The 72,089-nt window shown below is 35.7% G+C and overlaps 1 long non-coding RNA gene across 1 annotated transcript; it reads left to right on the plus strand.

Annotated features, from left to right (window-relative positions):
* Positions 1–4,609: 4,609 nt before the first annotated feature.
* Positions 4,610–56,825, plus strand: LOC116538716. The gene is made up of 3 exons (XR_004263763.1): positions 4,610–8,970; positions 46,526–46,912; positions 48,046–56,825. It is a non-coding gene; the product is annotated as an uncharacterized LOC116538716 (long non-coding RNA).
* The last annotated feature ends 15,264 nt before the right edge of the window (positions 56,826–72,089 follow it).

Below are 72,089 nucleotides of genomic sequence, written 5' to 3' on the forward strand. Positions count from 1 at the left end.
ATCTGAACAGCTACTCCCTGGACTTTGTCAGTGTTCTTGTTATGACTTAGCAGTGTTTTATTTACCATCCAAAACCATATTTTTTATTACTTGGTACAACATGACAATAATTCCGGTTTTGAGTGGTGTGTATTTCTCATTATGAATCTAAATACACAGAATGTTTGCTCTGTTTTCAGTCACTACGCTGTGTGAAAATGGTGTATTAAAAATAGTATGACATATTTGCATATTTATCTGTATTAAAAGCGTCATGAAACAGTTATTGTAGATACACAGCTGTTGCTTTTCAACTATTTTTTAAAGGAATCATATCTGCTCTCCTATATAAAATACATGCATTTTCAAAAGTATCATCTGAGCCAAATGAATTGCAAAGCCTTAAAAAGGAAAACTTATCTCAGAGAATTATAAATTTTTAGTCACTGTGTCTAAATGATAAATTTTTAACCTAAAATCATAAATTTGTTCCTTTGCCAAGTCAGATAGTGTGCATTGCAAACAGAAAGTAATTCTGGAAGTTCCTACAAATTATGGCTGCATTTCAGCATAGAGGCTGCTTACCTACTCTATAGAACACTTAAAAGGATGCTGCTTTATATCAACCACACTACAGAAGAGAAGACTATACTTTGTGACTTAAAATGACAGTTGCTCTTGTAACGTAAAGAAATTTTTATTTTAAGAGCATTTAAAAAATATCTTCATGGAAGACAATAGTATCATCTTTCTTTTCAGTTAAAAAGAAAACTGTATGCCTCTGGAATCCTAGCTACTATCATCTTAGTAGTTGCCAGAAGAGAGACCCTGATATAAAAACAATTCTAGTGATTTTCATTATTTTTTAAGAATTTCAATATGGACTCTCTTGGTTTAAGAAAACATACATGTTTTTCGATTCCATGATCATATCAGGTTCAGTTGATTATCATATAATTCAAATAAACACCAGATGTTCTCATTTTAGTATCTGAATTACACTGCTTGTTTAAAAAAAAAAAAAAAAAGAAGAAGAAGCTTTAAGCATAGTTGAACAAAAGATTTCACCCTCCATAATTCAATTTTACCATGTTAGCTAAATAAGAGAGTCCAAAAAAGAGAGGATTACCATATATTAAATAAAAAGATGGCCACTTTGTAGCATTAATCCTGTTAGAAAAAGATGATTTCTGTCTTACTTAATCAGTAAGAAGTCTTTATTGCCCTAAGTATTAATTGATTAGGTTCTCATTAAGGTCAGAAGTACCCTTGACTGACCACAGGCGGCCAATTAGCAAATTGTCAGCCATGCTTACTTACATTGACTGTAATGGTAGTTATTTGACTGTCAAGTCAGAAGGTCACTGAATCTTTTGTGCACTTTGCCCTCTGAAAGGGCAATAGTCATTCACACACCAGAATGCATTCCTAACAAAGATTTAGCTTATTACTTATTGACTTAAATCACCCTTAGAAACTGGTGTTTCATTCTCTTTGAACAAATACTATATTATTTCTTTGTAAAATACTTGAAGTTTGGTTGAAATCCTGTGGTTGATTGTGTCTGAGGATTTTTGTTCAGCAAGCAGATTGCACTTGAAGCTCTAAATAGCTTTTTAAAGAGCAGATCGATCCAATGACTAGAGTTGGCCCTCTGTAACTGTGGGTTCCGCATCTGTGGATTCAACCAACCAAGGACTGGAAATATTTGAAAAAAAATGTTGTATGCCATTTTATATCAGGAACATGAGCATTCTCAGATTCTGGTATTTGAAGGAGATCCTGAATCCCCCATGAATACCAAGAAAGAATGGTATATCCCTTTGCAATATAAACTTTTCTCCTGCTATGTGGCTTTGCTGTAATTGTAGCAAGCTGGACACACAGTTGCTGAAATGGCTCTGGGACACCAGTCTCAAAGTTAATTTTTAGAAGCATATTTGAGTCTCACGTTAATAAGGACATTGGTATGTCTTCTAAATACCCACTGCTGACATGGGAGATTGGATATTTGCTATCAATCAAAAGAGAATTGAAAATGCAAGGTTATTCATAAAGCAGTAATCTAAATTTTTTGCATATAGTTCCAGTGATTTTTATCATCATAAAGCATGATGATGATAATTTATATAGCAGTGATGTAACTCGTTACATTTGTTAGCATTTTATTTTTTTTTAATTTTTTTTTGTCCTCTACTTAAAATCATTATCACTTACATTTGCTATTATTGATTTAAATATCACTGATGATTTCATGAGTTAGATTTTAAGGAAAAAATACTTTTGTATAGCACATCATTTTTACAACTTGTATCTCTAGATCAAATACAAACACGAGTCAGCTTAGATCCTTTTCTTTATATTCTGCCCTCCCCAAATATGCATCTCATCTCAAATCACATTCCATCAGTTCTACTTAACTGAATATTGTCGGTAGATTCAATGCCCCCTCTATTTCAACCCACTGCCATTGCCCCAGTTCAGCAACTTGTTTTTGATATCAATTGTAGTATCTTTTTACTGGCTTTCCAAATGATTCAATGGTCCTCTTGGCATGAATGTCTTCCTGCTAGGCTATAATTTCTTCAGAGTAGGGATGGTGTATTTTCATATTAAATATCTAGCAAATAGTTCAGTGTCGGGCACATATAGGCACTTGGTAAAAATTTACTGATTAAGTAAGTAAATGACCATAATTAGCTTTATGCTACATATAAGTGTAACCTGTGATATAATAGTAATTTGTTATAATTTAAGAACTCATTAATCTCTTTACTAGTATTAAATTATTCATTAGTAATGTATTAGACTATTGTAAGAAGCAATGTTTTAATTTAGTCATATGACTAAACCAATAGCATTGAATATGAAAATAAAGTGAGAATCAGAGTTGAAGAAAAAATTACTATTTTAATGAATGAATAATTAGGCTACCAAGTATATAAAGAAAACAAATCTATATACTATCAAAACATTTGCGTTATTTTTGAGATTGTACAGTTTTCAAATGATTCAGCATTAGAGATTAATAGTCACTATTGATATATTGTCTACAAAACACTGAGTATTCTATATACAGATACATACCATAATTGTCATTTCACAGATAAGAAAACTGGTTTCACGGGGTAACCTGCCCAAAGGCCCACAACCCAAGTCTTGCTGGCTCTAAAGATCAAGCTCTATCTACCACACTAATCTGACTCTAACTTTGCATTATTTTTAGAATTTTGGAAAGGCTATTTAACATACTGAAACTGTACTAAATGTACAGAAAGTTTCATATCCAGTATTGGATGAAGCACTAGAGCCAAAGATAAGAAAAATGATCTTTGGGAAATTAAAGGTAATATGACTTAGCAGTTAAGACTGCATGGGCATTGACATCATACATTCCTATACGTGTGTCTCAGATTTGCCATGTTCCAGCTGTGTAACCTTGAGTGATTCAAGTTCCAGTGCACTTATCATTAAAATGGATATAATAATAGTGCCTACCAGTGGATTTGTGAGAATCAAATGAAATTATGCAGGTAAAATGCCTAGCACATTAAATGGCATATCATAATGGCTCAGTAAACATTAGCTGTTTTTGTTAAGGATCTTCAGCTGGGTACGGTGGCTAGCACCTGTAATCCAAGTCAGGAGGATTACTTGAAGCCAGGAGTTTAAGACCGGCCTGGTCAACAAAGTGAGACTCCATCTCTACAAAAAATGTTTTTAAAAATTAGCTGGGTGTCGTGGTGCGCATCTGTGATCCCAGCTACGTGGGAGGCTGAGACAAGAGTAAGAGCCCAGGAGATCGATGCTGCAGTGAGCTGTGATCACACCACTGTACCCCAGCCTGTGCAACTGAGTGACACCCTGTCTCTAAAAAAAATATTTTCCACCAAAATAAATAGTTTAGGTTATAGGTACTTCCTTATTCTGTGTTAAATCTGTGTGTTCTGGTATTGCATACTTTTATGAGTCATGTATTACTCTGAAATCTAGACAATCATCTGTTCATACATTCGAATTAATGATAAGATATGGAAATATTTGTTAGGGACTCTTGACTTTGACAATCTCTACCAAGTGGGCAAGTAGTACGGAAAGTATCTTGTGCACTTTCCCACTTGGTAGGTAAGTGAGCTGTTCCTCTTTCATGATGCTTCTCAAACATTCCATAAAAAGGCGTTAATGGTAATCTCTTTGGTGAATTATTGTATAAGATGGTGTTATGATAATTCACAAACTCAATTCACAGGTGGGGCAGAGGGCTGGCCTGATCTGACTTTCATTGTTACAAGGGTCACTCAGGTGCTCGGTTGAGCAGGCTCTTGCAAGAGTAGAAGCAAATGGACCGATTAAGAAGTTGTATCCAGGGCTGGGTGTGGTGGCTCACAACTGTAATAACACTTTGTGAGGCCAAGGAGGGTGGATCAGCTGAGGTCAGGAGTTCAAGAACAGCCTGGCCAACATGGTTAAACCCCATCTCTACTAAAAATACAAAAAATTAGCCGGGCGTGGTGGTCACACCTGTAATCCCAGTTTCTCGGGAGGCTGAAGCAGGAGAAGCACTTGAACCCGGGAGGCAGAGGTTGCAGTGAGCCTAGATTGTGCCACTGCACTCCAGCCTGGGCAACAAGAGCGAAGCTCCATCTCAAAAAAAAAAGAAGTTGTATCTGTAATCCAGATGAAAAGTGATAGTGACTTGGATCACTGAACATGATGAGAAAGAAGGGGTTGGATTCTGGATATATGTTGAAAGTAGAACATTTCTGGCAGATAGAAAGTGGGGAGTAATCAAAAGAAAGGATTTGAGGAAGATTCCAAGGTTTTGGGCCTGAGCAACATAAAAACATGAGAAGGAGGAAAATCCTTCCTTGTATACTTTGTGCTTCTAATGATTCTGTGTGTCATCTCTGTTTCAGCTTTCATTCTACTCTCCAAACTGGTGAAAACCAGTTCTAGTGGCATTGTGAATGCTCTTAGTAAATTCAGTGTAGACCTATGAAAATTACTTTACTGGCTGTCACTTCTGAGGACACTATCACCTGTAGTACTGACTGAACAATGTAACATCAACATGAGGATATTTGGGACACCCAGAAGAATTAGAAGACATAGCCTCTCTCTTCCTTAAGCTTTACTGTCTATTTCACCATGTAGGATAGGTAAGCCCTGCCTGGGTTTGGACCTTAGGCACAGGGCCTGGGGGTGGCAGTGGGTGCTTTCCGGTTGACTTTGGATCATTGTGTGATGTAAATGGGGGTCCAGGTAAGATGGCTTTGGGGAAGCAAGACCCAGAAATATTAAGTCTCAAGTTAAGGGTTCACCAGTCAGGAGGAAAAGACCTGTCCAGGACATCATTATGTATATTTTTCCAGTTAACTTAGAAGGCATTTTTCTACCTCTTTTTTCCAAATATTTAAGAAAAGCCTTGCCTTAAAATACTAACACCAGGTCTAGTGGGCAAGTAGGGGAAAGATTAATACATATGAAAAGAAATACAAATAAGTGTAAATAAGCATAAAAATGTGTATTATAACAAAAGGTCATATCCACAATGAATTATCTTTATTACGCTTTTTCCTACTTTATTTATGGACTTAATTTGCTGTCACCTTAGGCAACTACTTTTAACAGTATCTCATTTGACAATTTGATGTTGATATCTCTCTTTTTTCTAAATTTAGTTGAATGCAAAGAAAAGCTTTGAAATGCAAATAAGTGATCATTTCTCCTGCCCTCAAGAAAGGCTGGAACATGGCAAACCTTGAATCAGTCTTGGAAAGAGTCATCTAATTACAGGGAGGTGTAAGAGTTTTAGGCCTTACCTCAGACAGATAAGGACTAGCTATACATGAAATGCAGACTTTGGCTAACTTTCTTTCCCAAATCAGATTTTCATGAGACATTTTCAGTTCTTTGAGTGAGACAAATGAATTTCTTTAATATTTTACACATCCATTGTAAAATTCAATGCAAAAACAACTCTAGTGTCAAATATAAATTATTTTGTTTTTTGTTTTTAATTTTGAATAATCTTCTCTTTTTTGGCATTAGAACAAATTGTAATTACTGAAGTCAGAAGAATTAAAAAGCACTATTTAAGAATTTACATTAGATATCAAAATTGAAGGAGAATACAAAGCCTAGTTTATTAATGGAGTAAAGTTTCTGAGGTAAGATGGAGCCAGTTTTAGGTTTCAAGAAGAAAATACAATATTCAGTTTTAGAAGGAAAGGAGACAACACAATTTGGCAATGGCTTAGATTCTTATTATAAAAAATACTATTTCATTTGTCTTTATAATTCAACCTAACAATATGCTTTGCTCTTTAACAAAAAGTGTTATTTTTTATATCACTGTGGGTACATTTCTCTGAGACTAAGCAAACTATTTGTAAAAGGGTGGTTGAATGGAAGAGGGACCATTTTCTTTTAAGTGACCTTTCCCCTGCCCCTTGCATCACAGAGCCTGAATTGATCCCGTGCACTCAGCATTGTTAGCATTGGATCAGCCCTAACCTGCTTGTATTTCTTTTGCTGCAGAGCATAGACCCATAATCCTGGATCAAACATGTTGAAGTCTCACTCCTTCATCTACTCAAGTCGACCTCTAACAAAATTCTGTTTTTCTCTCCGTTTGTCTGTGAAAAGAGTTTTCATTCTAAACTCTTCCAGTTTAACAGAGGGATAAGGTTAACAAGACAGTAAATCCCCCTTCCAAAAAAAAAAAAAAAAAGTGGTCCACAGTTCCCACTGAATTGGAGCCAAAAACTCTGCCAGTTTTGCTCTCCTATCTCCGAGCTGTAGCCTGACCCTTCGTATGACCAGTGGGGCTTGTTGCACAAGATCTATCTGGGCGCCTTTCTAAAAGTGCTATCTTCGTCCATATTTCAAAACACTCACAGATATTTTATCATTAATTAGTATTCATATTATGTCTCAAACAATCTGTTCAAGAATAGGGGAAGTGAACTAGTTGAACAGCTCTTCTGTTTGTCTGGTAATTAACATGGATGATGTATGTAGAGCCGAAGGCCTTATAAGGGGAGGAGGTGGTCAAGTGTTGGGCAGGTAATCACTGGAACATTTAAATGCTTACCTATTTTGGATGCTGGGTTACTCCAAAGAAAATTGTACTTGGCAAACAGGGTGGGGAGACACAGTCCTTTTTAAAAATAAACCCATGCCTCTTTGATTCACAGCACCCTGGATTTGCTTTTCATCATGTTAACATGCCACTTGGGAGCTGGCTGGACTCCCTTGTTCAGTGACATATATTTCATAGTGTTTTTTTAAAAACCATTTGTTCTTTCAACCACAACATGCTTTGAATTTCTCTTTCAAATTTGAGGATGTATATATAGATTGATCAAAACAATATTTTTAACATTCCAAACAATTTAGAAAGATAGTGGATGGGTGTCAGTTAATGTATTATGTTCCTCTCTTCCTCCTCCCCCTCTTCAGCTGCTAATCTTAGAACTTGTGTGCCAAATTGTGTAAGATATTCTTCCAATAGCTACATGTGTGACTCCTTTGTGAGCTCTACAGACAGTTATGAGGACAGATTTGGAGTTGCATATGGGACTGTCACATGGTTTGATTTCCTTGTCTTCAGGCACTGAGATTCTTTTCACTGAGCTTTAATACTGAGGAATTTTTAGTTGTGGTAAAAGTTTAGCAAAGTCTCTATTAAATAATTTACACATTCTGGGAATAGGGAAGGAAAAAAGTTTTTATTCACCACCACTCTGTATTTGGGATCTATATATACTAAATAGTTCATGTGTTTACTCTTTCTAATAGTGAAAAAAAAACTTAGGGATTTATCACAGAATTTTTATGAAAATCAGAAAAGAGTAGAGCCTTTATTATTTCCTTGCTCTTTTGGAGCAAGATCTAGTAAACATCTCAACAGAAAAAGTAGCAGATGCTTTGTAAAAAGGTCTCGTATCACTTATGTCCAATTATAGAGGCTGATTTGCAAAAAAAAAAAAAAAAAATTGATCTCTCTATGTCCTTAGGAGCCAAAATTTCCATGGCATTAGTCTGTGAAATGATAAGATGCAAATTCATTTTCAACTTTAAAGACACATATTTGAAATCTTGCTTTTGTGACCTGAAACCCACAGCCCTCATCCCATAAATACAGTGCCACCCTTGAGAAACACACAGACTTGAAACAACATCTTTCTCCTAGTCCTATTTTAAACATTCCTCAAGAATAAATAATATCATAGTGATATCTTTGTCCATTAATTGGGGCATTAATTATGACATTATAAAAGTGTTAATTACATGTACTCAGAACTAACTCCTTTAAGGCCCAGCATATGACTGGGTCTTAAAATAGTGCATGGCTGTTGTACACTATTTAAAATAGTGTATGACATACATCCTTAAAGTAGTGTATGACTATTCATCCTTGTATTAATTTTACCCTCTAAAACAAATACAGTGGTTAATTACTGGTCCATGAGTAAACTCAGTCAACTTTGTTGCACTGGGGGAAAGTCTTAATTCAGAAATGATAATGATGGCTAATAATATAATAATAAATTGCTACATTTTTATTTCCTGCTCTGACTCTGAACTCTATGTAATAGATATTTTATATACATCTTATCCCCAGAATAACCTGCCAAAGTAGGTATTATCACCATTTGTCCAGTTAATTAAGAACTTGGGAAATAGCTTGAATAAAGAGAGTAGTGTTTTCTTATTTCAGCCCTTAATTTCCCTTTGCCGTTTTAGGTTGGAGAAGTCCTGTATCTTACTGAGCAAATTGCCCTGGTACCTTGCACAATGAAATTTGCTGGTGGTGGAATACAAAGAAAAGCTACTGTGTCCTTAAGCCATACCCTGAAAATCCTGGAAGCTACACATGGAGGCACCAGACTTCAGCCCAGGATTACAGCCCACTGTTATGTAATGAACAGCCAGCTCATTGCCACTGCCTGGGGTAACTGGCAGAACTTAAAGACCCATTAAAAGGTACCAACAGTATCTATTTTATTTCTAGCCTACCAAAGAGTAATTTGTGAAAAAGTTTTATTCAGACAATATCAAGTCTCAGTGCACTTTATAAGGGTTTAAACTGAATCTGGAATAATAAGATTTGATTGAGCTGTTATGTTCTACCTCATAATTGGCTGTGCACAGTTGAGAAAGAAAATTGCTAAATAGAAAGTCATAGTTATCACTAACTTTATCTTAATTCCCTAATGCAATAAGTTAAGAGTTCTTTAAAAGCAGCTTAAATTTTTTAGAAACTGTTGAAATATACTGTGTAAAAATATCTCTGGCCAAGCATCACATTCTACTTTCTGGTGCAGGAGGTAATTTTTCTGATATTTTATTCACTTGGGCTAAGATTCACCTTATTTCTCCAAGAACAATTAAAAAGGATCACATCTTTCCGTTCTTCTAAAGTATTAACTGAGTTTTTGTTGTTTTAATACAATATCTGTAACCTGGTTTGGGGTTGAAACTTTTAGTTATCCCATACATATCAAAAGTGGTTTCTGAAATACATTGACTTTAGATTATACCATAATTTATACTGCTGCATCATCAGAAAGTAAAACTTTTAAATTAAATAACCAAGTAAGTTGATGATTAGAATATACTCTAGAAGGAACAAAAATCTGTTCTTTGCTGAGGTTAAAAACTACATTGGCAATACAATCATTATTTGCAGATAATATTATCTACCTAGTAAACCCATGAGACATGAACTATGAGCAAATGTAATATGAGTTAAATAAGATTGCTAGGTAAAACAGAAATATAATGAAAACCTTTTACCTCTTATCGGCAGTAACAAACTTAAAAAATCTAGTGGAGAAAAAACTATGTGCATAGTAGCATGAAAACTATATGAAATTTTGAGATTGCTATAAAGAAAACCAGAAATCTTTCTGGACGGATGAAACTTTTAAAAAGTGAAAAGATATACCTTGTTTCTGATTTAAAATAATGTGAAGATACCTATTTTCTACAATTTTGTTTTTAAAATAAATTTACCTTTATTAGAATCAAGTCTCCCATGGAATACACTTAACAAAATTATCCTGAAGTGCATATAAAAAGAATAAAGCTGGCAAAAATAGCCTAAAAGTTTTTGTCAAAAGAAGAAGAAATAAGAGGGGCATGGGGGAAGAGGAGGAAGAATAAGAAAGTCTTACACTGCCAGATATTGAAATATATTGTAAAGATACAATTAAAATCATGTAGCAGTGTCATAGTAACAGATAAGAATCAGTGTCACAAACACATTTCTCTAAATTATGTGCTTTCACATTTGTAGAAGTGCTAGTGTTTCTTTTGATCAGAAGGGAAGATGAGGTCATGCTGCCTCTTGCAGATTTGGCAAACCTTATTTGGAGTTAGTACCCTGGTTTTCCTGAATGAGCCTTCTAGATGCTGCCCCTGCTAACAAGGTAGAGTTCACAAGCAGTCAGCCCTAGCTGCCTCTTACTTTGGTTATGACACTTGTGGTTTTAATGAATCTGATTGTGTCTAAGGCTTGCTTGCACATCTGAGAGTATTTTCCCATGACTCCTGGGGTCTGTGGAATTGTTGTAAATGCTGCTTTCTTCAGTTGGTAGGGAAAATATTTTCTAGATTTGTGCTTTATTTTAATTTATGTTTGCTGTGGCTGACACATTTGAAATTGAGTTATTTCACAGAATCTCCCCTCACCACCTCCAGGGACTTTGTTTGGTATTCAATGTAAGCTAAAAATGAAATGATATAAAATTTCAAATTATTTAAGCCAAACTTAAGTTTTACTATAGAGTAAACATATTTATTCATAATGTATTTCTTCTCACTTATCTACAGATGTGGATCCCAATTTAATATGAGTTTCACCAACTAAACAGTTTGTAGAATATTTTCAGTGAGGCTAGTAGGCAAAACAAATTCTGGTCATTGTAATAGAGCTTGAAAAATAAAGATAATTTCGAGGCATGCCAACTGTACTCACCTTATAACTAAGTGTATTGCAAATTAGCACATCAAAAAGAAAATTTGAGAATTCCAGTTAGTGGTATTTAATTTCCAGCTTAGTTAATGTCAATTTAGACACTACTTATAGTAATTTTCTACAGAATCATCATCTGTCGTTATTTTAAGAAAATGCATTTATAGCTAAGAAGAAAATTAGTTTGGGAAGCATCATTTTGCTCAGTTGAAATCTATAGACTGTATTACAAGGTATAAAGAATGTATCTAATTTTGCTTTAAAAACAACTTGCCATTAGATGTTAAATTATCATTTTATAATTTTCTGTGAAGTGGGATAGAAGTGTTTTTAATATAATTACCCCCACCTAAAAGGATATTTGAGTATATTCTTATTGATATGATTATTATAGCAACCTAAACATATCATAATAAGCCATTATACTCTTCCAAGGGATCTTTTGGTTCTTTGGTTTTCTTTGAAGGTGCTAAGGGAATACAGGACTGACACAATATTATTCAACATTAATATACTTTTTAGGACCATATTGTTGGCTGTTATAACTTTACTAATTGAGGCTGGGCATGATGGCTCACGCCTTTAATTCCAGCACTTTGGGAGGCCAGGTGGGAGGATCCCTTGAGCCCAGGAACTTGAGACCAGCCCTAGCAACATAGCAAGACCCTGTCTCTATAAAAAGATTAAAAAATTAGCTGGGCATGGTGGCATACACCTGTAGTCCCTGCTACTTGGGAGGCTGAGGTGGGAGGATCATGTGAGCCTAGGAGGTCACAGCTGCAATGAGCTATGATTACACCTCTGCACTCCAGCCTAGGCAATGGAGAGATCCTATTTAAAAAAAAAAACTTTACTAAATTGACTTAACATTTTCAGATTAAGTATTATCTTGTGTTTCTCCTTTTTCCATATCTTTTTAATGGCAGTGTCATATGATATGATGGTTTTATGAGTTGTTATACCTCATTCATCAGAGTAATCAAATAGGAAAGGAGCCTCATGGGTTGTAGTCCATTTGTATTGGATAGGACAGATGGCATTATTGATAAATGGAAATAGTCCAAATATTTATTTTATAATATTACAGGGACTCTGAATTCTGAATTTTAATACCTTTAGTTTCTAAAGTAATTGGTAAATAAAGTAATTTATTTAGTTACCATGTGTCCATTTAATCATATAAGTGTCTGAATTGTAGCATTAATTATCTTTCAACTAATATGTGATGGGTATTTCTCTTTCAAGGCTTTGTGCTTACTTATCTGAATTCTGACCAAGCTATCACTTTTGTCTTGAGTATTTTAAAGTTAAAAACAATATTTGGAGCAGATACTAAATTCAAGATCAGATCTCAGAAGTGACAGAAGCAAAGATTCCATAGCTTTTCCCCGTCATTATCTCCTTTGTTCTCTAGGAGGCAGAGAGGGAAAGAGCAGTCTTAGGTCTCTTTACATTTGCCTCTTGCTTAAGTTTCTACCTCAATAAATTTCCTAAAATTATGTTCCAATATAACTGTGGACATAAGGACATAATGATGTGATTCAGGTTCTAATCAAATTTTATTTTCTCAATTTGAAATTCAGTCATTTGAAGAAGGATTAATGCTGATATGGTATCCTTAATTTATCATCCTCTGACAATGTTTGGCATTATTCCAAAATCATATTCATACTAGTAAAAATAAACAAAATCCAGAAGACTTCACTTTTTATTGTATATATTTTTGTATTGTTTAAGTGCATACTGAAAACATATAGCCATGCCTTATTTTTACAATTGCAAAGTTAAAAATGATAGTTTTAGTCATTCTAAAACTTCTATTGTCATTGCTTTATTTCTTAAATACTACCAAATCTGTTGTTGAAGTCTGGTATGTATTTAAAGACTGCTAGGAGCCCTGTGATAGTGCCTCAAGGTTGCTTGCTATTTTATTTAGAAAGCAATATAAATTATTTAATGATAGTGATCATTTTTTCCAAACCAAGAATCAGTACATATTGCCTGACAGTGGAATTATTTTTTAAATCATAGATTTGTTATTGTGAAAATATTACAAAGGCTTAGAAACTAAAGGTTTTTACATGTAGTTTTAAATTTGTCATTACCTTCATTAATAACCAACACCACTCAATTCTCAGTATTTATTCTAGCGCACAGTATTTATTCTAGTGCCATTTTTGCACATGGCAGAAACTCAATGTTGATTGCTACACTGAGAATTAAAGTGGAATGGTATGCATCCAAAAAGACAACTGGAAATATAAAAATTTAGTTAATATGCTTTCAAAATAGTATTGTGATCCCACTAATCAAATAAAAACTTTATACTAAATTTTGATAAGATCATTCTTTTTAAAAGGTTCTTATAAAAATAAGCTATGTAAATTGTATGGAAAGAATAAGTTGGCCAAGCTTTATTGAATTAAAAATATAGTGTTCAGTGGGCCAAGAGGATTAAGTAACTTAGACCTATGTAAACATATCCCATTCAAGATAGACTTTACTGTATGATTTAGGGCAAAATACCAGTAGTTGCGTTCCTACTGCCATGGCAAGAACAAATGGATCAAATACACCCTGATGACTCCATATGCTTTCAAAACTCTATGGCTACTTCAGTGATTAAAATGGCATAAAGAATATTCTGATAGAACTCTCAGGACCAATAATAAACCAAGAAAAAGACCAGCATTCATTGAATTGGTATGGAGTTTGAAACATTCTACATGTATTTTTTTTTTTTAAATCAAAGTCTAAGTAATATAAAAGACGTGTATTTTGTCGTTAATAAAGGCTTTTATGTCCTTTATTTATGGAATCACATATATGGGTGCTTTTCAATAGAATTCAGGAAGAATTTTTACTCTGAACTTTGTATCTACATTTGCGGCCCTTAGCTGATCTTTTCTCAATTTCTCGTTATCTGTTATCTCGTTATCTGTGTTTCTCTCTCTTCATTTGTCCCTCCTCCCTCAGAACTCACTTATACACTGAGAGACAGCAAAATGCAGACACAAATACAGCTATTACTTTGGATAACCAAACAAGAAAACTTTCTTACAGACAACTCTTCAATGTGGTTATGTTGTGATTGTTTTAGGAAGACTTTATTTCTCTTATTATTTTAATTTTACATATTTTAGAGAAAGTTTTATCACTTCTTTGATGGAAAGAAGAAAAAGTCTCTAGAATTGAGGAGTCTGATTACGTGTATAGTGATACAGTTACTCCTTTCACCATTTTTCTCATGAAAGTTTTTATCCAGAGTTTTAGGCATAACCCATCTTCTTCCCCAAAAAAAGGATCCTGTGTTCCTAAAAATAAGACATAAAAATTACATCTCAGCATTTGTGTTCTTAGAATTCTATATGGCCTTCAAAATTTTTAAAGACAAACTAAGAATATTAAAATTACATTTTAGATAACAAAGTCCTGGGTGAAAGCAAATTTTCTTTATATTTTAAGAGCATTAGAATATTTATCCAGCTAATCCTTTTAAAGATATCATACACTTACAGGGAAAATAATAAGCGGATGCTCAATAATAAATTTCTAAATTTAGCCCTGAGTCATTTGGACTTTAATCAAATTTATCTGAAACAAATTTTTTTCCAAGCCTTAATTTCTGAAGACAGGGTGATAGTAATTGATCATGCTGCTGAATAAAAAATAAATTTTGGCATATTTAGGCAGTGTATTCACTGACATTCTTTAACAAAAGCAGCCTGTCAACTATGGTGCACATAAGTACAGGAAAGATTGATGTTTGCCAAATGTAAAATCAGAGAGAAGAAAAAGTGTTTTCAAGTTTAGAGGATTGCTAACAATGAAAGAGAAAAATAAATAAAAATTTAGATGTACAATATTGTCATACCTTGTCAAGGAATTGTTAATTGAAAACAGGCCTCCTTTTTGAAAACATAATGTAAGATCTCCACCAAAAGAGTACTCAAGAGTTTGACTATTAATGAAAAAGTTGAATTTTAAAGGTAAAAAGTGATGGCTGACATTAACAAAAATTTTTCCTGTTACATTATCAAAATGCTATGCCCTAGATTGCATTGTCAGTGCTTTCCTAGAGATTAATTAATATATTTGGTTATGTTACTAAGAGAAAGCTCACTTTGAAAAATATCATTATGAATCATGTGGGACTCCATCATAAACTTAATAGCTAAAATATGCAGGTTGCTGTTTATTTCTTCTGTGTATAAGGTTTATGACATTTATTTCTTAACTGTATATTGTTTTGAATTCGCAATAATTTGAGTTTTTAAAATACAGTTTACTTGTGACCCATGTTGAGAACATACGTGAATTCATATGACTAGGTAGCATTGGATCTTTCATCTCAGAATGATATGTTTCATTTATAGCAATTGTAATGAGAATATTTAATGTGGGTCAAATGGAGAATAGTGGCACCCTGGAAGTGCTTATAAATAAATTTCTTTTTCAAAGTATATCATTCCACAATAGAATTGAAAAAGATTACCACTCTTTGTTTAAAGATGTTATATTGTTCTATTTGTAAATCTAATGAAATGTTTAGCAGAAAAGCACACAAATTGCTCAAATGAATTTTAGAAAACAAGACATTTGAATCAAACAATAAGACATTTTAAATATATGAGATACTATCAACAATGTTTAGCTATAGAAAATCAGATATTTATATCTATATATATGTATAACTTTTAAAAACTCTTAATGCTTCTTTTTTATTCCTACGATGGAAAGTGGAGAAAAATTATATTTATTTGCCCATAGACATGGGAAAGAATTACCTGACAGAGCTATCTACCACAACAGATTTTTTTTTAGACTCCTTTTTCCCTGAAGCAGTCTTTTTATTTGAGCACTTTAAGTGATTTTTTCTATCTTTCTCACAGAAGTGCTCAGGTATGTTAGCACCTCTCTCCTTCTCAGGACATTGACTTTGTTAAAAGCAAGAGAAAATAAATTATTTCTGTGTGCTGGTTGTGTCTCCTCTCATGTTTAAAAAATATAATTGCTAAACTAGATCAGCTTCTGCAAAAACTGACCCATCACTGAATGACCAGCTACTGAAAACCCATTTAAAAATTTATTTGATTGGATGGTATCACCTGATCTTAGAGAAAGATAATATATAAAAGAATGCTAGCGTCAGTAAAATTCATTGAGCTCTAAATGATATTCAGAAACTGCTTTAAAGCTAAAACATACCCAGTGGCTGCTTAGGGCTAGATTATACTGTCTTGGAAAAATATGATAAGTTGGGTCAATGTTACAAGTGTAGTAAGCTAAAATAATACATTTTTTTAATCCAGTTGCAGGCTTCTCCCCAAGTGCAAATTTATTTTTGAGCACATTGTAGAATGGAAGCTGTTTTGAACATTCCAATAAATACAGCAGTTACTTCAGGAAACAAAAGTTGTTGCTTACTCTAAGAATTATTAAAGTAGGTGAGGCCTTCCATTTGGTAAACTCTCTGTAGTAACATGGAAGTTCTGCTGTATAGTCACCATCCTTGTTCTTCTCAATACCATTGGGAGTGGATTAATACAGTTACTATTCATTGTTTATGCATGATGAAGGCTTTTAAACGTGCCTGGAAAACAGCCACTATATTGTAAATAGCAGAGACAGTCTACATCAACATCTGGAATGAGGCAAGAATGCATAGCAATAGTACTATAATTTAAGATTATCCTGGAAGTTCTAGATAATTCAGCAGTGCAATGAACTTATAAAAAATGTGTTACAAAAAAGGGAAGCAAATTCTCATATTTATGAAACATATAATCAGGGCTTACTCACCCTATTTCAGAAGAATATGGTAAGTTGAGGTAATTGGAATGGACTGACATAATAGACTTTCTCTAGGACAGTTTCAGGCTCCTACCTTATATAAATGCATATTTATGTTGAATGCATTTCAACATGGAAAAATCCAAATGAATCAACTAAAAAACCACTTGGACTGAAAATAATTAATTAAAATGGCAGGATAGAAAATATATAATGTATTTTAAATTTTAAATTTACCACTATCTTGATTTGGGGGTGGGAAAAAAGAAAAATTAACTTGTGGTAATAATCTCAATTGTAAGATATCTGGTAATATCCTGAATAAGAATTGCACAAGACTCTTGTCTGGAAGGAATTATAAAACTTTATTGAGCAACATGCAAAAAGATAAATGTCAAGAATTATGCTTCTAAATGGGAATATTGTAAAAATAGCAATTAATGTACAGGTATGACTTTAGTACATCTGGCAAAGTTCTAGTGGGATTATTTTAAAAACATGAAAGAACTTTTTAAATGGTTAGGATTCAGAATAGCAAAAGATAATTTTTAAAACGTGATAAAGGGGAATAGGATTTATTAAATATGAAAATATGTTCTTACGCTACATTATTTAGAAAGGCATGGTACTACTACATGTAAAATCCATACATAGATCAATAGAATGGAGTGGATTAACATAAACCTAACCCCAGCATTTCTATGAACCAAATATGACAAAAGAATATTCTAGTAATAGAGATAGGGTAGATTATCTAGTGAAGGATAATACAAGATTTGGCTAGAATTTGTAGAGAAAAAAAAGTGATACAGTGAAATTCAGACATCAAGTATAATTTTTGAAGAATTTAAATAGAAATGCTCATGAAATACAAAAAATATGAAAATATTTATACAGTATGAGCCTAGTCAGGTAAAATATGTGTGTATACATGTGCAAGGAAAATCAATTGATAAGTATTACACCAAAATGATAGAAATGGTAAAAAAGAGGGAAATTATTGGTATAATTGCAGGTGATTTTAGTTTTCTTCTTTATATATTTTTATAATTTATAGCTTTTTTCTTTAATTTTAATATATTCCACAATCAGAAAAATAAGTTATTCTCTTTGGTCCTTAAAGCAACCATCATGTTATCCAAGCACATACCAAGTATTAAATATTTTTTAGGGTAAAACAATTGCAGACTTGCTTCAAGATGATACAATTTTGTCATTTTTAATTTTATTATTTTTTTCTTTTTTTAATCCATGAACAGATGCATGGATGTTGTATTTAATCTTCAAAATGTGAAGGCTTTCCTTTTATTTTTCCTTTATGATATATCATTAGAATGACAGCTGGAAGCAGAGAGCACACAGCAATATTCACCATTGTCTTTCCAACACCTAGCACAATGCCTAACACATAGTAGGCAGGCAGTAAATATTTGACTAAAGAAAAACAAATTAATTAATGTAAAACAAGCCTATTTTCAAAGAACATTGATGAAATGATTCTTTCAAATAATCTTTTTTATGTCAGTCATTTTTTTAGGATACAATACAAAAAAAGGAGTTATAATGCTTTATCTAGTATCTAATGTAGACCAATTCAAAATGTTCCTGCTTTTATTTGTAGACCATCTCACTAGATGCAGTATAGTGCAAAAAGCAAGATTTGAAAAGACCAAAGAAACATCTCACCACCTTCCATTTTGCCAGAATTCCATTTTGCCCAGAATTCTGTAATCTTCCTGGGGAACTTTTGTTTGGAGACAAATCTCCCTTAAATGATACCAGCATCTCATATTGTTCCAAACCCTCTCTCCCTCATCTTCTTTCTTTCTCTGTTTTCCATAGAATCTCTGGGCATTTGGACTGCAGATGGAGAACCCAAGCCAATTTCATTTGAGAAGGCATATTTCTTTCTTATCTCTTTGGAAGAGGCCACAACGACTTCCTCCATGGGAAAAGAGAGACCACTGTACTGTATCTCTACCTTGCAGAGCTCAACTTTTAATTCTTGGAGAGCCATTTTGCATTAATAGCAACTCCCTGGGATCTGCACTGTAATGGCATCACAATTTTGGATGCTCTCTAAGCCCTGGTGTCCTCATCTTGAGAGGTGTATTTTTTTTTCTTTCTTCCATTAAATATGTGCTCTCTTATTCTCTTTCAGGACAACAGTATTGCCTTGTTCTATTCAGAGAGGTACTTTTCCCCCTAAAAGCCATTTTGTTTTGTGTTATAGTTGAATTATCTCATTCTTTTTTTTTAACGACATAAGCAATCTCTAGATAAAACCTCGATAATATGTCATCTTTGATTTACATTTTTAAATAGCATAATGATATGAAAAAGAATTATTCTAGAAGTCAGGAAATTTGGATTCTAGTCCTGACTGTTTTTCTCAGCCAGGTGTTAAAATGCATAGCAGTTAAATCAACTGTAGTTTCAATTTTTTCTTAAAAAATATCTAAATATGTTCTACCTCTAACGATCTTGGATTATTTCATTAATGTTTTGCTCAATCAATGCCATTTACTGAATTCTTAATTTCTTGGTACTGTGTAAAGTATTTATTTGGGGTACAGAAATGATTGACATTCTCACTTCCATTATACAAGATTCATTGTTTTCCTCATGAAACTGAGAGAGACAGTTATTTTATAAGCGAAATGTTTAATCTTGATTTCTGACTGAGCTTCTTAGGAACTTTTTAAACTATAACTTTAAGTTTCATGACATCATTCTGTCAAGAAGACACCAAAGTGGCTGAGCATGGTGGCTCATGCTCAGTGAGCATGAGCATCACAGTGCTTTGGGGAAGCTGAGGCATGTGGATCACCTGAGCTCAGAAGTTCGAGACCAGCCTAGCCAAATGGTGAAACCCCTGTCTCTAATAAAAATACAAAAAATAGCTAGACATGGTGGTGTGTGCCTGTAATCCCAGCTACTTGGGAAGCTGAGGCAGAAGAATTACTTGAACCCGGGAGGCAGAGGTTGCAGTGAGCTGAGATTATACCATTATACTCCAGTCTGGGCAACAAGCGTGAACAAAACTCTGTCTCAAAAAAAAAAAAAAAATGAAGAAGACAACAAATTATTTTTTAAATGATTCCTGCACTTAAAAGTATTTGAAGTGTTACTATTTATAGGAAGGCATTTATACTTTTATAATCACATCCTGGCTGTACTTATATTAAGACATTACCTGTATTCAGCTTCTAAGAATCACTTTTGATCAGGCAACTTTCTTGCATGATGATTTTCAGATAAAGACTTTTGGGCCTCTTATGCTATTACTTTCAAAATATATGAAGATGCACCTTTGGTATCTTTTAAGAAAAACTTAGTACATTTCATATTTGTTCACCAGTTGAAATTGCTTTTAAAGGAAAGAATAGCCAGATTGCTTTCCAAGATGAATAGTACTGTCTTACACTTGACTCAAAGAGTAGAATAAATGAATAATTTTGTATGCAAGTTTCTTGGTTTACTTACAACTTTCTGCTAAGACTCCAGAGACCTTTAAGCAAGGATTCCACCAATTACATTTGTTGTCTGTATGTGTATATATTTTTTCCAGAAAGCATATGTTAGTAGGGCTATTAAGCAATTAGCTTCATGCATATAGATAGTTCATTTTGCACCAAACCATATGATGTGATTGGAATTTATAGAAAACCATCTTTCTTGCCAGAAATTGAGGCAAGTTAATTCTCTAGTTTGGAGAAGTATGGTCTTATGACTGCAATCTGTAGCCTTAAAAATTAGAAGCCTAGTATTCTTTATTTGATAGCTTAGAAAAGTGAACAAAATATAAAAATTTTGTTTTTATTAAACGGAAAAATTAGAAAAAAAAACAACTAGAGCACCCGGCTCATAATGCGTACTGATAAATGTTTGTTAAATTACAATAAAATAAAGCCAGCAGGGATTGAGATTAGTTCTGCTTGTTTTCTTTTTTTTTAAATCTAAAATATGTGCCATGAGGTCTTATGTCCTAGTCACATTTGGCTCTGAGCATTCTAGTCATCTATGCAAAAAGGGAAATGCAATCAGTGACAAAATCTGTAATGTCCATGACAGAAAAACAAACCGGCTGCTCAGTAGAAGCCCAGCTATTCCTAGGGACTTAATAACTATTTCCAGAATGAATGTATGGTGCTGAAATCTCGGGAAAAAATCCCTTGTTTGCATTTTTAGGAAGCCACTTGACTCTTCACCATCTTTACTCTTCACTCAGAGCGTTATGTGGTTATTTCTCAGACCAATGCCCAAGAGTAGTTGAGGTAAATTGTTTCTATAGGGGTGAAACAAAACAACTGCCTGATAATGTGACTTAATTCAAAAACTTTCTGACATACCTAGAAATCCTAAAGCAATAGATAGAATATATTTCAGGTATGTATACATATTCCATGTGTAAAATAAGATTCATTGCCACCCTTTGAAGCTGTAGTTGCACTTTACAAAAGAAGTGTGTTACTGTCTTGCCTCATTTTTATAGCACTCATATCCCTGGCCGTAGCCATTAATCAGATTTTTTTCTCTTTTGGGGAGGCAGGGGATTATACTAAAAAGCCAGGGAATGTCTACTACAAGATGTAAAATTCTACATGATTGGCCTTTTGTAAATATTAAGCAAAACTGGTAAATCAAAATGATCAGATTAACATATTTTAGCAGAAGCATCTGTATGAAAGGCAATGTTGGCATTCTTTATGAAAGCTGCTTTTTCCTTTTACTGCTGCCATTTTTATTGTGGATTTCCCTCTTCGGCACTTAGTTTCAATTTTTTAAATGATCCGTTTCAACAGTAGACAGCAATATTCTTCCAGTCATATGAGTTTTTAGTTGTATTTTATTACATTAAAGATTACAAAGCTCTGCTGTGAATTTGTGTGCTAACATACATTGTATTTTACAGGACAGTGTTCACAAGAATCATTATGACTGGGTCCAGAATCCTTTGTTTGGGTCGTTAACCCTCAGTAGTAACAAAGCTGTAAGCTCATTGTATAATTTCAAAAAATGTAAAAGCATGAAAATAATGTATAATTTATTCAAGAATCCCAAGGAGATTGTTGGATTTTAAAAGGTATCCATTTAAAGATGGTAATAGTTTTGAGTAACAATCATTTTACTTGAATACAGTTTCCCAGAACTCTGCTTATAACTTAGTTGCTTGGAGTTAAAAATTAAAGTCCATTCAGTGGATACTTATGTGCCAGTGCTATCCTCACCCTGAAGGAACTTTCTTGCTGGTGGTGTGGAAAAAAAGACAAGGACACAAATAACTTGGCAAACCTCTTTTCAACACATTGTCAAGTGCCTTATAAAGCAAGCTCAAATGTGGCAGAAAGCCACCATCAAATTTCAGAGTCAAAGAATTCATAAATTGTTACAAGTTTATTCTGTGGATCAGCTACCCAGAATTGAATAAGTTTGCACTCATACCTTACTCTCTAGCCCTTGTCATTTCTTCTCCCAGCATACTTACCACACAACCCGTCTCCTTCCACAAAACAGCTGAGGCAAGTGTGAAGCTGAGTTCCAGCTAGTGGGTAATCAGAACTCTGCCCAGTTTAATGCCTTTGTCCTCATCATTAAATCTGGCACCTCTATCAAGGATTCCCTAGTTCTTAAATAAATAATTATTATTGATTTAAAAAATGACAAGTTGCCAAAGCTTTAGGAGTTTTTTTATCTCTTCACTAGAAGTGGCAGATTATCTGATACAACCTCTTTTCACTAGTGATCATTTTGTCTTATGATCTATTTAGCATAGCATAATGTTATCGTTAATACCTGAGAACTGTTTTTTACTAATTTACGTTAAATTTTATGTTTGCATTTGGAGAGCAGTTTGCCTTTTTGCAGCGGATCCCATTATAAACATGACTGAGTAGCCTATTTTACTAAATGAGGAATACCTCATTTTATCAAGACTTGCATTTCTCTTCTGGTCTCACAGTTTAAATATATATCATCTACTACAGCACCCTATCTGTGACCCACCAACCAGCCCACACTTGCAAGTTCTTTTGTCTCTGCCTGGCTCTCTCAGAACCACATTCCCATGGAAGCTGAAATTCCCATAGATAGCTACAGAAGAGACAAAGACCAACCAGTAGGCGGGGATCTCTGTGGGAGCCACTAGTAGTGCCCAGGAAAGTAGGGTTTTAGGGAGCTGACTACCTTCAGCATCAACCAGTCAGAGCAAAGCAGGGTCCTGGAAACTTGTTATGAACCTTTTAGTTGCTATACCAAGGGGTCTTGGGTGTAAAGGTAGCATGGCCAGGACAGCTTTTAAATACTTTAATAGTCTGTAGAGCCTCACCTGTAAATACTGATTATCAGACCTGCTCACAACTCCTCCTAAGAAGCTGGATCTATAGACTTAAGGCAGTATATGAACGTAAATGAGCATTTTAACCTGCTATCTATAAATTCCCTTGTCTCCCATGCTTGAATCTGACCTTCTGCTTTAAATGTGGATTCAGTGATTGCAAGAACTTTGGCATCTTTTCACCCAAACTTTTGACTTTTTCCTTCTAAGCCTCAATTTCCTCTTTTAAAAAATGTTTACATTAATCACTATTAAGTGCTTGTTATTCCCAATAGCCACAATATGAACTCAGCCACAGTGTTCATCAATGGATGAATGAATAAAGAAAATGTGCTATATGTACACAATGGACTATTATTGGGTTATTAAAAAAAAGTGAAATCCTGCCATTTGTAGCCACATGGATGGAACTAAAAGTCATTGTATTAAGTAAAACAAGCCAGGCACAGAAAGACAAATATCAGATGTTCTCATTCATATGCAAGAACTAAAAAAGTGGATTTTCTGAGGATAGACAGTAGATTGGTGGTTACCAGAGGCCAGGAAGGATGTGGAGAACTAGGAGGATAAAGAGAGGTTAATTAACGGGTACAAATATATACTTAGATAGAATGAGACCTGGTGTTCATTAGATCAATAGGGTGACTATAGTTAACATTAACTAATTGTACATTTCAAAATAGCTAAAAGAAAATAATTCAAATGTTCCTACCATAAACAAAATATTTAAGGTAATCGAGATCCCAATTACTCTAATTTGATTATATGAATGTATTAAATTATTACATGTTGGCTGAATATATGTACATCTAATATGAATCAATAAAAATGTGTTTTAAATAATGCTTCAACATAGTGTTGCTGTGAGGTTTAAATGAGATCATGCAAGTGAAACCCATCGTACAATGCCTGTGATGTAGTTAGTACTAGCCATTACTTACTTTTCATGGGATCTGCAATCAATGGATTTCAAAATCCTGTATGTAGTTATATAACTGATTTGAAACATTTGACTACAGAAGCACATGCTGTGCACTGTGTTAAAACAAAAAGATGACCAGAAAATAATAGGTTATTATTGAGTATGAGACGTTTTCTTGCTTTCAGATGCTGTGGAGCTATTGTGTGCTCTGATGACTCAAAGAAGCCTGGGGTTTCAAGGGCTGATGTCAGCTTGTGACTTCTGGGCTTTTACTCCTAATGAGGAAGGGGTGTTCTGTCTCTCTCTGGAAAAAGGAAGACTCTCTGTCAAGCTTCAGGTCTCCCTGTATTCATATATTATCTTTTCCTTTGACTTTTGCTTAAAACTGTGGAATAGAGCGTATCTTTAAAGCAGAGATGTCAGGAAACCCCAGGCTCTTTTCTTTCTGGGCAACATGAGTGAGAAGACTGTCATAAAAGATATGGAACCTTAGGAGGAAATAAATAAAAATGAATCCTAGAGGGCAGCATTAAAAAATGTACAGAAAAACTCTGTTAACAAGTAAATGAGTATTTTTAACAAGGTTTTCTTATTATCTTCTTTGACTGGTATCAGAGTCTTCATTTGAACAGCATTATATTAGGTGCTCTGAGCAAAAGTCAATTATAATTTAGACTCCTGATGAAAACTAAACATCAGAATAAGAGTTAGAAGGAAGCACTGTGGCATACCGTTTTCTGAGAGCTTGTTTGAACCATGTATATTTGTTTCCTTTTCCCCCTTGGTGGTTTATCATTTTCACAGTATGCTTTCTTGTGTTCTGTCTTCCCTTCTTGAAAGTCCTGTCCACAAATGGATGTCATTGTCTCAGTCATATATTGGTTTATTATTGACTAATTATTTAACCTTTCTTGATATTTTCTTCATCATCCATGACATGGAATAAGTTCTCCTAATACATTTCAAAGCACCTGTGCTAATTCTGTAGCTGTGATTTCCAAACTAAAACTGTTTGTTGAGAAATACATATATAATGGTGGTCCTTCTTGGAAGGGATCGTATTAAAAACACTTTCTTCCTGTTCTTTCCATGCAACTACCTTTATTACTGCCAGAGAATAACTGCCGTGATCATTTAGATTAATAAGTGACAGTCAACAGTAAGATGGAGAGAAAAATATGATGCTGAATTTATATACATGAAATTTTTAAATAATTTTGGAAGTTAAACAATATCTAAATATTAATAATTCATCTTTAAGTTTGCATGCCTGTTGATATGATTTTCTTTGTTAAATGAAAAGCTACCATTCTTGTTTGTAAAGTTAAGATCAAATCCAGACTTAATTTAATGTCCCTATCTCTCTGTCTTTGCATTGTTCTTAAAAGGGGGAGATCTGAAAAAAAAATTTAATCTCGATGATGTTATTTCACATACAAATTTCAGTATTCAGATATTAATCATAGAGATTAGGAGTATATTTTCTCAACATAGATTTTATTTACTCTTAGTATTCATATTAATTTTGAGATGGAAGGTAAGAATTTAGTATTATAAATGTGTGAAGCATTCTCTTTGATATATTAGAACTTTGAACATAATTCATTGTAGCACGTATCATTCTGAGTTACAAGCATTAGTTTATGTCTTTGTCCCCTCAATTCTATATCTTTCCATTCTTTCCCCTCCAAGATTGGCAGTTTCTAGAAGGCAACAACCTTGTCTGCCTTATGTTCATCCCTTATCATCACATAGGTTCTTGACATGGTGCCTTGGCAAATAGTGGGGGCTCAATAAATGTTTTGGAAATAATAAATGAATGATATTGATGTTATAGATGCATACAAATTGTATAGTGTTGCTGTAAATTTTCAAATTCAATATTCTCATCAAATAGTGTCAATTCATTATCTGTATCTTATTATACACCAAGTAGGAATAAATCCTATAAAGATCAATGCTCAAGCTTAATCCCAAATTATGTGGCTCCATCCTCTGTAGCAAACAGGATGTGTTTACTGAAGGCCTTTCTTAAAACTTAGAGTATTGTTCACACATAAAGAAAATGATGGGTAAACATTAATGTAACTTTCAGTGGGGAAAAAAATAGAGCTATTCTGCTTTCAAATTGGACTACCATCTAAAAAGAAGCAAGTTAGGGTCAAAGGATAAGGTAGAATAAAGATAGAAGTAATATTTATGTTCTTTACTGTGTACCAACTACAGTGCCAAAAGTTTTACGTGTTAGGTACTATTATTCCTGAGAAAACAGGTTTCTCAGAGCTGTCAAGTAGGAGTCCTAGGATTTAAACTGAAACTATACAAACCCATTTTTTTGCACTACAATAAAAAACATGATCACATTTTACCCATCTTAAATACTTTCTGGAACAAGGCAGGGCATACATCAGTTATGTAAATGATTCCTACCGGCTTTATCAGAGATCACAATGATCATGCTACTGAAATGCCAAGGGTTTGCTCTAGGTCCTGTTGCTTGCTGCATAGAAAGCCAATCACTGAGATAACAAGTATTGCCAGGGAAGAAGGCTTTATTGAAGTGCTGCAGCTGAGGAGCATAGGAGTTAAGTCTCAAATCTGACCCTCAACTGACTAAAATTGGGAGGTTTATATAGTGGGGGTAGAGATATAGCTACATGTGGGAAGGAATTGGGGAGAGGTAAGAAAGCAATCTTGATGAATGAGGGGTCTAGTATATCATTACTGAGATTGTCTGAATGTGGTGATCTGGTGAGTTTCGGTCACTTGTCTGAAGGTTGTTTTTCTGAGGAAGGAATTCAAATGAGACCAAGTGTAAGTTTCAAGTTTTAGGTATGGGGGACTCAACTTCTATGTTTATCCAAAAAACAGTAACATTTTTATTGAACAATTGTGCTGGTTTCAATGTCAGCAGTGGGGAGAGTGTCAGGGAAGGCTTCATAGGGGAAAGGTGCAGACTTTGACTTGAGATAAACTTTCGTTGTTATCCCTGATCTGCCCCTGAGTCATCCTGAGCAAGTTACTTAAGCTCTCTAGTCTTTGATTATATTTTTTGTGAAATGCAGATGTTCATAGGCTTTTGAAATGACAAACACGATGTCTGAAACACAAAAGGTCTCCAAATATGATGGTTGCTTGAATCACCATTTGAGTAGAATGATGTTTCATTCTTCTTTCTGAAGATGCTACTTAAAGGACATGATCCTGAAAGCAGAACAGAAAGAGAAGACTATTGTCTCAGGGAGGCCTTAGTAGATTTTATGACAAGAGGGATATACCTCGAGGTATGTGTCAGTTTGATATAAAATGCCTCTGACACACAATGAAATGTGGCATATTACATTGAATCTATATTTCTGTCTGTTATTTGCTTCATTAAACAATGATTGATGGTTCATCTTGAAATTCATCAAAATGTAGAACAAACTATTTTTAAGAGAGATTGTTGGGATCTAGAAAATGATATCCTAAAAGTATGGCAATTTGGCATGCTGAACACTTCCTTAAACTAGGAAGGCCGCAGAAACTGCCTCAGAATCAAAACCTTTCTGACCTCTCCTGTCTCTCCCCACGCTCCAGTGCAAGGCGAAACTTTAGTCTGATTGAAAACGCCTTTGCAAAAATGATAACTGAGGAAATTATTAACAGTGAAAAAGATCTGACCTAACTGACTCCCTCTTGTTTCTAACCTCCAAGCTGCCTCTGTTCATTCCTGGGTGAAAGCTAAACTAACTTTGGGAGGAATTTGGTTTATAGTTTAACTTTGAAACAAAGATGATAATGGTCCTTGACCAGTCTGCCTTTGTAGTACTAACAAATTAGCTACAAGACTAGAAGTTATGGTTTAGGAGTCATGCAGCCAGAGGCTGCAAGATTCTGAACCAACCTAAACTGCTCTTGGGAATAACATCACTGTCATAGAACTTAAGATCACTTTGAAGACCCTGCATTTCAGTGCACCAGCAGACACCACCTGGACCAGCAATCTGGCTCAGCCAGTTCTGCAGTCCCACTCAGGAAGAGAAGACAGCAAGAATAACCCACTTCAACTCCCTATGATTTCATCTCTGACCCAACCAATCAACACTGCCTACTTTCTGAGCCCCTACCCACAACTTATCCTTAAAAACCCCAGGGGAGACCAATTTGAGTAGTAATGAAACTCCAGTCTTCCAAGCAGCTGGCTCTGCATGAATTAAACCCTTTTGCTACTGCAAGGCTCCTGTCTTGATAAATCAGCTCTGTTTAGGCAGCAGGCAAGGAGAACCCACTGGGCAGTTACATAATCTTCTCTTAACTTCAGTATCTTAAGACCGGAACTGCCAAAGGGAACACAATTGCCCTCCATATCCTCCTTGAAATTTTATTATCTATTAAAGAAAAAAAGACTTAAAAATGTAACCACACCTAGACAAACTTTGTTATAAGATATTGTCTGTCTCTTGGGTTTCTTCAAATTCCAAAGACTCAATTATAAGATAATGTCTGCTTCCTAAGTCTATTGATTTCCCCTAAAAATCATTTACTAGCCCTCTAAAATTGCCTATAGCCCCCAATAAAAAGGGTATGTAAGCCTCAACCATCTGCCCCTCCTTTGAGTTTTTATATTTTGTATGACTCCTGCAAAACATTAACAAATTTGTCATGGCTTTTCTTTCATTACTCTGTTCATACCCAATTTAGTTCAGAAGATTTAGACTTGAACCTTCAGAGGAAAAGTTTGTACTTTCCTATAATTACAAAGGTGCCTTCAAAGAATTTGCAAATATAATGTAGTGTAAATTATAATCAATACCTAATAAATTCAATAGAGAAGTGAAATCAGGGAGAGAGAATTCCAGTTTTAGATGATAATTCCAGGTTTGGATTTTCCTGGGTCTTAAATCATATAATGGATTTTATAAGGTAAAAATAAAAGGTGAAATTGAATTATGTTTGAGGACGACTCTCTGGTATAGAGTTTGCATTGGAAAAAATGTAGCAAGACAAAGGGTAGAGAGATTGAGGCAAGGCAGAAAACATGTAATGGAAGCCTAAGAACTCAAAAGCAAATAATTTGACAAGTTACCTATTTATTTTGCTTTACATTAGGTAATTTTGTCTTCCAGAAGCTAAAGGAATATAAGAAAAATGGAATAAAGTACACCAAGACAAATACCTTTGTGGTACAAACATGAGATAGTGATAGAAAAGCTAACTTGCAGCATAAAGCTATTTAATAATGTCAAGTCATTTGAATGCAACTTTTGAAGCAACAATTAGAAGAAGTGATAATCTCATTGCTCAGGAAACACACTCGGAAGTTAAAAGACCATCACCATTCACTTCTTACTCAGGTTCTATCTTCTCCAGCCATGATGATGGTCTTCAAACTCGAAATAATGATACTAACAATAGTACTTTGCTATTTTCGTCAGGCTTTTAATGCTTCAAATACCAGGGCAATAGTTCTTCTAAAATCAGAGTGAACAGAAATCATGAATTCTTTTTTTTTTTTTTTTTTTTTTTTTTTTTTGAGGCAGGGTTTTACTCTATCACCCAGGCTGGAGTGCAGTGGCTAATCTCTACTTCCTGGGTTCAAGTGATCCTCCTACTTCAGCCTCCTGAGTAGCTAGGACTTCAGGTACGAACCACTGTTAGCAGTGAAATGTACCTGAGTCATGTAGCACCCAAGTATGTTAGCAGCAGGTATGAGTCATGTAGCACTCAGCAGCTACTGAGTCATGTCGAACCCAAGTATGTTAGCAGCAGGATCCATACAGGTCTGCAACAACTTCAGTTCTTGCCTCCTCAGGAGAAAGAATTCGACTGAGGGAAAGAAGGCAGAAGGAGAGACCAAAGCAAGTTTTAGAGCATGAGTGAAAATTTATTAAAACATTATAGAGCGGGAATGAAAGGAAGTCAAGTACATTTGGAAGAGGGCCACACTGACAACTTGAGAGATCAAGTGTGCTGTTTGACCTCTGACTTGGGTTTTGTATGTTGGCATACTTCCAGGGTCTTGCATTTCTTCTCTCCTGATTCTTCCCTTGGGGTGAGCTGTCTGCATGCACAGTGGCCTGCTAGCACTTGAGAAGTGAGCATGCACAGTGTGTTTACTGGAGTTGTACACATGCTCACTGGAGGCATTTTTCCCTTACCAGTCCAGTGTTCCTAGAGGAAGCTCATGCACCATTTTGCCTCTTAGTATGCATGTGTGAGCCCACTCACCCAACTCATGAGATCTGTGAGGAAGCTGCTAATCACTAGTTTCAGGTGTTTCTTTCTACTGAGAGAGCACCTTTCCCTGGCACCATCAGTGACCAATTATTATTTTAGAGAGGCAGTTAGCAGCTGCCTGACCATCACCTGATGGTCATCTGACATTCCTATGCAGGGGGATGTCCTCTCCTTCCATGCTCATTCTGATTAGATAACTACTGTGTAACACTACCACAGCTGGTCAATTTTTGTATTTTTTGTAGAGACAGAGTTTCATCATGTTGCCCAGGCTGGTCTTGAACTCCTGGACTCAAGAGATCTGACTGCCTCAGCCTCCCAAAGTGCTGGGATTACAGGCATGAGCTATTGCTACTGGCCTGAATTCTAATTCTAATGAGCAAAAATTAGGACTGTGCCCTTGCCATTCCCTTCTTTTAAACTTCTAATTCAATTACTTTACGTGACTAGTCCTTATATTATAAAATATAATAAATCAAAAATCATTATAATAAAAACAGCTCCTTGAGCTACTGGACAAAAAAAGGAGCTGGGCATAAACACTAGTAAAGTTTAAACAATTGTATTTGGCAGGTATTCCCCAACATATAAATGATTCCTACTAAAAAATTCTGTCTAGTTCACGCTGAGTAGTTATGTTAATCCATTCAGATATTACTGGTATATTTGTACCTCAACCAGGCTAAATCATTCAGAATGGAATCCTACTAAAAATTACGCCATCATGAGATAGTATCCTGTAGTGGAAAGAGCACAGGCTTTAGTCTAGGGTTTGTGTATCAGTTCCCAAATTATTAGCTATATGATTACCAAATGAGGGTAATAGTGCCCACTTGTCAGTTGTCATGATGATTCAGTGTGATTATATATTTGGGGAAACTGATATTTATTGAGCACCTACCATGGGTCAGGTACCCTAGTATTAAATCTTCTAGGCAACTTAATGAGGCAGATATTAAAAGCAGAGCCAGGCTTTGAGCCCAGGTCTTACTTCAAATTTCATGTTCCTTCTACATTATGTAATAAGATGCCTGTCATGGTACCTAATACAAAGCAGGCCCTAAGAAATACTTACTGAATTGAATGAACAGCTTCATTGTAATAAAAGTGATTAAATCATCATACCTATTCTTTACATTTTAAGCCAAAATTATCTTTTATTTCTATTTTTAATTTTTTGAGGAATCTTCATATTGTTTTCCATAGGACTGCACCATTTTGCATTTCTACCAAAGGGAAAAGGGGCTCCTCCAATTTCTCCACATCCTTGCCAACATGGACAGAATGTTTTTAAAAACAACTCACTTTTGTAAAGCCTATCCAAAATACTCAACTTGGGCTTTATAGAAACAAATGTATTTTGTTTCACATTCATATTCCATAGGCTTGTGTAATACTTAATAGAAAGTACATAACAACTGCATCTAGCATATTCATGTTTGGAATAAAGACAACTGGTGATTTGTAACTTCATAATTCAGCTGGTAGAAGCAGAGTGGTGGAAATTCTGGAGAAGAGCTAGCAGTCTAAATCATTCATCCTGCCGTATCAGTGAAAGTGTTTACAGAGAGAGCAGGAGCTGAGGGCTACTTACTGGGAAATTAGTTAAGAGCCCTCCTACACCTTAAAACGAAAGGATTCAAGGAGATGACCTCTGAATTCCCTTCAGTTTCACAATAGGTTTTTGTGATGGACTAAAATCATACAACTGGATTAGAAATGTAAAAATATCATCAGGGTCCTATGTTTAATAATCACTTAAAGGTTTTGAGTTCATAGATTTCACGCTTTATGTACTGCCGCCTCCCCTGATTTTCTTTGAAGATATAAAGGAGTTGCTGCAGGCTTTTTTCCAATGTAAGAGGTTGCATCTATATATTTTAAAAAAGATGCTTCTACAATGTGTTATAGTAGGGTATATGGCAAGAAAAGATCCAGAGACATGGATTCAAATGCAGACTCTGCTTCTGACTGGTGAGCAAGACACACATTTCTGAAACTTTGTTTCTTTCGTATAAAATGAGTGAATTGGACAAATGATGTTTATGACTTTGTCCATTCTATAGTTCTACAATTTCTAATACCTTCTACGCTCAGAAATTTTCATGTGAAAATTGTCATTTATTTACTAGCAGCCACTATCTGAGAAGTCCATTGCTATTTGCAAGTCTACCTTCCAGGCAGTAATCAACCTGAAATTTTTTTACTGAAAAGCAACAACTCTGTTCCTTGTAGCTACATACCAGGCTGCTCTGCCACCTAATGTCATAGTCATCTACAGTTAATTCCATATTGCTTTAGGGTCTGCTTCAATAGTAATCTGAAGCATTTCTCTGTCCTCCCTATTTGGAAATGTCACATTTCAGAACACTATACTCCAGCTTGTTGAGTATCCTGCTGTTGTCTCTTCCTCATACCTGATCAGTTACCAGAATTGTGTTTTGATTACTACCCCTGCAATCCTGGTGGTCTGGCTGTTTGCAAGGACTTTGTAGTTATTACTCTTTTCTTGTCACTTGATACGCAGTTTGGATGGCAGGCAACCCAGATGAAATTATTCCAAAAGGTAGATATAATATCAGTGGTTGCCCATGTTTTATGTACCTGTAAAATACTAGAGAACACTATTTTTTTAGGTCATTTGTTATGGATTGAGGGTTTTTTTCCTTATTGGAGCTATATTTTTGGTCAATTTTTCTGCATATATTATTCTTAGTCAATTTCTAATTAAACTTAAAAGTAGAATTCACAGGAAGTTTTCAGTTTCATAATTCCAGTGGAAAACTTTGGGAAAATATTTAAAGCCATATGATCTCTGCTAGAGGTTGCTAAGGGAGTTCAGTTGTCTTTAGAGCCATTGAAATTGCATAGTAAAATGCTGACACTACAAAATGACCCAATGTCTTGTGTATACTTCAAGGACACACAAGTCCTAGGTGACTAGTAGCATGACTTTCAATGTTACCTATAACCTATTGAGTTTGAAAAATTAACTCAAGCTTCTAAAGGCATTATCTAATTGGTATAAACTCTTGGGGCCTAGTTGCATCTGAGGATACACAAAAATGTTTGCTTTAGAGAAGACATGTCAGAAAACCCCGTTTTCCTCCTTTTACAGTGGAAAAAAATGGGTCAAGCAATTCAAAGCAATCAATCAACCTTAGTATATAAGTGAACTTTTTTTTTAAGGTCAACTTCTTCACTTTATAATGATCCTCTTGACCTTGCCGTTTGAATTTTCATGAAATGGGGAAGTTAACCCCTAATTGGAGGTTTAGCTGTGCTCCAGGCTTTGAGGCCAATCCTATTACTTTTCAGTGGGAGGATTATGAGTTTATTTTAGAAGCTCAGAATGCTCAGAATATGCGTTCCCACTCTCCCAGTAATTGCACTTCTAAGGAGTTTCTTTTTCTTTCTTTGAAGGATTTAGAGTAGCTTTCTTGGAACACTGTTAATGTCATTCTTCTAAAAGCATCCTGTCTATCAAACTTGGCTGAATGAAACCATTGCAAAACTAAATCTACACAAACACAGCAAATAAACACATAGCATCAGCTTTAAGTGTGATTTACAGAGTTGTAAGAATAAGCAGATAAATTTATTGATTGTTACATTTATATCTGTTGCAGTCCAATTTGTTGGAAACACCATAAATTTGATTTTATAGTCCATTTTCATTTTTCTGAATAAATTATGACCTAGAAATCTGTCATGGACAAACAGTCTAGCAGGTGAATTCATACTGATGGTCATCTCCAACAGTGTTTTCTAACATCTAAGTACTACCTTTAGCCCTAGAAATGGATTTTAATGTTTACAAAAGAATATTTTAATAAAGCTTTGCTAATATTCATATGTATAGGCATCTTAACTTGATTGAAATTGCTGTCTTCCCAAAGATGGTTCTGTTTTAACATTGTACATGAAAGAGGAAATCCTTGCCTAATAATTTGAAATTATGTTTTTTATAGCAGAATTCATTTGCTTTTATTTTTACATCATAATCAGTCTCTCTTTGATCTTTACACAGTATCTTTTATCTGTTGTGTTAACAATCATGCTACTGAATATTAGATATTATTGCATGATATATCAAGGAAGTTTAACTTGAGCAATTACTGATTTCATCCAGAATTCAAGCCTCTGTTTGTCAAGAAGTTAATATTTTTAAAGATACACTGACTTTATAATCTATATTTATTTTCTTATCAATTACATTTTCATAGTCTCCTGATTAGCTGGCACTTGGTGCTTAACATTACCCTTTAGCTCTGCAGGGTCCTTTTAGACACTATTATTGTAAAGAAAAATCAAAAATCAAAGTGAATTCTTAGTATTATACTTGAAGCAATAGAAGCGCAATTGCTGAAACAGCAGCCAAGCATTGTGCTATAGAACTAACTCACAGCTTGGTACCCAGACCCTGCTGAGAAGGAAATGTAGGGGAACTGGCAGAGTTTTACTACATCTGCTCCCTGCTGCTAATGAGCTTTAACCTGTTTCATTCTTTCTATGCTTACTGTTTAGATATTTTGCTTGCAGAATTAATTTTTTAGCTGGGAGAACACATGAAAGAGGATATGATTTGTAAAGTAGAGCTCTTTAAAAATTAAAAGGTATCAGCAAGGGAGATTAAAGGCTATAATGAGTGATATGGTTACTTAATATCAATTCAAGGGCAGAAGCTCAGGTGGTAAAACTAGAGTTCTCAATTTCAGTTCTTTCTGTAATGTGGGCTACAGCTTCAGGAGTTGTAGTCTTTGTTTTGCATTGTGCCATCTACACCAATATGCTTTATATTTATCAAAGAAAGGAAATAGTATTTTTTGTTTTGAAAGCTTCATTGATTCTCTGAATGGTGCTAAAGTTTTAGTGATATGCAGCTTCTAAAAACAATCAGGTTTCAGTAATGTTATATTATTATAGGCAAGAAATAATAAGCTTCCTATACCCAATTTTTTATAACCTATACCTGACCAACTACACAAAAACAAAACTCTGAGTAAATGAGATTATTTATTATCTGAGATCATTCACAATGAAATAATGTCATTTGTGTAGCCGTAGAATTTTGCTCTTTAACAATTTTCATACATTCCTTTGTTCCTCACTTCAACTTTCTAAAATAATCAGATAAGTATTGTTCATTTTATAATGAAAATTTGCAAAGGCATGTTATTTATCATAACTGGATGAAAATTGTCAGTAGGTAAGTATGAATCATCAACATGCTATTGAGGGGAAGTAGGAATATCATGTTTAGATTTGCAGAATAATCGTCACCATTATCATCATCACCCTTGCCAATAATAATTAAGCTCACAAACCTATCCCAGTTCTTCAGTAGAAACTAAATGTATTAAATTTTCAGCCAGAATTGCATATTACTTTTGGTAACAATATAGTTTGAAACACCCTGCAAGGAAAGCAGTTTACTCTAGTATAGCATTTCTCAGGCTTTTTGGACTTAAGAGTAAAAAAAAGAAAATTCTTAGAGATGTTCAGTTTTGGTCAGCATTATTTCTTTGTAATATTATTATACTTGTACATGTAGAACTATAAAGCTAGCTATGAATTCCTTTATCTATAGCTTTTATACGGCTACACAATCAAAACAAATGTAAAGACTAAATAAAAACAAACCTACAAAACCAATACCACTGTAATTAAAAATATTACTTTATTGTGACACATGCTATAATTATTTTTAGTCACAAATATATACATCTTTATTTAGAAAGAAAATCACTTTAAGAATCTTCTTTTCAACATTGATAAAGAAATATCATTAAATAAAGATATATTATACATTTATTTCTACACACTGCTAATGAGCTTCTGCTAATTAATACTTACAAAAATAGGTCTCATGATACTTCTCCTTACCAAGTAAGTGCTGACTCCTATAGTGTGACTTCTTTTCTGATTGGTATAGCTAAACTACAAAATGTCACAATATGACTCATTTCTTCCACTATTTCTATGTGAACCACTCTAAAACCTTTTGCTCAGCATGTCATGGTAACTTTTGGCCTGTATTTGGGACGAGGGCATTGTTTATGTGTTAAGTAACCCTAAGTTCTATTTCTGATCATGCGAGACAATTAAAGTAGTAAATTATACACTGTAATATTATTTCATGATGTCAATCATAATCTCAATTTATTAAATAAGTCAGGGAACTAAAGTCATATTCTATTAAACTATTAAAAGATAATGGTGAATTTTTACTAAAAAGCAGAGTTTTGTTTTTATAACTGACAAGAGAATCTAAGGGCAAGAATAGTGAACACAGGGAGAATTAATGCAATATTTAGTGTCTGCATTTACGTATGTTGGCACCAAATGAATACCTTAACTAAAATAAAATGAAAAGTTTTCTGAAGCTTCTAGGGGGAAGCAAACGAGAAAGAATATTTAGGTGCTTGCTGGCACTAACACAAATGTAAATATGGGCATAAATAATGTATCAGTACCCACATATAAGGCGGTCATCTAGACAAATTTGTAAATACTACAAAATGTTATTATTATCTTAACAACCCTGAGATGGGAATAGTGCTATCCCCATTTTACAAATGAGAAAATTAAAAAGTTCAATGACTGCCCTAAGAGTACAAAGCCAGCTAGTGGTGGAGCCATATTTTAAGCCTTAGTTGTCTGGCTAGTATCAGTGCACTTAATCAGTGGGAGTAGTAACTAATGTCATCACATCTACATTCATTATTTGCTTAAATGCATATTTTTATACTGCCTTTTTTAATGGAAAATAGATAAAAACAGAATTTTAAAAATTGCTTTCAATGCCTACTTCGCTTTGACCAAAATTGTTATAATACAATTTGACCAAAATTTTTATATTAAAATTGTTTATTAAAATATTGATTTTAAATGACAAGATAGTCCTTTTTTTTCAAGAAACTAAAGTAGGCCAGGCATGGTGTCTTATGCCTGTAATCCCAGCACTTTGGGAGGCTGAGAAGGGAGGATTTCTTTTTTTTTTAATTGTACTTTAGGTTCTGGGGTACATGTGCAGATCATGCAGGATTGTTGCATAGGTACACACATAGCAATGTTGTTTGCTGCCTCCACCCCCCTGTCCATACATCTGGCACTTCTCCCCATATTATCCCTCCCCAACCTCCCTACCCCCTGCTGTCCCTCCCCTAGTCCCCCACAGCAGACCCCAGTGTGTGATGCTCCCCTCCCTGTGTCCATGTGTTCTCATTGTTTAACACCCACCTATGAGTGAGAACATGCGGTGTTCGATTATCTGTTCTTGTGTCAGTTTGCTGAGAATGATGGTTTCCATATTCATCCATGTCCCTACAAAGGACACGAACTCATCATTTTTTATGGCTGCATAGTATTCCATGGTGTATATGTGCCACATTTTCCTTGTCCAGTCTATCATGGGCATTTGGGTTGGTTCCAGGTCTTTGCTATTGTAAACAGTGCCACTATGAACATACATGTGCATGTGTCTTTATAATAGAATGATTTATAATCCTTTGGGTATATACCCAGTAATGAGATTGCTAGGTCAAATGGAATTTCTATTTCTAGGTGCTTGAGGAAGTGCCACACTGTCTTCCACAATGGTTGAACTAATTCACACTCCCACCAACAGTGTAAAAGTATTCCTATTTCTCCACATCCTCTCCAGCATCTGTTTTTTCATGATTGCCATTTTTTAATGATTGTCATTCTAACTGGCATGATCTCTTGAGTCCAGGAGTTCAAGACTAGTTTGCAGCCTGGGCAGCATGGTAAGATCCCTGTCCCTACCAAGAAAGACAGAGAGAGAGAGAGAAAGAGAGAGGAGGGAGGGAGGGAAGAAGGAAGGAAGAAAGGAAGGAAGGAAGGAAGGAAGGAGAGAGAAAGAGAGAGGGAGGGAGGGAGAAAGGAAGGAGGGAAGGAAGGAAAGTAAGAGAGAAAGAGACAGAAAGAAAGAGAGAGAGAAAGAAAGAAAAAAAAGTTTGTTTAAAATGGCTGCATACATCTGTAGTTCCAGCCACTTGGGAGGCTGACGTGGAAGGATCACTTGAGCCCAGGAGGTCAAAGCTGCAGTGAGCCATGATCGTATGCCAGCCTGGGCAAGAAACCAAAGTAGGCATTTTTTGATTAATTAGGCATTGTGAAACCCACTGGGCAAATGTGTGTGTGTGTTTTAAAACCAAGTTTCTTGTTTCAAGGAGGAACCAAAACTGAAGGAAGGCACTGACTTTTCTTTTACCCAGTGTAAATCAGTGCAATTACTATGTGAGGATATACTTTGTTTTTCTCTACAATGCCATTTTTAATTAGCAAGTTGATTTATTCACTTATTCATTCATTTGACATCAATTTATTTTTTTAAATCACTTTTTTTCATAGTATAGTAGTGTATATTCATGGCAGAAATTTGGGAAAATCTATTATAGTACAAAGAGGGAAATGACAGTCACCTTCTTCTCTCTCTAAGCTAATGAATGTTTAATATTTTGATGCATTTTCTTTCATTAGATCATAGATAGGATTGGGTCCCAGAGACAGCCTTGCTTTTTGCCCCTGAATGCAAGTTGGTTCACCCCTCCTCAAAACAAATCTATCTTTACAAGTGCAAGAGAAAAACAAAAATTTTGCTGATGTTTTCAGAAGGAGGCAAAGGAGACGAAATACAGTACATACCACACAGCAAAACAGCAGAAAATTTCTATTCAGCTTCTGTTGTTTGCCATGCACCTACTTTCTATTAAACACCAGCTGTTTCAACTCCCAGCATACAGCTGGTCCTGTCTCCCATCTTCTCATCTTATTCTCACAAGTATCTCCCCATTCAGTAAACAAAGGGCCCATCCTAGTATCCCTTGTCTTTACAAGCCAGCAGGGGCTTGCAAGAAAGATAGGTATTATCCTCATAACAGGTAATATTTCCTATCTCTTTCATATCTGTATGCACATTTATGTGAATATACAGGTACACATGTTATATATATATATATTTAAAGGCTTCTAGTCTTTGAACTGCCTTTTCTCCCACATAATGTTTTACTTTTCCTTACAATTAAATGTTCTTTAAATGAAAATATGGATTTTTATAGCTGAGCAGTATTTTGTTATGTAATATATTATAATGTGTTTGACTATTTTTGGATATTTTGGTTATTAACAATTTTTGCTATTATCTACATTAGTTATTTTATAACTAATGTTTATAAAGATAAATATTAGTTATAAAACTATCTCTATATGTTTATAGAGATAGTTCCTATATAGTTTCAATTATTTTCTTGTGGACATCTCCAATTATTTTCTTAGAATAAATTTCTAAACTTGAATTTTAAGGGATGAATTGAATAAGCATTTGAAAATTTGATATAAATTTTCCTTCAGAAAGATGTTAGCATAACACATTTATTGAGCACTTATTGGATACAAGGTACTATACTAGCTGCTTAGGATACGAAAATATGTTCAATGTATTCTGTTAATCAAATACAGTTGAGTATTTGCTTCAGTTAAATGGTAGGCCCCTGATACCTCTAAAACGTGTCTTTGGATTTGCACTTAATGACAGAGCTGGCTCTGACCATATATTTAATTTTTAATTATATATATCACACACAAAAAGCCTTTCTAATTCTTGAAGCCAACAAAAAACTTCTGTATACAATATTTGCCAGTATATCAAACTGTTAGTATATGATATGGTTTGGCTATGTCCCCTCCCAAATCCCATCTTGAATTGTAGCTCCCATAATTCCCATGTGTCATGGGAGGGACCTGGTGAGAGGTAACAATCATGGGGGCAGGTCTTTCCCATGCTGTTCTTGTGATAGTGAATAAGTCTCACAAGATCTGATCGTTTTATAAAGGAGATTTTCCCTAAACATGCCTTTTCTTGCCTGCTGCCATGTAAGATGTGACTTTGCTCCTCATTTGCCTTCCGCCGTGATTGTAAGGTGGAATGTGATAGAGTCCCAGCCATGTGGAACTGTGAGTCAATTAAACCTCTTAACTTTATAAATTATCCAGTCTCAAGTATATCTTTGTTAGCAGTGTGAGAACAGACCAATACAGTATATAAAACCCAAAAAGATATTCTTTGAAGAATTATTTGTGAAATAAAAGTTTTTTGTTGTTTTTGTTTTTTGATTTTTTTTGAGACAGAGTCGTGCTCTGTTGCTCAGGCTGGAGTTTAGTGCTTCAATTTCAGCTCGCTGCAACCTCTGCCTCCCAGGTTCAAGCAATTCTCCTGCCTCAGTTTCCCGAGTAGCTGGGACTACAGGTGCCCGCCACCACGCTCTGCTAATTTTTGTATTTTTAGTAGAGACAGAGTTTCACCATGTTGGTCATGCTGGTCTTGAAATCCTGACCTTGGGATCCGCCCACTTGGCTTCCTAAAGTGCTGAGATTATAGGAGTGAGACACTGCACCTGGCCTAAAAGTTGTTTTAATTTGGTCTTGAAAAGGAATTTTCTGTTTTGTTCATGTAGATGTTAAATAATAAAAATATCATTTTAAAACTTGTTTATACCACAAAAAAAATGATAAATGCACAAGATAATGGTCCTGCTAAATTCCCGGGTCTGATCTTCATACAACATATATATGCATTGAAAAATCAAATTATATCGCATAAGTAGGTAGAATTACAAAGTGTCAATTTTAAAAAATTGATGATGATGATGATTTTTTTTTTTTTTTTTTTTTTTTTAGAGATGGGATCTTACTTTGTCATCCAGGCTGGAGTGCAGTAATGCAATCATAGGTCACTGTAGCCTCAAATTCCTGGGCTTGAGCGATCCTCCCACCTCAGCCTCGTCAGTAGCTAGGACTACAAGTGCACACCATCATGCTCAGCTAACTTTTATTATCATTTTTTTTTTCTCTAGAGACAGGGGTCTCACTATGTTGCCCAGGCTGGTCTCAAGCTCCTGGTCTCAAGTCATCCCCCTGCCTTGACCTCCCAAAGTGCTGAGATTACAGGCCTGAGCCACCACACATGGCCCAAATTAATTAATTTTTTTAAACTTGGTTACCATCAACATCTGCTAAATCCATGACTTTGAAGAAAAGTGTACTTAACACCTCTTTTCTCTATAGGTCTAGCCACAGTAAGCATTTTTAGGCCATTTTCAGATTACCAGAATGCAAGGGATATGAGGAGAGGTAGATGGGAATGGATTAACCTTGTTGGAAAGGATGAATGGAAGTTATTTATTTCCTAGTTTTGTGGAATAGTAGCATTCATTGGCAAATACAAATACATTGAACTCTATGAATATAACTTTAAGCTAAGGGGTCTTCACCAGCATCTTTAGACAGAATCAGATGCCATATGCTGCTGTTTCTAATCAATATGTCTTAGAAATGCAGAGAAACATTAGTGTTTTTTATATTTTATATTTTATATTAGTGTTTTTTATATTTCACGTCACCTGAAAAACTGTTACTGTTAGTACATAGTAACTGACTGTTACTATGGTAGTTAAAATAGATAATTTTGTGCAATTAAGGCTATTAAATAATCTGAATGACAATAGATTCATTAAAAGACCTTGCAACTATCAAATGATGGCATGATAAAAACTCTGACAAGCTAGGAGTAAAGATAAAAGATGGAGAAATTAGGCTTAGCAAAAGCCAAGCTCTTGGATGCCCCATTCCTTCCTTTTCTTCCATTTTAGATTAAATAGCCCTCATATTGTTAAGTGGGGCAGCGCTGTCCTTAGCCTTAAATTGGAGACATTTAAAAGTATTTAAAAGATATAGTGATAAGAGTCAAGATAAAGATTTAATTTCAACAGCTCCATCACAGCAGCCTACACAATACCTTACATTTTAAAAGGGCTTAGCGTTCTAAAAAAATAAAATAAAATGTGTGGGTATTGTATATACAGTGATTCACACAAAATGTTTATCATTTGAAGTCTGGAAATAAACTCCATCTTAACCTTAAATTGTTATCTCTTCACAGTTGAAATACCATTTGAAGGCATGCAGAAATTTAAAGTAACTGATTTAACAACCTCAGACAAAGAGAACATGTCTGAAAGTCTGTCTCCATGTTTGACTTGACCTGAGAGAGTTTCTCTTAGACTTATTTTCTAAATAGTACCCTAGTACCTTGGGCCAACAAAGTGGCCTTTAAGCTTGAATGAACAAGGAATTTCTTTTTCTTGTGCAAAGCTTCACTATTTCATCTTTTCAAACTCTTTTACTGCATTTGGTGTGGAATTCTATTGACAAGGGTAGAATTTATCTCCTGGAGGAGAATGCCATGCTTCTGCTAAGTGCTAATATAACTTTTATGTGTTGGTACCTTAATAACAGCCCCAGCTTACCTAATGAAAGTTGAAAGCAAACAGTACTCTCTGAGATTTTATTATGACTGAAGTGACTGCAATTTGAGGCAAATTATCCCTACTTTTGTTCCCATATCAAAAACAGAGATGCTAAGGCAATTGCTACATGTTTGGTATGGAATTAGGTTCCACTCTCATTAATCTACAAGGAAGAGCATTTTTCATGTAAACAGCTCATGAGGGTCAGAGAGAAGAGCTGTTTCTGTGAAAAATGCTTGTCAATAACTTTGTGAGTGAATTTTGAAATAAAGTGCCTGTAACCTGTCATTATTCCTTCCTCTCAAAGTCGAGAGTGAGTGGATGAAAATTGAGCATGTGAATTGAAAACAGGGTGAGTGTTATGGCCTTATCGACTTCAGGTAAAATGACTGCTTTAACTTGTTATTATTTTTCCATTCAGAGGTCAGGCAATGTACAGTATTACCAGCATAAACTGCAGTGTAAGCAAATTGATATACAAAAAGGCTATTACCTACACTCACAAAGCAGAGGAAAGTATAAGTCACTAATATCAAGTGGACTTGTGATCTCTACAAAAACAAAACAACCAACAGTGCTTTGAAGAAGAATAGCGTAGATATATTAAGTATAAGGTATCTAAGAGGATGCAAATATAAATAAAATGTTTAAATAAAGATGTGTATGTTTAGAAGGCAGTTAAGAAATATACATATTTTTAAAATTACATATAAATCATACTTGTTTTGCAAAGGAATTGTGGAATCATAATGATATTAGACACCCCACCTCCATATGTCACCTTAATTTTTCCTGAGATCATCTTAAAAGTAATTAGCTCCTGAATTTTCAAGTCCCTCTGATATATTCTTTTGAAAACCAAATATTACTGCTGTCTCCTTTCTCTCTAGAGAAAAAGGAAATCAAGGAGCTTTCAAAATATTAAAAACCCTTTCATTGTCTTCTGGATTTTTACTTCAAATTCTGAAACACAGTTTAGGAATTTAGTATGGCTGTTAGGTTTGCAAGAAAAACATCTTTCTCCCAAAGTAACCTCAAGCCCATAGAAAGTGTATATTCAATCCTAGTGTTCATTTCATTTTTGTTTCAGAGGACCATCTAGTTTTTCTGTCCCTGATCCTGACTTCTCCATCGATGATACTGATTTTTCTGTTATAGATTCAGGTGGTCAGAAATGGGCAGACTAGCCTAGAAATTAAAAGACGTTATAAAAGGACTCGTTGATTGAAAGCAGATTTAGAGGGAGAAAGGGTAACACATAATTTTGAAGACATGTTCATATGCCTACTCATCAAGTTCCCAACTAATACAAAAGGCGTAAATTCTTTCACTTCTAAGCAAGTTTTCCCTGGTTTCAAAATAATTATAATTAATATAAAAGAATTATAGTATGTTGGCATTTCTTTGCTTCCCATTTTCTCAGTTTATTTATTCTTTAAGTGAATATTTACTGGTTGGACATTGTACCAATCATGATAAGACAATAATCTCAGGAGAGTAACTGCCTTTATTGAATGAGGAAGAGGGAATAAGGACAATAGTGAGATAAATTGACATAACACTGGGAGAATGCAAGCTCCATTGAAGAGAGAATTTTCATGGTTCTATTCAGTTACATATCATAACCACCTAAACCAGCACCTGGCATAGGGAAGAAACATGACATATTTGTTGAATGCTGAATAGATGTGATGGAGCATACATACACAGTACAATTAGGAGACCAAGGGATGGTCAGGAAAGACTTCCCCAGTAAAAGACAAGTCTAACCTCTGGGAATATTGACATGATTAAGCCAAGGAGAGTTGGAGCAGGACCTTCTGTATCAAGGGAAGAGAGATTTCCAAAATTAAGTTTAGAGGCAAGAGGTGGTTGAAAGAATTGTTGTTGATTCTGTATGGCTCCAGCAATGAGTGAGGGGTGGGGCATGCAGAGCTGGTTGAAGTAAATACAGGACAGATTGTGAAAGGCCTGATGAGTCATGCTAAGAAGTATGGACTTCAGACCAGAATCCATTGAATAATTTTAAGCATGCAGGAGCTTGGAAAGAAAAAAAAAAAAGCATATTTTAGGAAAAGATTATTCTGGCTGAAGTGTGCCAGATGGATTGAAGAAGAAAATTGGAGTTGAGGAGACCAGTTAGGAGGCTTTGCAGAAATCAAAGCAGCATACAAATGACAGTGGCCTACATTAAGGAAAAAGTAAAGCAACAGAGAGAAATAGGCATATTTAAGTGGTTTTAAGGTATTAGAAATGATAAGATGTGTTGACTGCCTGGAATGAAGTGAAAAAAAGAAACTAGGTAAGACAAAAGAGACAAAGGTAAGACCCAGTTTTACAGCTTTGGACAACTGAGTGAGTAGTTGATATTTCCCAAGATGAAAAAGATATGTTTCATAAGGAAGGTGACAAGTTTACTTCTGGAAATGCTAGGTTGTTTAAAGTATCTTGTTGAAATAGCCCTAGTTTCTGTACTGATCCCAGAAATCTGGGACAGATTTAGACCCAGACTAAGTCCATTACAACCAATGGATGAAACAAATCTAAGTACCTATTATGGCAGTTAGAAGCAATAGTTTTCATACACTGAAAATAAATTGCATTTATAATATAAAAGTATTATTGTTTCTTATAAAAGTCTTTATGAAATGGAAAGGTAGCAGGACATGGTGGCTCAGACCTATATTCCCAGCTACTCAGAAGGCTGATGCAGGAGGACCCTTTTCATATAAAAGCCTTTATGAAATGCACAGGTGGAAGGGCATGGTGGTTCATACCTGTAGACCCAGCTATGTGGGAGGCTGAGGCAGGAGGATCACTTGAGGCCAGGAGTTCAAGACTACAGTGCACTATGATTGTGCCTGTGAATAGCCACTGTGCTCCAGCCTTGCCAACATAGTGAGACCCCCATCTCAAAATTTTTAAAAGAATTGCAAAGGTTTACAAAGAGCAAATTGTTTCTGAGAGTTAAGTTATTATAATTATCCTGAATTGTGACTAATCGATGAAAAGAATGGTGCTACAGACTGTTACCACAAATGATGCTCTGAATGCTTTAGGAATTAATTATGAGTGTATCTGTACAGGTGAGACACTTAAATATTTTTGCACTTACAGCTATATGACATGCAAGTGCTAAAGGAACATATTGAATTGAACATACAGTTGAGCATCCCTAATTTAAAATCTGACATGCTCCAAAATTCAAAACTTTTTGAACACCAACGTGATACTACAAGTTACCCTAAACACCCTTTTTCTTAACAGTAAATAAGTGTAAGAAAATGATTGCTTATCAGTGGCATATAAATTCAGAGTCAGAAATGATAGTGGTGTCAAACAACCACAGATTGTCTACATAGGTGGCTGAGATAGTGACAGCTTTGCTTTCTGGTGGTTCAGTGTACACAAACCTTGTTTCATGCACAAAATTATTAAAAATATTATAAAATACTATCTTCAGTCTATATGTGTAATGTATATATGAAGCATAAATAAATTTTGTGTTTATATTTAGGTCCCATCCCAAGTATTCCAAAGTATTCTAAGTATTCCCAAGTATCCCAAAATCCAGAAATATCCAACAGCTGAAGCACTTCTGTTCCCTGGCATTACTGATAAGGAATACTCAACTTGTGCATATCCACATATATTTTTAAACATATATAATTTCTTATATTTTATCTTGCTTGGTTCTACAAGAGATTTTAGAATAAAGATACAAGAACAATTCAAAATGCAAACATACATAACCCCTAGTTTATATTGGCAATTATGGACAACAATTATTAAGAGCTAATTAACTGAACTACTTTATGTGTTTCAACCTATTTTCATTTATTACCTAATTTTTCATTTACTAAATATGTACATATTGTATATATGTAAACCTAATAAGGTTTCTGGAATACTTGCAGATCCATTCTGACATCAACATCCAGATTGCTGTCTTTTATTTCTAGGAAAACCACAAGTGTGATGCAATGGCACAAGTAGTAGTATCCTGATGGTGGTGGTAATTCCTAGCCTTCCCAGAGTTGCTGCAGCCAAGTAGCACATCACTGCAGTGGCAGAAGAACCATTTAAAGGGAAGAATTTTGCTTTGAAGAAGAAAACTAAGGATTTTCAAATGGAATGTGAAGTTGTGGCATCCAGTTCTGCTTCTAGTGCATCAGTCCTCATCTCTTTACAATGAATGTCACCTTCTACCTCCTGAACTGATGTACATAGGACTCTAGAGGACATGATAACTCTATTTGTACAAGAAACGGGAAGAACCTAAAATTCACCAAGCTGCACCATTGTGTTTTAGAATATTCTATTTCAAATGACAACAGTTCTGCAAGCAGGTAAGAGGACCATTAGACAGTTGAAAGGAAAGTACAGATTGTGGAGCAACATCATATGTGTTCGTCAGAGAGAGAGATTAACATAAGCAACATGGGAGACTTTGGCCCCCATCCAGTCAATGAGAGTACAGGATGAGAGAGAGGAATCCACTGTTCCCACTGTTGTTCTCAGTTCTTTTATATTTTCTGTGTGAACCTCTTACTACTCTATGAGGATTCCAGAGTTTAAAGCAATGCATTTTTCCTACTCTGTAACCCTCTTTATTATATTCCAAACCATGTTTAACATATAATGCTGCACACATTATGCAGTGCATATTAGTGAATAGGTTTGCATACATAGTACCATGAACACTATTCTTTAGAGATGATTTACAGAATTTAAACCAACCCCAATGTAAATCTGGCTTCACGCTCCACACACAAGTGAAAGTGAAAACGTCATCCCCCACACCAACTCTGACTCAGAGGGAAGCTCCACCATTTATGTTCCAGGAATATTTTACAGAAGGGGCTTTGATTCATAGTGCTAAGAGACAGAGACACTCCAGTGTGCACTTGGCATATTTTACTGTGTAGCTAGCTACCAAAAAAGGGTTCTGAACCAAGAGACACATTTCATTCTCATCATGCAAGTCAGGCTCAAGAGTCAGAACATTTTGCTGACCAACTGGTTAATTTCCCATTTAAGCAGCAATAAGAAGTTCTCACTCTTCCCAGGCCAATGAAAGTTTTGGTTTTTATTGGATCACCTTCATGTAAATGACACTGACTGACAGTTGATTCAGAACAATCAGTTCCAATTCGATCTACTATTCCTTTATCAAATTAGCCTAAATTGCATGTGAAGCCTCTCAGGGGTTTTAAAATGCAGTTGTATGTCAGACCTTGCTATAGGTGCATTTGAATTCAATATTTGCAAATTAAATTGTATTTTGAACATTTTATGGAAGTTAGCTTTTAAAATGCATTTCCTAAATAAGATATTTCAAAAGCAAAGTGAATAACTACCTGCTCATTTATCTTTTTGTTTAAATGCAGATTTTAATATACCTAATTTGTTTAAAGCAAAAACCTTTCTAGAACTAACATTTAATCTTTAGGACTTTTGGTGATTGATTGTTTCTTTGCAGGCAAAACAACATAATAAAAGTTATGTCCCACCAACACTGTGGTATTATTATCTTTACACTGCAGGGAAGGGAGCAAGGCACAGATGCATCTGGTCATGATTCCAAGATCACTCACCTGGCTCCTTCATGGATAGTAAGGTAGAGAATCTTTGCTTCTGAGTTCTGGTTCAGTGTCTTTTTCACTGCTCTCCTGTCTGCTGCAAGAAGAAAGGGAAAATAGGTGTATGGAAAATAGAGAAGTGGCTTCGTACCATGTAAGTCATGAGAAAGCCTATCAATGACTTTGAAATCAGCTCATAAAGGGAAAAACAGAGACTATACTAGTAAATTCAGTGCCTAATTAACATAAATCTTTTTAAGCCTTGGGATTTTCCGTGGTTTAATCCTTTGTGAAATAAAATGCCCCATAATGGCTCATAACGCACCATCCTGTGGCAGCTTTAGTTTTGGGGAAATGATACATGTCTTCACAAAACAAATAATTCAGAGCATATCTCTGTATACTTGTATGCTCATTTTTAAGGGCAGGGTCTACACATTCACATTTTCATGTATATGAATAGGAAAGATTGGCTGAACCATATTAATTTAATTAATATAAAACATGGTGCTCTAAGATCCCAGCATTTATTTTTCCTTCACTTAGCCTGAAACAATACTAGAAGGAAATTCAACTGGATATTCTCTAATACATTTAAAATATAAAATAAAGCAATGAAAATGTGACAGAAACAAGCTCCTCTCATTCAGGAAAGAAGGAATGAACACAGAGCCTGACAGAACCTGATTGTTGTTCTACTACGAGTAGTATTAGAGAAAATATCAGCCTGGTAAAATGTATCTCCTTTTTGCATCTTGCCTGCTTAGCTGCTGACATTCCACAGTCTCATATTATTCTCTGAATAAATTATACTCATTTTGTTTAAAAATTTTTTAACATGCATTTAAATAGTGCAGTTTCCTGGGGAATAGGAACTGTGCTGAGCTGTGTGTTATACTAATGGCATTCAGTGCAGAATGAGTCATCATGGTTTTTATTTATTCATTCATCCTTGGATCCTTTTAAAAGTCTCCAAGGCCCTAATGACCATCATTATCATCAGTAAAAACTGCGTTCTGGTGAAAAGGCAATAGGCATTAAATTGAGAGGCAGCATTAAATTATTGGTAAAGAGGACTTGAAATCCTACTACATGCATATTCCTGGACACAATATACTAAAAGTTCATATAGTAGCAGTCGAGCAATCTTTTTATAAAGTTTGTGATTAAGATATTCTCTTCTCTTTTCAAGGCAATATCATTTAGCTCAGAAGAAAATAAAATATAGGCCAGTGTCTATGTTCCAAGCGTAACCATTGGAATTCAAAGGTTTCAGCCATAGCATTTTTTTAATTATAAATAAAACCTTTTAAAAATTATCAGTATTAAAATTTTATTTCAAGCATTTTCCCTACCTACTACAGTTCCTTGAATGTAATAAACATTGTCTAGTCAGTGAGTAAAAAGGCAATGAGAATAGTTTTAATAAACTTTGTTAAGTCTTTTCTGTCTCAGACATACTTTAAATATTCCAGTGTCATTCAGTGAGCTAATAGAGGGCTTACTTCTCATATAATCTCCAGCAACAGAATTAAACTAGATCCACAGGGCCAAAATACACTCATTCAGGGATGAACTTAGCATGGCATCTGAAAGTATGGGAAAACTAGTACCTTGCGGTAAATAAAGAGCACCATTACACTTGGCAGTCCTCGTAACTTTCCCTTATCCACAATCCCATCGCAATTTGGATAGTTGGTGAAGTTCAGAAAGCTATCAGGAAGAGAGAGGACTAGAAAAGTTGACTTCTTAGGTTTGTGGAAACATTGTAGGTTACTTCAGAGTGTTCTAAATTTGAAGCAAGTCTGAGTTAGAGATCATTATCTGCTATATATAAATGGTTTTTTCTATTAAACTATCTATCTAACCTTACGCGTTGCCAGATGTCTGATATTGAAGCAGGTGGTCAGGTATTTCAACTTTCTGCCTTTTTTTTTTTTTTAAAGAGACCCAAAATCTCTGCGTGGAACAGAATACCATGTAATTTGCAGTGTAACATTTACAGGCTATTGCCAATGAATATTCTAGCTTTCTGAATGTGGTTCTTTTTTAATTTGGTCAAAAAATACTTTTAATTGAGAGTGACATATATTTTTGAAAACAACTGACAATCTCTTCAAAGCCTCAATGTCCTTTCTATAAAATGGAAATGCTAGCTAGCCTTGTTCACATTTAGGGTGGTTATAGTATTCAATCAAGACCATCTATGTGAAGGCATTTTTGTTAATTGTTAGGAACTGTATCAACCCAAGTTGTTGCTGTTGCTCTTTTTGTTATTCTTCTGAGCCTTCAGGGGTTTTAAGAAGGATAAAATTGTGTTTTCAATCTTTATCACATTCTTTAATAAACAGGCTTTTGTTTGCCACCAAATTTTAAAGGATAATTTAAAATTATGTCTAGTTTTATTGTTGATTATTTAAAGAGATTTCCCTAATCTGGGCATATAGTGAGGCAGAGGTTGTTAAAGAGAATTTGCTTGCATTGACACTCCAAATTCTTCTGGCCCTTCAGTACTTCTACAGGAAAATCACAGCCTTTCCTGTTGCCTCCTGCAAAGTCATGTCTTATCTCTCTTAAACTCCTCTTCTCTGATGCTTCAGAATGATAGAATTTTCTCCCTCCAGCATGCCCCACCTCCCTTACCAGAGAAGATTGACCAATGCCTCATCTCAGTAGCAGGCTGATGATGGGGTCTCCTTCGGAAAGAGTTCTGCAGTTTGACATTTTTTCATCATCCTTTTTATTTTAATCCTTAACATTACAAGTACTCATTTTTTAAAAGAACTCTGAATGAAATGTATGTAGTTTCTTTTGCATTCTTACTACACTAATAGCATCTTTATTAACTGTCTATAAAATATTAATGGAGGCCAAAACAGGATCTGTACTTCTATGGTTCATGTTTTTGAGCTGGAAAAATCATTCTTAACTCTTAGTATTACAGGAAAGGGAAAACATCTTTTTCCTTTTACCCTCCTTAGTTCTTGAATGGGGCTCCTTTAACAAACGACAGATTAGTAGGAAAAAGGCATACAAATTTATTTAAAGTAAGTTTTTTGTGACACAGGAGCCTTCATAAGGAAATGAAGACCCAAAGAAATGGTTAAATCTGACGATTTTTATGCTAGGTTTGCTGAAAAGTGGAAAGTCATGGAAAAATGGATTAGGACAAAGAGGATAAGTATAATAAATGGAGGGGAAGGCTAGGAAGGCCTGTTAGTTCTGATTCCCTTCAGTGTCCCGTATTCAGAGGTAAGAATGCTCCTTTCCTCAGGGTTGAAGGAGGGCACCTCCTGTATGAGAGGAGTATAACCTGCTTCACAAGAGAAGGACAGAAAAGGCCAGAGAGAACTTCCTGTGGTTTCTCAAATTCCTTCAGCTTAAAATATTCAATATGCCAAGATACCATAGTTTGGCTTATCATTTCCTGAAACCCATCAGTTTCAAAAGTGAAATAATGCTCTGCACTATCACCAAGTGTAGCATGTATGTTAGGTAATTTAACCTTTTTTGTTACAATAAGAAACCTGTCCCCAAATTAACTGATACGATGTATAACAGTTAAAACTTCATAGGCATTTCAAATTGTATTGATAGCTGGGAGTTTCTAGACAATATAAAATTTTCTAAATCTTGTATACTCTACAGCTTCTGAAGTAAAATTGCCATCCTGAAATCTAGGTTGTTGAGAATTATGTACTAAGATTAACTGGCAAAGTAGACTAGGGTCTTCTAATTACTGATCACAATGACTTAAGAAAACATGTTTAAACTAATTAAAGGTTTAAGCAGTGTTTGCAGTTGAAATAACTTCTGGGCTCAGCATTTGCCCAGTTCATCACACTAGGAACAAAATATTCTAATCCTTCAAATAGATTAAATTGAGTGCTGAGAAATTAAATTTCACACAGTATCTATAAGTATATTTATATAGGACTGAAATTAATTATCTAGAACAATTTGAGTTTCAACACCTATAGTTATGGAATTTGGAAATGTAGAAAACAGAGGGCTCTTATTGTTATTGACATATTTGAAAGCTTCACCACCAAACCTGTTCTTCAGTAAATTTTTATGTGGATTTTTAAAATTTTTCTTTAAAATTGACTTTAGTTCTCTATAAGTAAATCAAAGTGTTCCCCCAAAGTGAACAGTAGAATAAGATCAGACATTATTTCCACTGTACAAAACTGATAATTCAATCTGACAGATATTCATTGGGGCACATAGACTAATAAGACAAAATCCCTGCCTACTTGCAATTTAAGTCTTAGAATAAATAGAGGGTGTGCAATGAAGGTATCAGACTGAGAGCTCAACTCACTTTGTGTGGTAGCTACTGTATTTGGGGGATTGATCCTGATAGCCCTAAATATTAATCTAGAAGAAGGCCAGTAGAGTAATTCTTATCATCCAATCTTTTACCCGTGGTTGGGATAAGCCTTGCTTTGGAGAAAATGTTATATATGTAAGTTTACCAAACAGGTAAGCTTAAGGGGAGAAGTGAATTTATTATTCTATTACAAAATGGGGGGATGGTCTCTCTCCTAAAAGATTCATTGGTAAGGTCATTTAACTAGCAAACACCTGTAGTGGCATTAACATAGAATCAGTTTTCCAAAAAAAATCAATTTACGTTTAATTTTCCAAAAGTGACCACCCATCAGGCCAAACAATGGCAATGATTATTGAGTGAGCATTTCTTAAGATGAGGACATCTTTCAAAAGTTGACATATTTGGTTGGCATTCACTGTTAAACTGACAGTATACCTGATCATTCCCACCAAGCCAGAAGTATAGGGTAAAAATATGGCAAGGGACCCTTCTAAAATTTGGCTTCTTTTTCCACCTACAGAAACACTATATTATTACAACTCAAAACAGAATATGGGCAATAAAATACTTTTATACCAAACTGTTAATTTAGAATGAATACATTAAAAAATAAACAAACAGTTGCTGACTGCATAAGGAAGAAAATTTCACTGCTGATACTTAACAGATTTTTTTTTAAGAAAGCAGTGATTTTGTCAAGTTTCATAGTTCAGGCATTAGAGCTCTGCTACTGCTCCAAAAAAATAAAAATAAATAATAACTAGTTAAATTAGTGTTTGGGAAATGGATTAGATTGTAATGTATGCAAGCAATTAAGCAACACTGGCTTGATTCACTTTGATGTCTAAAATGGCATTTTAAAAAATGAAAGTAGCTAAATTTGGCCCTGATAAAATATATAGCAGCAATGGGTTAGGAATTTTTCAGTTTTGCCGAAAGAGTCCAATCAAACAATCCATATATTAGGTGGCCGTTAACATGCTGGCAGCTGAATTTTTTACATCAGTTTCCAAGGTTGCACAGTAATTACATCTACTGTGAGTCATTTTTGCAGCATATTTTATAAAACTTTTACAGATTTGCTGGGAAGTGATTATTCAAAGTCACCTTTTATAGATTCTACCGTGAATATTAGACAATTCTTTGAAAATGTTAGTGTTTACCACTCACATTGCTTCTGGTTTAAGTGCAGCTGGCATTTGAGGGTTTAGTATAGTATATGAGTAGAACTTCCTTTTCTTTGTAGACCCCCTGTTCCCTAGCATTGCTAGTTTATGTTCCCACTGAGCTACTGCCAAAACAAATAAATCCAGTTGCCTTTTGCTGCTCAAGGCCAACCAAGCAACCGTGGAAAGAATTTGTTGTTCTGAGCATTTGTCCTAGCATGTCATTACAAGGTAGCGATGAGCAATATCATGACCAACGCAGTCCACAAATGGCTGGCTCATTTAAATTGCTGACGAATTTAGATGTAATATTTTTGTGCTTGCCCTTTTATTCTTATTCCCAGTTATATCCAGTGAGTGCCCAGAGAAGTATTTGAGGCTGTGATTGGATAAACTACTTAGCATAACTTTTAGATCCTCTGCTTATTAAATCAAATATACATTAGCTTGTTCTATTTGCATTAGTACGTTTTCACAGCTGAATGAAAAGTCCTGATTGTTTCTTCAGATTGATATTTTAAACATATCTTACTGTTGTGTTTCAGGGATGGCATTATAATAATTTTAGGCTATAAAGGCCAGGTAAGGAAAATAACAGGTTGCATTTTAGGGAATGTTGCGTGATTTCACTTCAGGTCATTATCGGTGTTGGAACTGGGGAATCGGCATTGGAATTCAGGAGGGGGATAGATAAATGGCAGTAAAACTCAGGCTCTATGGAAGGTTAAAAACTAAAAGGGAAGAGAACAAACTACTCTTTGTTTTCTGGGGTCAATAGCAGTCTCAGCACAAACTCCAGCAAAGCCCAAATAACATGTGTTATCTCTAGCTCAAAAGATGTGGGCGTCAGAAGATAATAGTTGGCATAGTAGAACCAATGTCTTTCACCTTTCTGCTCACCAAGGATCCAAAAAGCAAATACAATTGTGTTTCTCCATTTTCCTCACTCTTTCACCATGGTAGTAAGCGTGTTTGTAAGCCTTGCTGACTCCTCTACCTTTGCGTTGAAATCTATTTACAGGGTCTGCATGTTGTGACCATTTGCTTGTGGGGGTCCCTCACTTCTCAGTCAAAGGAGAACACATTTTTGAAATCAGATTTTAGACCTTAAAATTTATAAATAGCAATTTCTACATTTTTAGAAAAGCATTTGAAAACTGCTTATTTATTCAACACATATCTAGAGAGGGTCTGCTCTTGGGTAGGGGCTCTTGATAGCAGTGTGGATTTGGTGGTAAAGACAAACATGTCTTCATGGAGTTTACATTCTGATGGAAGAGAATTGATTAAAAAACACTGTAAGAGCTGTGAAGAGAAAAAAGCAGGGTAAGGGGGAGAGAAAAACAAGGTAGTCACTATTTTAGATAAAATGTTTAAGAAAGGCCTTTGTGAGGAAGCCACATTCATACAGAGACCTAGATGAAGTAAGGGAATGAGTCTTGCCAAGCTCCGACAGTAGAGTATTTCAGAAGAACTAACTAGCTCCTGCAAGGCTTTGAAGCAAGAATGCAATGAACATGCTTAGAAGCAGCAAATGCAGCTGGAACAGAGAAAATAAACAAAAAGTTGGAAGGATGGAGATATAAACAGTGGCCAGATGATGGAGAACATTTGAGATGCCACTTAGGCAGCTGGATTTTATTCTGAATGTCCTGGGATACCATGAACTATTTCAGGCAGGGAAAGTAGCATTTTCTGACACACCTTTCTAAAATATATCTCAGCTGCTGTGTGGAGAATATTATGTAGGAAATAGCGTTGGGCATATTAAAGAGTGGAACCAAGGGGATCCATTAGAAGGCTATACTGTAGTTTATGCCAACAATGTACATGTCTTGGGCTACATTAGTAGCAGTTGAGGTGGCAAGAAATAATCAAGATGCAGGATATATATTGAAGACTTGATAGGATTTGTTGGTGAATTTGGATGAGGAATGCGGGAAAGAAAATCAAGGATGGGCTCTGGCCCTTTAGCCTGAGCAAGTGCATAAATACTGGTGCCACTTATCAAAATGGGGTAACCTGGGGAGGAGCAGTTTGGAAAGCATAGAGGAGTGTATTAGTCAGTTTGGGCTGCTATAACAAAATACCAGCAAATGGATGCTTAAACAACAGAAATTTATTTCTCACAGTTCTAGAGGCTGGGAAGTCCAACATCAAGACGCTGGTCGATTTGGTTCCTGTTGATGGCTGTCTTGCTGGTATCTCTCTATGTTTTCACATAGCAGAGAGACAAAGTGAGAGAGAGAGAGAGAAGAAGAGAGAGAGAGAGCGCTAGCGAGATAGCTCTTGGTGTCTCTTTTAAAAGGATACCGATCCCATCAGACCAGGCCCTCACTCTATGACCTCATCTAACCCTAATTACCTCCCAAAAGCTCCATGTCCAAATACTATCATATTGGAGATTAACATTTCAACATATGAATTTGGGGGAGACACAGTCTATCCATAACAGGGAGATATGGTTTTGGTCATTTTTCTGCTTTCATTAACTGCAGATGCAGGTATGTCTATCAGTCACTCAAGTAAGTATGAACAGTTAAATACAGGAGTGTGGAGCTCAGGGAGAGTTTGAGGTGGAGTTCAGGGAGAGTTTGAGGTGGGCAGTATAAATCTGGAAGGCATCACATAAAGATTTAAAACCACAAAAGTGATATGAATACCTAGGAAGTTGAAGGAGGAAGAAAAATGCCAAGGACTGAAAGAGTTGGCAGGTTTAGTAAGGACACTAAGAAGAAGTTCCTAAGGCAACAAGAATACTAGCAGAGCATGTGTCTCAGAAACCAAAGAAAGAATAATGCATTTTAAGAGAGAGAGAGAGAACTTAGTTGTGTCAAATGCTGTTGATGGGTCAAATAAGAACTAAGAACTGGCCTCTGATCCTAAGCGAATTAACACAGAACAGAAAACCAAATACCACAGATTCTCACTTGTAAGTGGAAGCTAAATATTGAGCACACTTGAACACAAAGATGGAAACCATAGACATGGAGGCCTGCTTGAGGGAGTTCAGTGAGAGGAGGGTGAGAGTAAAAAACTACTTATTGGATACCGAGGTGGTGTCAAAATCATCTGTACACCAAACCCCAGCAACATGCAATTTAACCATGTAACAAACCCATACATGTGCCCCCAAACCTAAAATAAAAGTTGATAAAAGGAAAAAAAAAAGAATTGACTATTGGTTGTAGCTAGAAGGAGAATGCTGGGGATCCTGACAAGAATGGTTTCTGTGGAAAAATGGAGAAGACAGCCTGAATGGAGTGGCTAGAAAGAAAAGTAAGTGAAGAGGTAGATATGGAAAGCCTGAAATGGAAGCTTTTGAAGGTTTTATTGTACTGCAAGGTAGAGAGAAGAAATAGGACAATAATTAGGATGTGTGGTCTAGAGAAGAATTTTTTTCAACTTTTAGTTTAAATGCAGTGGATACATGTGCACGTTTGTTACAAAGGTATATTGCATGATGTTGAGTATGATTGAACCCAGGTAGCAGGCATAGTACCCAATGCGTAGTTTTTCAAACCTTCCCCCACTTCTTCTCCCCTCTTGTATTTTCCAGTCTATTGTTTCCATCTTTATGTCCACGTGTACTCAATGTTTAGCTCCTTCTTATAAGTGAGAACATGAAGTTTTGGTTTTCTGTTTCTACATTAGTTTGCTTAGGATAATGGCCTCCAGCTGCATCCATGTTGTTGCAAAGGATGTGACTTTTTCTTTTTTATGGCTGTGTAGTATTCCATGGTGTTTACTTATCACATTTTCTCTAACCAATCCACCATTGACAGGCACCAGGCTGAATCCATGTTTTTTTTTTTTAATTATGAATAGTGCTGTGATGAACATACCGATGCATGTGTCTTTTTGGTAGAATGATTTATTTTCCTTTGGATATATATGCAATAATGGGATTGCTGAGTCAAATAGTAGTTCTAAGTTCTTTGAGAAACCTCTGAACTGCTTTCCACAGTAGCTGAACCAATTTACATTCCCACCAACAAGTGTATAAGTGTTTCCTTTTCTCTGCAGCTCCCCCAACACCTGTTATTTTTTTTACTTTTTAATAGAAGCTATTCTGACTCCTGTGAGATGGTATCTCTTTGTGCTTTTGATATGTATTACTCTGATGGCTAGTGATAATGAGCAATTTTTTTGTTTCTTGGCCACTTGTATGTCTTAGAGAAGAGTATTTTTTAAATGAGAGATACTGCAGCCTGCACTTACACTGATTCAGTAGAAACTGAAGATATAAGAGAAAGAATAGCTATAGGAGTGAATGGTCCAGAAGGAATGAGATGCATTGCATAAGTAGAGGAGTTGGTCCTGCATAGGAACATGGTTCCCATCATAAAGGAAGAAAACACAGAGTACATAGGGGTAGATTTTATAGTGGGAAAATAAAGTAATTCTTTTCTGGTTTCTCAGTCTTTTATTGGAATAAGAGGCAAGCTCATTAGCTAAGAATGAGGAGTAGAGAGAAATGTTGGAAGTTGGAGGAAAAAGGAAAGGGTATGGATGTGAAACACCAGCTTAGAAAAATAGTAGTATACATTGATTACATAAATATAGTGGGACGGCTGAAGCCCCATTTAGGTCAGTGAGTATAAATTTAAGATGAGACCAATGAGTGTTTCTCTATTTAAAATGAACTTAGCCTATGTTTTTGCCTAGCCAACTTTGCTATTTGGTGCAGGCAGATAGTAGGTGGAGAGTTGGGTTTTTAAAGAGGATTAGGGTTTTTCTAGGTGAGTAAAGTCAGAGGTAAAGTCAGAAGTAACGAGACAGAAGAGTTTTTTGTTGTTTTTTTTTTCTCCTTTTTTATTATTTCCAGTATTCTTTTGTTAAAACCAATTTCCCTAACTAAAACACATTGTGTATGCTGGTATGTAGGCGTTCAATTTTTTCTTAGTCATGCTGTAACTAAAAAATTCAAAAGCTGAAAAATAGCTTTCCCAGCATAAGCACTATAATTTGTTCTATCTCTCACTTATTTAATTCAAGTTGAGGACTCTTTTTAAAATCCTTTTTATCAGTTTTTCTAGTTTTTCTTATATAACAGCATAAGCCGTAGAGAAATAATTATGGATGTTATTAACATTGGCACTTTTGAGTTTCAAAACAACTTGCTGTAAGAATGTTTACAAAAATACTTTATTCATAAAAGGGAGTTTGCTTAAAATGAATCATATTACATTTGCTAAGTGCATATAATTCCCTAATTCCATGAAACCATTAGCAAATTTAATTTTATTGATGAAGATAGCAATGCAAATACTGATAAATTCCCTCCTAAATGTGTATGTAACCAATCAAGGTATAAAAAGTAAAGATCTTAGTTCATTCGAGAGGTAGCCTTTTATTCTCACAATTCTTTTTCTCATTTCTGCCCTTCCACTTCCTTGAGAAATGGACCAGGATGCAAAATAGGAGCATACAATAAAGAATAGGGCACTACAGAAATGCAGAAGACAGGAAGGCATTGCAACAGGAGCCTAGGCAATGGCAGATGTCTCTTCCCTTCCCCTCCCTGGTTGTAACATGGTAGTATTTAAGTATTACCCAGGGATTCTAAGACTGGAAATGAAAGTATTTTTAATAGAAAAAAGAAAAGATACTATAGGCCATGCACAGTGATTCACACCTGTAATCCCAGCACTTTGGGAGGCCAAGGTGGGCTGATCAGGAGGTCAGGAGTTCAAGACCAGCCTGGCCAACATAGTGAAACCCCATCTCTACTAAAAATACAAAAACTAGTTGGGCATGGTGGTGTGTGCCTGTAGTCTCAGCTACTCAAGAGGCTGAGGCAGGAGAGTCACTTGAACCCAGGAGATGGAGGTTGCAATGAAATGAGATCATGTCATTGCACTCTAGCAACAGAGTGAGACTTTGTTTCAAAAAAGAAAAAAAAAAAAAGAAAAGAGAATATAAATCTAGAATATCTGACAAAGATTTTTTTTTTTTGGCTGGCTTGTTTTGGAGTTCTTCTTAGGAAATGCCTTTGACATTTGATTGCTCCCTATTCAGCCTAAAATTTAAAAGCAAGCCTTTCTTTCTCTAGGCTCTTAGTTTAAGAGAAAGAGTGAAGAAGAACATTTTTAATTCCTTTCTTCATTGTCCAATTTGTTTACAGAACAGAAATGGTCACTAAGATTCAGGGTCGATATGATATTCATAATTAAAAGAGTAGAAATGCAGTAGAAGCATCCATCCTGTGTGTGTCTCATTTTTTTTTCCCATTTATTTATTTTATTGCATTTTAGGTTTTGGGGTACATGTGAAGAACATGCAAAATTGTTGCATAGGTACACACGTGGCAGTGTGATTTGCTGCCTTCCTCCCCATCACCTACATCTGGCATTTCTCCCCTTGCTGTCTCTCCCCAGCTCCCCACCCCCCACCGTCCTTCCCCTATTTCCCCCCAACTGACCCCAGTGTGTAGTGCTCCCCTCTCTGTGTCCATGTGTTCTCATTGTTCAAAACACCCACCTATGAGTGAGAACATGCAGTGTTTTATCTTCTGCTCTTCTGTCAGTTTGCTGAGAATGATGGTTTCCAGGTTCATCCATGTCCCTACAAAGGACCCAAACTCATCGTTTTTGATGGCTGCATAATATTCCATGGTGTATATGTGCCACATTTTCCCTATCCAGTCTATCGTAGATGGGCATTTGGGTTGGTTCCAGGTCTTTGCTATTGTAAACAGTGCTGCAATGAACATTCGTGTGCACGTGTCCTTATAGTAGAAAGATTTGTAATCCTTTGGATATATACCCAGTAATGGGATTGCTGGGTCAAATGGGATTTCTATTTCTAGGTCCTTGAGGAATCGCCACACTGTCTTCCACAACGGTTGAACTAATTTACACTCCCACCAACAGTGCAAAAGTGTTCCTATTTCTCCACATCCTCTCCAGCATCTGTTGTTTACAGATTTTTTAATGATTGCCATTCTAACTGGCATGAGATGGTATCTCAATGTTGTTTTGATTTGCATTTCTCTGATGACCAGTGATGATGAGCATTTTTTCATATGTTTGTTGGCCTCATGTATGTCTTCTTTTGTAAAGTGTCTGTTCATATCGTTTGCCCACTTTTGAATGGGCTTGTTAGTATTTTTCTTGTAAATCTGTTTTAGTTCTTTGTAAATTCTGGATATCAGCCCTTTGTCAGATGGGTAAACTGCAAAAATTTTTTCCGATTCTGTTGGTTGCCGATTTGCTCTAATGACTGTTTCTTTTGCTGTGCAGAAGCTGTGGAGTTTGATTAGGTCCCATTTGTCTATTTTGGCTTTTGTTGTCAATGCTTTTGATGTTTTGGTCATGAAGTCCTTGCCTACACCTACGTCCTGAATGGTTTTGCCTAGATTTTCTTCTAGGGTTTTTATGGTGTTAGGTCTTATGTTTAAGTCTTTAATCCATCTGGAGTTAATTTTAGTGTAAGGTGTCAGGAAAAGTTCCAATTTCTGCTTTCTGCATATGGCTAGCCAGTTTTCCCAACACCATTTATTGAACAGGGAATCCTTTCCCCATTGCTTCTTTTTGTCTGGTTTGTCAAAGATCAGATGGTTGTAGATATGTTGTCTTGCCTCCGAGGCCTCTGTTCTGTTCCATTGGTCTATATCTCTGTTTTGGTACCAGTACCATGCTGTTTTGATTACTGTAGCCTCGCAGTATAGTTTGAAGTCAGGTAGTATGATGCCTCCCACTTTGTTCTTTTTGCTTAGAATTGACTTGGCTATACGGGCTCTCTTTTGGTTCCAAATGAAGTTTAAGGTGATTTTTTCCAGTTCTGCGAAGAAGGTCATTGGTAGCTTGATGGCGATAGCATTGAATCTGTAAATTACTTTGGGCAGTATGGCCATTTTCACGATATTGATTCTTCCTAACCATGAACATGGAATGCTTCTCCATCTGTTTGTGTCCTCTCTTATTTCGTTGAGCAGTGGCTTGTAGTTCTCCTTGAAGAGGTCCTTTACGTTCCCTGTTACTTGTATTCCTAGGTATTTTATTCTCTTTGTGGCAATTGTGAATGGAAGTTTGTTCTTGATTTGGCTCTCTTTAAGTCTGTTATTGGTGTATAGGAATGCATGTGATTTTTGCACATTGATTGTGTATCCTGAGACTTTGCTGAACTTGCTTATCAGTTTCAGGAGATTTTGAGCTGAGACAATGGGGTCTTCTAGATATACAATCATGTCATCTGCAAATAGAGACAATTTGACTTCCTCCTTTCCAATTTGAATGTCCTTTATTTCTTTTTCTTGCCTGATTGCTCTGGCTAGAACTTCTAATACTATATTGAATAGCAGTGGTAAGAGAGGGCATCCTTGTCTGGTGCCACATTTCAAGGGGAATGCTTCCAGTTTTTGCCCATTCAGTATGATATTGGCTGTTGGTTTGTCATAAATAGCTTTTATTTTGAGATACGTTCCATCAATACCTAGCTTATTGAGGGTTTTTAGCATAAAGGGCTGTTGAATTTTGTCAAAGGCCTTCTCTGCATCAATTGAGATAATCATGTGGTTTTTGTCTTTGATTCTGTTTATGTGGTGAATTACGTTTATAGACTTGCGTATGTTGAACCAGCCTTGCATCCCCGGGATGAAGCCTACTTGATCATGGTGGACAAGCTTTTTGATGTGCTGTTGCAATCAGCTTGTCAGTATTTTATTAAAGATTTTTGCATCTATGTTCATCATGGATATTGGTCTGAAGTTTTCTTTTCTTGTTGAGTCTCTGTTGGGTTTTGGAATCAGGATGATGTTGGTGTCATAAAATGATTTGGGAAGAATTCCCTCTTTTTGTATTGTTTGGAATAGTTTCAGAAGAAATGGTACCAGCTCCTCTTTGTATGTCTGGTAGAATTCAGCTGTGAACCCATCTGGACCTGGGATTTTTTTGGGTGGTAAGCTCTTAATTGCTTCCTCACCTTCAGACCTTGTTATGGGTCTGTTCAGAGTTTCGGCTTCTTCCTGGTTTAGGCTTAGGAGGAGGCAAGTGTCTAGGAATTTATCCATTTCTTCCAGGTTTATTAGTTTGTGTGCATAGAGTTGTTTGTAATAATCTCTGATGATTGTTTGAATTTCTGTGGAATCTGTGGTGATATCCCCTTTATCCTTTTTTATGTCATCAATTTGGTTATTCTTTCTTTTCTTTTTTATTAATCTGGCTAGTGGTCTGTCTATTTTGTTGATCTTTTCAAAAAACCAGCTCTTAGATTTATTGATTTTTTGAAGGGTTTTTTGTTCTGCTTCAGTTCTGCTCTGATCTTAGCTATTTCTTGTCTTCTGCTAGGCTTTGAGGTTTTTTGATCTTGCTCCTCTAGATCTTTCAGTTTTGACGATAGGGTGTCAATTTTTGATCTCTCCTTGCTTCTCATGTGGGCACTTATTGCTATATATTTTCCTCTAGAGACTGCTTTAAATGTGTCCCAGAGATTCTGGTATGTTGTGTCTTCATTCTCGTTGGTTTTGAAGAACATCTTTATTTCTGTCTTCATTTCATTGTTTATCCAGTCAACATTCAAGAGCAAGTTGCTCAGTTTCCATGAAGCTGTGCGGTTCTGGGTTAGTTTTTGAATTCTGAGTTCTAACTTGATTGCACTGTGGTCTGAGAGACTGTTTGTTATGATTTCCGTTCTTTTGCATTTGCTAAGGAGTGATTTACTCCCAATTATGTGGTCAATTTTAGAGTAGGTGTGATGTGGTGCTGAGAAGAATGTGTATTCTGTGGATTTGGGGTGGAGAGTTCTGTAAATGTCTATTAGGTTTGCTTGGTCCAGGTCTGAGTTCAAGTCCTGGATATCCTTGTTAATTTTCTGTCTGGTTGATCTGTCTAATATTGACAATGGGGTGTTAAAGTCTCCCACTATTATTGTGTGGGAGTCTAAGTCTCTTTGTAAGTCATTAAGAATTTGCCTTATGTATCTGGGTGCTCCTGTATTGGGTGTGTATATATTTAGGATCATTAGCTCTTCTTGTTGCATTGATCCTTTTACCATTATGTAATGTCCTTCTTTGTCTCTTTGATTTTTGTTGCTTTAAAGTCTAATTTATCAGAGATGAGAATTGCAACTCCTGCTTTTTTTTGCTCTCCATTTACTTGGTAAATCTTCCTCCATCCCTTTATTTTGAGCCTTTGTGTATCCTTGCATGTGAGATGAGTTTCCTGGATACAGCACACCGATGGGTTTTGGCTTTTTATCCCATTTTTCAGTCTGTGTCTTTTGATTGGGGCATTTAGTCCATTTACATTTAGGGTTAATATTGTTATGTGCGAATTTGATACTGCCATTTGGTGGTAGCTGGGTGTTTTGCCCTTTAGTTGATGCAGATTCATCATTGTGTTGATTCTCTTTACCTTTTGGCATGTTTTTGGAGTGGCTGGTACTTGTTGTTCCTTTATATGTGTAGAGCCTCTTTCAGGAACTCTTGTAAAGCTGGCCTGGTGGTGACGAAATCTCTTGAGTACTTGCGTGTTCACAAAGGATTTTATTTTTCCTTCACTTATGAAGCTTAGTTTGGCTGGATAGGAGATTCTGGGTTGAAAGTTCTTTTCTTTAAGGATGTTGAATATTGGCCCCCACTCTCTTCTGGCTTGTAGGGTTTCTGCTGAGAGATCTGCTGTGAGTCTGATGGGCTTCCCTTTGTGGGTAACCTGACCTTTCTCTCTGGCTGCCCTGAGTATTTTCTCCCTCATTTCAACCCTGGTGAATCTGACAATTATGTGCCTTGGAATTGCTCTTCTTTTCGAATATCTTTGTAGTGTTCTCTGTATTTCCTGGACGTGAATGTTTGCCTGCCTTGCTAGGTTGGGGAAGTTTTCCTGGATAATATCCTGAAGAGAATTTTCCAGCTTGGATTCATTCTCTTCGTCACATTCAGGTACGCCTATCAAACGTAGATTAGGTCTTTTCACATAGTCCCACATTTCTTGGAGATTTTGTTCATTCCTTTTTACCCTTTTTTCTCTAGTCTTGCCTTCCCGTTTTATTTCAATGAGCTGATCTTCGACCTCTGATATCCTTTCTTCTGCTTGGTCAATTCGGCTGTTGATACTTGTGCATGCTTCGCGAAGTTCTCATGTTGCGTTTTTCAGCTCCATCGATTCACTTATATTCCTTTCTATTTTGTCCATTCTCGTTAGCATTTCGTCAAATCTTTTTTCAAGGTTCTTAGTTTCTTTGCATTTGGTTAGAACGTGTTCTTTAAGTTCACAGAAGTTTCTTACTACCCACCTTCTGAAGTCTGATTCTGTCATTTCATCACACTCGTTCTCCATCCAACCTTGTTCCCTTGCTGGTGAGGAGTTGTGATCCCTTGTAGGAGGAGAGGTGTTCTGGTTTCGGGTGTTTTCATCCTTTTTGTGCTGCCTTCTTCCCATCTTTAAGGATTTATCCACCTGTCGACTTTGTAGTTGCTGGCTTTCAGATTGGGTCTCAAATCTTTCAGATTGACGTTCTGTTTGTTGATGATGAGGTTATTTCTGTTTCTTGGTTTTCCTTCTGACAGTCTGGCCCCTCTGCTGTAGGTCTGCTGAGGTTCACTCCAGGCCCTGCTTGCCTGGGGTTCACCTGCAGCAGCTGCTGAACAGTAAGGGTTGTTACCAGTTTTCTTCTTCTGCTATCTTTGTCCCAGAAGGATACCCGCCTAGTGTCAATCTGATCTCTCCTTTATGAGGTGGCTCTTTGGATATATAGGGGTCAGGGAGCTGCTTGGGAGACGGTCTCTTCTTTATAGATGCTCAAATGGTGAGCTGTGAGCTCTGTTGTTCATTCAGAGCTGCTGGGCAGTTATGTTTAAGTCTGCTGCAGCAGAACTCATAAACTACTTTTTGTTCCCAGGTGCTCTGTCCCAGGGATTTAGGGCTTTATGAGTTTTGGTTATGCTGCTGCCTTCTCTCTTTTTTTTTTTTTTCCTTCAGAGCTGCCCTGCCCAGCAAGGAGGTAGCCTAGTCACTGTCTGCCTGTAGAGGCTTTGCTGAGCTGCTGTGGTCTCTGCCCAGCTGCTGAGTGAGCTTCCCTGCAGTCCTGTTTATATGGGTGTAGTTAGAACTGCCTTGGTGATGGTGGCCCGCCTCTGTTGAGGCGGAATCTCTCTGCAGTGGTGGGTTGCCTTGGCAACGGCGGGCTGCCTCAGCAATAGCGGGTTGCCTTGGCAACTGAGGGCTGTCTCAGCATTGGCTGACTACCTCCGTAGTGGCAGGCTGCCTCGGTAATGGCGGACGCCCCTCCCCCACAGAGCTGGACCGTCCCGGGTTCAGCTGTGCTTGCTGTGAAACTCTCAATCCAGAGTTTCTGGTTGCTGTTCTTTTGTAGGGGTGGGACCAGCCGAGCCTGATCGCCTGGCTCCGTCTCTCATTATTAACTTGATTGTACATGCATAGGAGCATAAGAGCAAGAGGGAGCCTCACCACTAGGCATGTGGGCAGGATAGAAAGGAGATGCCAGAAGTGAGCGGACAGAGTACCACAACCTAGTCTCTGAGACGTTCTGTTTTAATAGTCTTATGTAAACTTGTCTGCTTATTTACTGTAGAGGGGCCTTAATTTCTGGGGGACAGAGGTGTTCATGGACTTCCTTAAGAATCTAATAAAGGCCATGACAACTCCACCCCCCAAGATTTTATATATACACATTAAATTTTGAAAATAATATCTATCATTCATGAAGCCAAGATTAGAGATAACTGTTACATGATCTTAAAAATACAAGAAAACCTGCAAGTTATTTATGAAGTTCTGAATTTGATGTGGGATGCAATGATGTCAAGTATATTTTTGGGAAACAACTTGATTCTCTTCATTCATTTGAAAGGTTTATACACAGAAACAGAAAAGCTAGAGCAACCCCTAACTAAAAAGTTTATAGCATCATAAAAGAAGACAATCAGAAACATTCCCTGATATTTTTAAGGGCTTAAAATCTGCATTCACCCTTCTCAGCCTCAGTCCCATCCCATGAAACAGATTGTGTAATGATTCTGGTTATTCAAAAATCAGTTTACAAATCCAAAATTATAGTAGTGTCTGTCAAATACTTCAGAAGATAATGTTGTAAAATCTCCAAAATTAGTTAAAAGAAAATCTACAGATTCAGGTCGTGTAAACTGGATGTAATGTCTAAGCTGTGGTGCTCAGAAAGTTCTAACTCAGTGACAGACAACTCCCATAAATGTACAGGTTAACAGCTAGTTTCATAAACACAGAGCACCTATAACTGCTTCTCTGTTCATGGCACACTGGGTCTTTTCTGTGCATTAGATGTCAAATAGCAATTGTTGGGGCAAAGAGAAAAGAGAATAATCAGATCAAGACAAAAAAATCTGTCATCAAATTGAATCAAAGGCAAAAACAGAACCTTTCTCAAACAGCCAGAATGAATTTGCATTCTCTAATCTTTAGATCCACCTTGGGATTCCCCTCAAATAAGTGTGCCCCATCCTTTTCCATATCCTTTCCATCCTCTACCTGCCTTACCACCGCCACTCCACACACAGATGTTGAAAGGTGTTTGGAGCAAATTTTAAAGTGATGGAAGTGTTGAAGGTTCAATAGTGGCGTTTTAATCTTAAACTACAAAATAAGATATATATTTATTAAACTCTTTTTACATATCATACTATTTCAAATAAGAGGATTTAAATGTAACATTCCAGATGTTTAGAAAAGAAACATTTAGTTTATGCTTTGAAATGTTTATTATCCTCTTAAAAATCGCTTCCCAAATCTTATGCAATTTGTTCATTCATAGGTTCTGCTTTTGTTTGTGCAACATATGACACAAACAAGTATAAAACTTCAGTCTCACAAACCAATTGTATATTCTAATTTAAAATATATATATATCATAATTTCATATTTCATATGAGAAAAATATGGTTTTCCTTAAGTCTGGACTGGCTTTTTATAAAAAGGAAGACCATCAAGTATTCAGGATCCCCATAATTTCTCAAATGTGAATTTCATCAGAGGTGAAAGAAGATAAAATGTTTCAGTGTAATCTGTGGAGGGTACTTTGGTCAGAAACCTGGTTTGCTCCATATCACTAAGAAAGATAAGACTGTAATAGATAAATTTCATTTCAGATATTTCAAACTATGCCTAGAAAATATAAACATTCAAGAAATAATGGTCTACTTTATTTTCAGTGAAAGAAATATAATATGATTCAAAGTAATAATAGTAATGTCTCATAAAATCATGCTTTTCTCATGAAAGAACACAATTCAGATGAGATTGAACTTCATCTGTGGTTATCTTTTTCATGAATGTGACCCAGTCTCCCTCAAGCTGAGTGTCACTTTTACATGCACATTCAAACATGATAAATGTCATCTTGGCATGTGTTTCACATAAGGACAACCAAGCCTGTGGCTAGCACAATGCAAGGCCTGGAGATGCGTAATCTCCCTTTGCCCTTCACCCTGGGGTTCATGGACCAGAGCAGTGTGATGGGATAGAAAGAACAGTAGACAAAGAACTGAAAGACCTAGTTCCATCTCTGGTACTTTCTAATCATTTGAAATTGGATGAAACCCTTAATCTCTCAAAGTTTCAATGTGCTTCTCTATAAAATGGAGGGCAATTATGCCTGCCTGCTTCATAGAGTTGTTATGAGAATCAAATGAGATAATATAATTGAACATGCTTCAGAAACCATACTACACACACACACAACGTAAAAGAAAATCTGGATTCAAACTTTTATAGTTCTCTGGCTCTTGTTTGAGTTATGAGGAGTTTCATAAATCCAGTCCTTTTTTATGGTTAGCTCTAATACTTTATAATGATGCAAAAAGATTGGGAAATGTGTGCTGTAATTGTGCAGGAGAAGATCTGGTGCTTTTTCTTTTCCATCTCAATTAACCTCTGCTGAAGGTCGTAGGCCAGAGACAAAGATCCATTTTCCTTTCTGAATTTGCCCTACCTTCAAATGTGGAAGGAAGAAGCAGCCAGTTGTAGAGCATTCTGTTTTCCAAAATGCTCTGAGGGAAAAAGGGCATTTTCCTCATGTGGCTCCCTTACTCACATTTTTTTCTATAATGAACAGATATTTTTTGCTATCCTCTTTGCCTCTTTGTCTCAATCAAACTTATGAGTGTTTGATCATAATCCCTACAGGCTGTGATATTTCTGCGTGACATCATACAACCGTGTAGGGCCAATGCATCTCCAAGGCCTCATAGGTTTGATAATGTTAAGGCTACTATGAGTAAAAGAAACTTGCCACTACAATCATCCCAATTTTATAACAGTTTAGGCAATTTGTCTTATTAGTGTTCCTTTCAGTCATAATCAAAATGAAAAAGTACAGCACTATTTAAAAGGTACACATGGTTTCATACTGGGTTTGCATTTGTCATGGAGAGAAAATTTTCCTATTTCATAAGTAAAAAATCCTATTTGAGCACCTACCATGTGCCTGACAGTCTGCTTAAAATGATGAAACAAAAGTAATGGGAACAATAATTACCATTGGTTGAGGCCCTATTTCATGCCAGATACAGGGCTACATGCATAATTAATTTAATCCTCACAGCAACGAGAAGTAGGTTTTCTTGTCCCCATTTGCTGGAAGAGGAAATGAGACATAACAAAGTTAAGTAACTTGTGTCATTTTACCATTCAACAAATATTTATTTATTTTATTTTTAATTAACACATTGTAATTGTACATATTTATGGCCTAAAATTTGATGTTTTGACATGTATATGTTGTATAATGGTCAAATCAGGGTTTAGCATATCCATCACCTCATACATTTATCATTTATTTATGGTGAAAACATTAAAACCCTCTTCTAGCTGTTTTGTAATATACCCTACTGTTAACTAGCTTCACCCTACTGTGCATTAGAACCCCAAAAGCTATTCCTTCTATCTCATTGTAACTTTCAACAAACATTTATTGATTATATAAGTCACATATCACATGCTACCCTCTTCTCTCTGGAGATCTAGGTAAGATGAACCACTCAAGTATGAACTACTCAATTATAGAGCTTTTGAAATCCTTGTGCCTTCCTCAATTTTTCTGTGAATTTCCTTAGTTTTCTTTATCTTTTGGGTTCAAGCTATTACTCGCCCCCAAGTGTTAAACTCCACCCTTTCCAGATTTTCACAACAAAATCCCCTACATTAAGCATTCTTGTCATTTGCAGACTTTTGGAATGTTTTGAGGGGCTCTCTCGAAGGGGTTCACGTTATGTTACCTATGCTCTTCCTCAGATTTGTTCATTTCTTCTCTCCCTCTCTGTTCTCTCTCCTTCTCTTCCTCTAGGACTGTGCAGATTTTTGTTCCTTTCTTTTATAGAGCTCTTCTGCTCTTCACAAATCCTAGGGTCAAATTTACATAGTAAATTCATTATGATGTTCTGCAGAACCAAAGATCTTCCTTCCATTTTCACAAGCTCCATGCTTCGAAGAAGGATGGCCTAATTATAAAAACAATGTAGAGGCCTAAGTTCCTGAGGTCCTAATTAAGCCTTGCGAAAAGTTAAATACAAATACCACCTAACCACCTATGCATTTTTTTTTTAGTTCAACACCCTACTAAACAAAATATAGGGTCCAAAACTAATTCTTAGGCAATAAGCTATTTATAATTTTTTAAAATAGGAGGGAAAAATAAAATATAAAATATTATATATTTTATCTTTATAAATTTATGTTTTCATGTCCATTATGGCAGAAGTTAGCAGATTTTTTTCTTGTGGGCCAAATAGTAAATATTTTTTATTTTGTGAGCCATACAGCCTCAGCAGCTGCTCACCTCTTTTTTGTATAGTGACAGCAACCATATACAATATGTAAATAAATGGGTGGAGCTGTGCTTCAGTAGATCTTTATTTTTAAACACGAAAATTTTAATTTTACATAATTTTCACATCACAAAATATAATTATTTTGATATTTTTCAGCCATTAAAAAATATAAAAGCCTTTCTTCACTTCATACAAAAACTTACCACAAGGGCTGTAGTTTGCCAACCCCTATATCATAGTATTTTTTGTAGTTTTGAAAGAAACATACCACTGTTGTTCACGTTCTGCTGCCCAGCCCTAGCTAAATCTCAGAAGAGTTCATTTACCTTCTAGAGGAAAAGTATACTCTTCCCACTAAGTACAACAAAGTCCATTATTTCTAACTTCTTTTTCTCATCTCAAAAATGAAATATAATCTGGCCAGGCACGATGCCTCATGCCTGTAATCCCAGCACTTTTGGAGGTCAGGGCAGGTGGATCACCTGAGGTCAGAAGTATGAGACTGGCCTAGGCAACATGGTGAAACCTTGTCTTTAGTAAAAATACAAAATTAGCCAGGTGTGGTAGCACATGCCTGTAGTCCCAGCTACTTGGGAGGGTGAGGCAGGAGAATCACTTGAACCTGGGAGGCAGAGGTTGCAGTGAGCCAGGATCACGCCATTACACTCCAGCCTGGGCAGTAAGAGTGAAACTTCATCTGAAAAAAATAAAAAATAAAAAAACAAACAAATGCAATACAATCATTTTTGTGAGGAAATAGATTTTGGAGTAATGGTCTAATTAGGGTGTACTCTTCTTTGGGCCAGTGTCTCAAACCTTAAGATTTTAAGAGGTTTTTTAATATGCTCATGTCAACTGTGACCCTCCAAGAGTGTGATACAGTATTCAGTGGTTCCTAACTTATTAATACCAGCCACAGAACTCTTGAGGCATCTCAAGGAACTGATACAGTAAGTCCTCACTTAACATTGTCACTAGGCTCATGGAAACTGCAACTTTATGTGTGAAATGATGTATAAGAAAACTAATTTTACCATAGGCTGATTGATATAAACAAGAATTAAGTTCCTAGGCATACTTCTGGTCACAAGAACATTACCAAACTTCTAAATAAAGACTAAAAACACATCTAATCTTAAATATTGAAATAAATGTGAGCTATATGTACACCTAAGAAAGAGAAATAAAAACAAGTAAGATAATTATTTACCTAATTTTTGATAACTCAGTGAATGACAGCAGTTGTAGTCATGTTGGATTAAATCAAGGAATAAATGTTTTCATAGTGAAAATTGTAAGGAACACTTCAACCACAACCACACATTCAAAAACAAACAATAACAAATGTAGTGGACTTGCTGAGCATTTCATTCTGCATTGCTTATTATTTGTATGATTAGCATAGACTTTACACATTTTTATTTTATAATAATTTGTATTCATTCGTTCTTTCCTTTTCCAGTTCTCTTATTCTAGTTCAGGGCCAAGGGTGGCCCAGAACACAACCCAGTAGCTCGGGACACAAGGCGGGCACCCATATTGGACAGGTGTGCACTCAAACCCACACCCACACTCACTCAGACTGGAACCATTTAGACACATCAGTTCACCTAATTTGCACATCGCTGGGATGTGGGAGAAACTGAAATATCCAGAGAAAACCCATGCAGACATGAGGAGAAT

The sequence above is a fragment of the Sapajus apella genome, unplaced genomic scaffold, assembly GCF_009761245.1.
Source record: "Sapajus apella isolate SASKATOON/1434 unplaced genomic scaffold, GSC_monkey_1.0 scaffold122, whole genome shotgun sequence".
In the NCBI taxonomy this organism is placed as follows: domain Eukaryota; kingdom Metazoa; phylum Chordata; class Mammalia; order Primates; family Cebidae; genus Sapajus; species Sapajus apella.